Source organism: Apium graveolens, chromosome 11 (genome assembly GCF_009905375.1).
Source record: "Apium graveolens cultivar Ventura chromosome 11, ASM990537v1, whole genome shotgun sequence".
Lineage (NCBI taxonomy): Eukaryota > Viridiplantae > Streptophyta > Magnoliopsida > Apiales > Apiaceae > Apium > Apium graveolens.
In genome coordinates this window covers 49,307,488-49,379,576 of record NC_133657.1, presented here as the reverse complement: position 1 = coordinate 49,379,576, position 72,089 = coordinate 49,307,488, and the positions used below count along the sequence as shown (strand labels likewise).

Genomic DNA, 72,089 nt, shown 5'->3' with positions numbered 1-72,089 from the left:
ACTCCACACTCATTTATTTCTACTCACTCGATGGATATTGTTCATCCGTCGAGTAGTGATTTTTTCCGACGGATGTGCCTAACAGCAGTCATCCGTCGGATAGTCAAATTACTACCCCGATGGATATTTCTCAACCGTCGGGAGTCTCTGCATAACTTCAAAGTTCAACTATAGTTACAAGTGCAGATGACTTAGTAATTGTACAATCACTTTTAAGATTGAGGGAAGGTAGTGATTTGAGTGAGAGTCTGGGTTGCTCCCAGGAAAAAGGAGAGGAAAAGAGTGAACTAATATAGTCCATTTCTTCAGGACTGGTAAAAGGGAGTGAGAGGAGTCCCACCTTAGATGGTGAAGGTGAGGGTGTGAGGGTAGGAGTCAAGGTGAGACCTTGATGCAAGAAAAGAGAGATAATGAGAGAAATGCAGGTACAGGAGAGATAAGGGTGAATGTCATTGTAAGTGAGTCAATGAATGTCCAGGATGCAGACAGGGAGGGACTATCTCAGCAAAATCAAGTTGTTATAGACTCTACCTCCTTGGATGCTGAGACATTTACTCACCCTGTTCCAGCATATCAACTTCTAACTGGACAGTGCAATGATAATGCAGAAAGAATGCTAAATTTGGTGCACACCATACAGTCTATGCAAAGAGAAAAGGATGCAATCACAGCTTTGCCCTCTACAGCTGGTGAATTTGACTATGAGACTGGTGGTTCAGAAGATTTCTTTGGTGGCGAGGATGAAGAAAGTGAAGAAGAGCCATTAGATATAGGGGGAGAAGTAGACCCTAGTTCAAGGTCAGGCATGCCATCATGGGCCTTCTCCAAGAAATGTGATGAACATCACTTCAAGACCACACTCATCCAACTTATCAGTCAAACACAGTGTGTGTAACGACCGAGAATTTTGTGTCGTAATTAAGAAAGTAAAGTATGTGTTATGTGATGAGATTATGTGATTAAGCGGTGATTATTTATCTTATCTGTATACTAGAGTTAAGGAGCGTGAATAAAAACGTTCCAATTTAAAGAGTCAGCTTAGAAGTTAAGCTGTGTTGTCGGGCCGTCAGGTAGAACGGAACCCGTCCCATTAAAGAGTTAAAAAATATATAAAAGGGGAATTATGTGTGATTGAATGAAATGAATATGTCAGTAAAGTGTTTTGTCCTAAGTGACGTGTCGGTCAATAATGATAATGAGAAGCGTAATCGAAACGCTGAGCGTCGGGCCGTCGGGATGAACGTGACCTGGTACGCGTAAAAGAGGATAAAGATTAAAGAAGAATAAATTTATGATCAGACCTGAGTCGTTATGTGACTATATGCGTGTGATTGCTTGACTGTGTGCATGATTATATGTGTCAATTTTTGTGAATTTTAAAGGAATTATGTGATTTAAGTAAAGGTTTAATTAACCTTCGTGCATTTTTATAAAATCATCTGAGATGGATAAAAACATGGGATTTGTTCTGTTATCTTCGTAGAGGTCTTAGAGACTTTTTAAAAATGATAAGTGAATTTAATTGTTGATCTTTGCATTTTTAAATCGATTTTAGGTGGAAAAGGTATTTATTAAAGCGAGTTTGCGAAATTCATATAAAATCAACCGCTCGCTCAAATTCTTATTATGAGTAATGGATAAAAAGATAATTTCAAGGCCTACGCATTAAAAATGTCATTTTCAATAATTCTTGACTTTCTGCGAGAGAAATATTTTTACTTTGGATTTCGTTGCATTTAAGTAAAAAGAGAAACAAAATGCAAATTAAAAGGGGGTCAGTAGATTACCATTTTACCCTTATTTGGTGGAGTATAAAACACTCCTTTTCTTCCCCCCCCCCCCATTTTCTTCTTCTTGCCGTGCACTCACTCTTTTCTCTCCTCTTTTTCTTTCACTCTCTCTTTCTCTCGGACACTCTCTCTCTCTCTCGGCTCTCTCCCCATCTCTTTTCTCTCTCTTTCATGCAATAACAAATACTCATCCAAATTCAAAGATATAACCATCTATAGCTTCCATTTTCGGTATACTTCTTAGATTTCACTTGCATGTAAGTGTTTGTATAAGTATTTATGGTTCCATCTCTATGGTTATGTTCAAGGAAATATAATTTCTTGATATATGATCATAAGAGTAGATTCAAGTGATTTTATGGTTTAAAACTCAAGAGGAGACCAGTTATGGGCACTCTTAAGTTCGACCACCACCGGTCATGATCCAAGGAGAGCCGGTAGGATTTTGAGTAAATAATGTGATTTTTGAGCTATATGCACTTTAAAACTTGTATGTAGCCTTTGCATGTCTTGGATTCTTGAAAAATTCAAATAGGGCTTTGGATTTCTTTTGAAATTTAAGTGATAAAAGGATTGCTATGATTGTTTTAATAGCATGTGGACTTGTGTACTTGATTGGATGCTTAAGAAATCGAATTTGAAGATTGCATGTTGAGGTTTTGGTTCGGCTTTTATGCTAATAAAAAGGGAATTGAATTTTGTGACTTGATCTTAGTGTAAACTAAGTTTAATTAGTAAGAAATAGAGTTGCATGTTGATTTAAAAGAGGAGTTAGTGATGCATGTCATTGTTTGGTTCTTGGATTATGAATTTTGAATTTTTGCCGAATAGAAAATGGGTTTAGAAGAGATTGATTTGTGATTAAGTGAATGCATGCATGTTGATTGAATAATTTGATTAAGGTTGAGTCATTAGGTGATGTTTGGCTTTGTGCTTCGGAAATCTTGATAAAAATGAGAGTAATGACTAAGTTAAGGCTTAAAACAAGTTGAAAATATGATATAAGACTTTGCATGTCAAGATTGATCTTTACATGTGTGTTTTCTTGATAAACCCGAATGGGTCTTAGGCTTAAAAAGAGAATTGAGTTGATTTTTGCTAAAAATCTTAGTGACTAATGAGAACTTGCTTGCATGACCATGATTGAGTGGTGTTTATGTTCGAAATTTGTTAATAAAGAAAATGGTGCTAGTTTAAATGTTAGATCATGCTAGAACTAAAGTTGTATGGTGTGATTTTTGAGAAATTTGATTGTATATGTATGATTATGGTTCAGATTTTTATGATTAAAAGAAAGGAGAGTGGTTCTTTAAAGGTTGTTGAATGAGATACGTGTTTATGTGAATTAAAGTGAGTATTTGATTGATTTTATGGTGGGTATTTGCAATAAGGCCGAATAGGCCATAAGAAATAAAGGTCAAAACTTGATTTTGGTAATTGAAAGAATGATTGAGTGTTATATGTGAAAATCTTTGATTTTGCTTGATTGGATTGTTGTTTTGGTTCGAATTTAAGGAATAAAAGAAAAGGGAATTAAGTCGATTGATATAAGTGATAGTATGCACGTAAATGTTTGGTGGTAAATGGGTCTAGTACTCGTAAAAGAGTCGTGCTAGTGTGATTTGAGAAATAGCCTAGGTCAAGCGAGTATGCTTTGATTGCTAGGAATATAAGGATATAAAAACTACGAGAAAGGATTGTGTTATGTGCTATGTGCTTATGTGTATAAGCTATACTCGTATAGTTCGAGTTAAGAATATAATCGAGTTATCGTATAGAGTGATCGTTCCGGGAACGAGAGTTGGGAATCTAATTAAGATTTTGGTTTTTATTGTAGATTCGGAGCGCGAGGGCATTCGAGCTAGGAGAGGGAAGTATACTAGGTGGCAGTAGTTCAACCCTCAGGAAAGCAATTTCAGGCAAGTAACTCTGATTACTTGTATAAATGATTGTAAAGGAAATGTTGTTCATACCATGTAGAGTATTGAACTGTTAAAGTATGAAACCCTTGCTTTATGAAACCCTGATATTGATTTGAAGTACCCTTTGTTCTTGATAACCTGTTATTGATAATCCTATTGATTTCACCCGTTGATAATCTGCCTTTCTGTTTAAGTTTCCTATATTGCCATGATCATATTGAACCTTTAAATTATCTTGGATAACTTTGTTAATGATACCCTGTTTCTCTTGATCGCCCTAATGATCCCTAAGTTATTACTGATCCTTCAAATTTAGTGCCTTGACGTCCTTGATACAGAATTATTGTGAATTGTTCCTTGCGTATCTTTGATTCACTCCCTGAACTTTGTTTCTTTAAAATCTGAATTAAGAATGAGTTTCGACTTGAAAGAGTCCGAATGATTTCAAAGGCTTGGTAATGATAAAATGAATTTTAGAAAACCTATTTGTTTTTCCAACTCAAGGTTTTCCAAATGAATTCCTGATGGATTGGATTGAGACGTAAGAGGCTAGTGGGACTAGTCCAGTCATGATAAGAGGCTAGTGGGACTAGTCCAATTTAAGGCTGAAATTATGCCGATTGGTACCTTAAAGACCGGAATGGAGGTCGATACGGGCTGACCACCCGTATATAATGAAATGGAAAGATAAGTGATCCAATCAAGGGTTCTAAATGATTATTTAAAAAGGGAACTGAAACTTTTATTCAGTAAATTGATTTTTGGAAATGAAAATGGTTTATAATGTTTTGAAAAGAGTTGATTATGCTATTGTGGAGCTTAAAGCTCAGAACCCTGATTCCTGAAATTGTTGATCATATGAATGATTCTATATCTTGAAATACTATTGCTTTCCTCTATCGAAAGATCTATTTTGATCCTATAATGAATTGTGATGAATGTCGGCTTTTGTCCAGTTTCGAACTTTGTTTCTTGAAAGCCCAACTATTCTTCAGATACCCTTTCCTTATCCCAAAGAAAACAAAAATAAATATATGGAAATCTGCCACCTAGATCAGCTAAGATAGAATGCCTTAGTTTGTTCAAAGTATATTGAGAATTGATATTGTAAAACTGCTATATAGTTACTTGCTGAGTTTTCTACTCACTTGTTTTGTCTTAATCTAACCATGGCAGTTAAGTAAGAAGATGGCCAGGCTTAGGCGCACTGCTCGTAAGAGCGTACCTGGTGGTCCCTACCGTGTTGAGGGCTTCCAGTTTCCAGAGCAGGTAGTGCAGGTTATGAGTGAGCTCGCGCCTAGTAAGAGGTGTTTAAAGATACAATGGGTTATTCGTCGGTTCCCAGCCGGAATCGATATTGATTATTTAATAATATTTTGGGTTTGTAAGTTATATTCTGTGATTGGTAGTTGTAATCTTGTCTCATACTTTATCATGCTGATCATGTTAGTAGTTAATCGGGGTTTATGCATATTTAATTATTAGAATAGAGGTATACGAGTCCTCATTTCCTAACCCTGAGATTGAGGGCGTCACAGTGTGCACTTCAATCATCCACTAATTCTAGCACCAAGAAGCTTCTACAAGCACATATTGCTTCTCTCCAACTACAGCAAATTCAAGGTTATCAACAAAGTCAAAATGTCACTTCCATCAAAAATGAGGTTGGTCAAATCAAGAAGGACATTTTCGAGAGATTGGAAGCTAGACTTCCAGAAACTACAATGATAGATTTTAAAAAACAACTAAGGAAAAACTCTGATCTTGCCACTAAGGTGGAATCCCTGGACAAAAGGATGATTGATATGGAAGCCTCTCTTACAGCAATTTATCTACACCAAGCACAACAAACAGACTTACTTCAGAAGTTAGTGGTTGCACAGACTTCTTCCTCTACACAACTTGCTGATAACAAAAAGGGGGAGAAAGAAAGCTCAATTGTCCCAGTCAGTCAAGAGAGTTCAAGAAGTGAGGGGGAGCAAAAAGTGCTCAATATTCAAGTGAGTAAATCCAACAATTGCTTTCACAAAGCCACCTGCTAAAGATAGCATAGATCTGATCAATAAAGCAGCAGCCAATTTGAGAGCAGCTGAGGAGAAGCAATTGAGTCCATTTAATTGGAAGAAAATTGATGAGAATATCCAAAAGAAATTTGGTCCAACACAGAAACTAGACAAAATAGTCATTCATTACTCCCAAGTCCGGCAAATTTCTGTAAATGATATGAGCATGAACTATCTGGAAAGAGGCCAAACATCCTGCATAAAATCTCCAAAGGCAAATCTAATCATGAAGCCAAAGGTGAACTACTCAAAGTTTTCAGACAAGAACCCTTTGGACACAGTGTATGAGACACCAAAGCCAGATGAGAAGAAGCTATTGTCAAGGTCTATAGCATTCTACAAATATCCAGGTGATTCAGCATTGAAAAGAAGAATTGCCAAAGTTTTCAGAAATGGTAAAGAAATCTGTGTGGTGGCTGGACACCCTCAGTTTGTTGAAGCAAAAAGGGAAGAGAAAGGAAGATTAAAGCAAGAAGAGAAGCAAGCTGCTCTAGAGGCTAAAAAGCTCAAACAAAAGAAGGAGCAAGTTGCTATCTTGGCCAAGATTTAAGCTGTGAAAACCACAACAGAAATTCCTGAACAACCATCTGAAAATGCTGAATCTAAAGATCAAAAAATGCAAGATGCACCTCAACAGACAAAGAAACCAAGGTACAAAAATAGAATTAAGAAGGAATTGGACTTTAGTGATGAGGAGATGGAAGACTACTTTCCTATTAAGTCTACTACTGCAACTCAAACATCCATGCCCTCTGTGGCACATGAGGAATTCAAGGTGGATCCATTCAAGAACTTTCATGGTGAGCCTATCATTCCAAAGGATGAGCCAATAGACTGGGATAGTCTACCAATCCATGAGTTAAATATTCCTTTATTCAAGAAGCCGAAGAAAACAAAGATAAGAGCAATCAAGAAAGTGAAGCCTTTAACTCTCAGATCCAATCCCTAACCAAAGCTCAACCCAAGGTCAATAAGGGAGATATAATGTACATCTGTGACATCAAGGAATTCTCTGACCTAAACCTCTATCTGGATGAATTGGAAGAAATTAGAGGGATTGAGGCTTATAGAAATCTACCTGAAAGGCTGGTATTCAAGTATAAGGGAGGAAAAAAGATTACATGGCCACTTCACAGGATTCTTCAAGAAAGCCAATATGTGCTGATAAAAGTCTATTCATCCTTCAAGAAGAACTTTGGATTCAATGTAACTGCTAGAAGACTAGTTCTAAAGAAGATTGAAGAACTGAGGAGTGTTAGAGCTAAAGATGCACTCCCAAAAACTCTAACTATCCCTTACACAAGAAGTAGAGTGCATCCAAAGCCCTATTGGCTGATGGAATTCATAGATGATAAGGGAGTAAGGAGATTCTTCATATTAGAGGACCAGCTGAGCATCTCTAGCAATGAAACTCTTCTGGAAATGCAAGGAATACTAGATCTCTCAAAATCTGATGAACCTAAATTCCACAGATAACTCCAAAATCATATAGAAGAAAACAACATGAAGTTGGGGAAGAAATCCAGACAATCAAGGAAATACAATTATCTGCTCAGACTAGAGGAACACCTTGAAAATAATTGTGAGCAAATCTTTGTACACTTTACCTTGTTCAATTTCTATTAAAAATTACAGCACTTATCAGTTTTATCTACTACTTTTTAATTTGTATCTTTGGGATGTTTTGTTATCATCAAGTCTCTCTTAATTTATGGCTACAATTCTAGTAGACATAAATTGGGGGAGATTATTGGGAATATGTTGTGAACTTGATGATTAGATTAACAAAACATCTAAGTAGATTTAACTTAATGAAAATTGTAGCACTCGACGAATGATCAAATATAGTCCCGACGGATGATTCAATATAGTCCCGACGGATGATGATTTGACATCCATCGAGTGAGTAGCTTATGTAATAATAAGTAGTGTAAAACATTTCTGCAAACAACATTGTATAGATTCCGTAGTAGCATATGAGTCATGTTGACTATTGTTAGATATGCAGAATAGGTTGATTAATTGTAAATATGAGATGTCTTGTAATTCTGCATAAGTGAAAAGAAGTCAAGTGTCAAATAGCTACCCGACGGATGATCAACAAAGCTACCCGGCGGATGATCAACAAAGCTACCTGACGGATGACAAGCATGTACCTGACGGATGATCAATTCAAATATCTGTTGACGGTGACAACACAGTCACATGCGTGGGGTGTTTGCAAAAGGAATGTGGCAGCATGTTTATCAGGAATTGAGAACAAAGAAGTATGGCCATTTCCATGCAAGTTATGAAGATTTTCAAAGATGCTGGAATAGAGCAGGGAAGCAACATGGAGTTTGACTTGATAAGTTTTGTTTTATTATCCTGTCTTATTACCATGTAAACTTGGTGATATATAAACCAAGTGTAGCTAGTAGAACAAATAACTAAGCAAACACTTTTAGAAGAGAAATAGAAAAAGCTGTAACTGTTAAGAATTTCTCTGTAGTTTGTTTGTTCACTTATTGTGAGCCAATTTGAACTTCACAGAGTTCTCAAATCACTATATATATATATATAGATATATATATATATATATAAATCCACCAGAAAGTTTTAAAGACTTGTGTTTCTATTACTTTGTGTTTGATTTACTTAATTCATTATTCCGCATTCAGCAAATCAATACACTTATATATATTTTGAGTTAGAACATTTTTGTAATTCAGAAAAAGTTACTAGAATTACATTCAACCCCCCTTCTGTAATTCTTGTTGCATTGTTAGGGACTAACATGACAGTTTAAGGGTTAAAGCGTTCTATAGAAACTAAGTCAAAGTGACCACTACCTTGTAGTAGGAGTCACCATAGACACTCTATTGCTTAAAAGGACCAATAACCTTGAAATATAGCTAAAAATATAAGTACTAGAGTTGGTTTTGAGCTAGTAGGAGAAATAGGGAAAAATGGGAAAATAAACTATCTCAGAAATGCATGTTGTTTCTTGTAGTCGCAACTAACACCTCTAAGGGGAGCTAGGATCGCAACTAATACTTCCAAGGGGAGCTAGGGATTAGAATGAGGATGAGAGAAAAAATCCATCCCATGTGCTTTATGGCGCACTAGGAATAATTCAAAGCTTCCAAGGGAGTTTCCAGTCGCAAGTTATCCCTATAAGCATGCTATGGTCACAAGTAAGGAGCCAAGGGACTCTTATGGTCGCAACTTAGCTTCTAGTATCTCAAAAGTTTAAGGAAAAAACCTTCCTCTAGCTTCTGGTTTCCAGTTAGACTCCAAAGAAAGCAAAGGGGTCGCAAGTTACTTGATGGATGAAGAATATGCTAAGGCAAATCTCCCTGGAGCCTTGTGTGTGCAAGTAAAGGGTCCAATAACCCCTAGTAGTCGCAATTAAGCCTTCCAAGGGGCTTCTAGGTTACAACTTAGGAGTTGGAGAATTCATACAAGTGCAAAACTCCTCCTAATACTCGCAAGTGAAGAATGAGTCCCAAGACGCAAGTTTTCTCAGCCATAACTTAATTGGTTGATCAATTTATTTACTTGGCTAATATTTAGCCACGTAATAAAGATTGATATAAAGCCTACACTACAGAAGTAGAAGAATTATCAATCAACAATCAAGAATTGTATTGTTCTATTCATCTTTTCTCTCACGAGAGTTGATGAAAATAAGAAACAAAGAAATACAGAGAAGTTCGGACACATTGATTATCCGTTTAACTTCTCATCGGAGAATTTTATAATGCCTGATTTAATTCTTGTATATTCATAGGGGCATTATAATCGTTATTCGGTAATTAGATCCGTAGATAAATAAAAGCTAGATCATTGTATAGGATTTGATTTGTAAATCTTTGTAGAAGCAAGAACATTGTTGTTCTTAGATTGCATCCAGTTAATTTATTTACCGGAGTGTAGCAACACCCTCGTAGATTTATATATGAATATATATTTCCATGAATATCTTGTGTTCCTTATTTTAATGTCCTAAACACTATTCATCTCAAGAACACGGAACCACTAACCGAATACTAAATTATTTATCCGCAAAAGATTCGAAAGATTTTTTAATTTAGTGAGTATCGTATTCAACCCCCCCCCCCCTTATATGATACTTCAGGACCTAACAATGTAGTTGTTCAACTAGGATGTAACTATTGAAACAAGCTCACAACTAGGAGCACAGAACAAGAGGGGTGGGAAAAATAACCAAACACAAACTTATATAAGAAAGAATAAGGCTAACCCATAGGGGAATCACATGGTGCGCACACAGTGCCAAATGCAGTCAAAGACTCAGTCACTGCACCTTCTCAAATTCAGCTTGATGTGGCTCCAACAAATGTGGAGTCATAGCCAAATTCTCTCATAATCGAAACACCACACATACATAATTCTCCAATAAATTCTCTGGATGTGGATATGATCAACACATCAATTCCTGATTCTCCATCTCTCAAATTCATTGGGGAGCCAACTACTCAAACAAGTGACCATCATCTAATTGATGATTTGTTGGATCACTTTCCAATTCTTTCTCAAACTATTGAAGAGTATGTGCAACAAAATCTTAAATCAATTTCCACAGACTCAACAATAGTTTCAACTTCTATTCCTTTTATTTCTTCTTCCTTAACGGATATTCATCATCCGTTGATAAGTGATTGTCTTTCAATGGATATGTTTCACATCAATCATCCGTTGATAATCACAACTACTCTTTCAACGGATATTTCACATTCGTTGAATGTCACTGCACAACTTGACATCTCAAAATCTATCACAAGTGCAGATGACTTAGTAGTTGTCCAATCACTCCTAGGTTTAAGGGAAGGGAGTGAATTGAGTGAGAGGTTGGGTTGCTTCCAGGAAAAAGGAGAGGAAAAGAGTGAAAATATGTATGCTATTTCTTAAAGAATGGCAAAAGAGAGTGAGAGGAGTCCCACCTTAGATGGTGAAGGTGAGGGTATGAGGGTGGTGAGCCAAGGGGAGCCCTTGATGGAAGAACAAAGAGATAATGAGAGAAAAACAGGTACTGGTGATATAAGGGTGACAACCATTGCAAGTGAGTCAATGAATGTCAATGAGGCTGAAAGGAAAAGACTATACCAGCAAGAATGCAAAGATGTTCTAGATTCTATTTCCATGGAAAACACCGGTTGTTTCGGGCAATGAGGAGGAAAAAAGAACATGTAATCTAGTACACACAATAGCATCAATGCAAAAGACTAAAGATGCTTTGTCCTCTCTACCTCCTACAGCTGATGTGGACTCAAATTTTGGAGCTAATGTTGATTTTGAGTTTGATGACGATTTTGGTGATGAAGCTGGCACCAACTTAGGGGGAGATAAAGGCCCTAGTTCTTCTATTCAAACTCCAGAATCGATGTTCAGCATGAAATGCAGCTATCATCACTTCAACTCGGCCATGGTCAAATTAATCAACCAAACTCAGCCAGCTATTCAATCCACCACAAATGCCAGCACTAAAGCTTTACTTGAAGCCCATCTTGAGTCTCTACAGCTGCATAAAAATTCAAACTCTTAAACAGAATCAAGATGTGGATGATATGAAGAACTCAATTAAGGAAGTGAAGAAAAGATTGTATGAGAAGATTGAAGAAAAACTTCCAGAAGCAACAATGAGGGAAGTACAACTAAAGGTGAGAAAAGAAAGTGATTTAGCAAGAAAGGTTGAGGCCCTTACTGCAAGATTATCTAGAGTTGAAGACTCTGTGGCCAAGATACAGGAAGGCCAAGACAAACAAACTCAACTACTTCAACAATTGGTGGCTGCTCAAACTTCAACCCCTGTTGTACTTGATGATAACAAAAAGAGGGAGAAAGATGTGCATATTCAAGTCAGTAAAGTAATGGTTCTAGCTATTACTATCTCAAAGCCACCAGTATTGGATAACATTGATCTAATCAATCTAGTAGTAGTTGAGTTGAAGCTGAAAGAATAAAGGCAAAGAATAGATTAAAAAATCTCAGAGGTATTTGGCTCAACTACTACCTAAGATAAATCTATGAAGCACTCCACATAGTTGAAGCTAATTACCATGAATGAAATGAAGCTAGGGAAAAGAGAAGAGAGTGAACCTTCAATCAAAAATGATTTCAAGAACTTTATGGTGTTAAAGACCAAATCAACAAGTGTCACAATTTCAACAAAGCACCCAATGTTGGTTGATTACTCTCCACCTAGACCTGATGAAGAAAATCTGATGGGTGAGTCTATAGCAAGCTTTAAAATAACCAAGGATGCCATCTTATGATCAAGAATAGGAAGAATTTACAGATATGGAAATATGCTATGTGTAATGACAGGGTATCCTCAGTTTGGGGAAGCTAAATATGAGGAAAAGCAACAGCTAGGAGCTCAGAAAGGAAGGAAGAAGCATGTCATTAAAGGAGCTAAAAGAAAATTGGAGATGCCTGCAACTTCAACTAAAACTGAGAAGAAAGAAGAAAATTCAGAATAGGCTAAAGGAAACATGGTAAATGTCAAAGCAAAAAGGTCAAGTAGTGCTACAGAGAAGGAAAGTGAACCATCCCAACCTACGCCAACAAGTCAACCAACTGCAACCAATATTGAAGCAGCTGAGATCAAGGTCAACCCTGAGGTCAATTTTCGTGGTGAACCCATAATACCTAAGGATGAGCCTATAGATTGGGATAGTTTACCAATTCCTAATCTAAACATACCACTCCCCATAAAGAAAAGAAACCCAAGAAAGAAAAGTATAGGAACAAAGCCAACCTTACCTCAAACCAAAGCCATCTCCAACTCTAAGCCTACAGTCAACAAGGAGGATCAACTCTTTATATGTGACATCAAAGAATTTTCAGACATCAATCTTTACCTGGATGAACTGGATGAAATAAGGGTAATTGATGCTTCCTACAAGCTGCCAGAAAGGTTGGTGTTCAAATACAAGGGAAACAAGGAGATCACATAGCCTCTCTACAGAATTCTCAATGAAGACTACAATATTCTAGTGAAGGTGTTCTCTGCAATGAAGAAAGATTTTGGATTTACCAAAGTTGGAGAGATCCGAATGCACTACCTAGAGTTTTGTCTATCCCCTATACAGGTGATAGAGTGCATTTGAGACCTTATGGGATGATGGAGTTTAGAGATGAAAAAATTGTTAGAAGATTTTTCAGACTTGAAGACCAGCTACAAATATCAAGCAATGATACTCTCAAGGAAATGCAGGAGATGCTGGATATCAACAATGAAAATGAAGCTGAATTCTATAGACAACTCTAATACTAGATTGAGAAGAATAATGAGAAATTGGGAAAGTGGACAAAGGATTCAAGGAAAAAGAAATGATCAGTTCAGTCTAGAGGAGCATCTTGAATATAACATGTAAGTATTCTTTACTTTCTTTGTTCAATTTTTCAGTTGAAGCATTTTACAGTATATCTACTTTTTAATGTATTAGTTTTTATATGGTGTTTTGTTATCACCAAGTTAACCTGAATTTATACCTATAATTCTATTAGACATAAATTTGGGGAGATTGTAAGGAATATGTTGTAGACTTGATGATAACTTACCAAAACACTCTAAGTAGATAAGTTAAATGATTTTGTAGCTTTCAACGGATGACCACATTATCTATCTGTTGCAAGAGTTCACTATATGAATAAGTATGTAGCACATTTTGTATACTAGAATATCTGGGGGATTTGGGAGTTTTAGTTATTTCTAAGTTATGTTCATTACTAGCAAGATATACAAAATAGGTGGATTAATTGTAAATATAAAGTGCCTTGTAATTTTGTATAAATGAAAGAGTATCAAATACTATGGAAATAAATTTAATTTTTAATCTACAAAGCTTCAACGGATGACTCTATAAAGCTCAACGAATAACTCAGTATATTCTCAACGAATGAGCTAGTCAAGTTTCAACGGATAACAGATGAAGTTTCAACGGATAACTCCTATGAAGCCTCAACAGATGATCAACCAAAATAGCAGTTGAAAGGGACTTGACAGTCACATGGGTTGATTGTATACAGAAGGAATGTGGCTGCCTGGATTCAGGATTTAGAAGAAAATAAAGCATTTTCCTTTCCATGCAAAACAGGGACGTTCAAAGATGCAATATCTAACTGGACTGCATTGGATAGAGAAATAAAGAAACATGTGATTGGACCTAGTTGATAGGTTTTATGTTTTGTCTTATTTCACATGTAACTTGGTGATATATAAACCAAGAGTAGACAGTAACAAGAACTAAGAAAAATAGAAAGCATTCAAGCACATCAACTAGAGAGTCTTTGTAAGTTGTATTATTAACACTCTCAAGTTCTTAGTTGTGTTACTTGTAAGCAGCTGTGTACAATTTTGTATCACAAAGATTTCATCACACACACATACACACACACACATACACACACATACACACACACACACATATATATATATGGTGGAAATATCAATCCACCAGAAAGTTTTTAAACATCTGTTTATTTATTTTGTAGTCTTGAATATTATTATTATTTATCCGCACTCAAGCATATATAAACACAATTATATATTTTTGTAAAAAGTTTTCAAAGTTTCAGAAAAGAAACCAGAATTCGCCTTCAAACCCCCCTTCTGTAATTATGTTGCTAGATTGTTAGGGAATAACAAATTGCCACCGTTACTTCGATCCCACCACTTCAAAGATCTATTTATCTGGACACTTTGTTTTTAAGGAAGACATTTTCCCTTTTATAACTTTTCTTCCCCATCTACTACATAACCACCTTGTCAGCCATGTGCCTCATTCTCCTAATCCCTCTTCCTGCATCGACATTCCTGATTGTATCAATCCTCTCGATAAAACTTCTATATCTGGCTACGTTATCTACTTCGGAAGTACACCAATCAGCTGATCCTCAAAGAAACAATGAACGAGCGCGAGATCATCCACCGAGGCAGAATATCGTGATGTTGTCACAGTTGTGGCCGAGACAAATTGGCTAATGAACTTACTGTGTGAATTACGTGTCTCGTTACCGGCTCCATCAATTATATATTTTTATAGTTTTGGCACGACATATTCATGTCGTAATCCTATGTTTCACAGTAGGATGGAACACATTACCATCGATTTTCATTTTATTCATGAACAAGTACAACAAAACTTGATCGATGTACGCCATTTTATTCAGCGGATCAGGTTGCTGATACTCGGAGTTCTTTCCAGTTTCATTTGAACAAGTTAGGACTTGTCTTACGACCGTCCAACTTGCAGGAGGCTAATAACACTGTATGTACATGCTTGATCTTGTTGTAGTTAATCACCAACTCTATCAGTTAGGTACTCAAAAATAGGTATTGTACTTACCTATAAGAAAGGATTGATGTCAAAACTAATCTTATATGTACTCTAGCCATATATGTAGGCGATATTGTTATATTACTCGGTGTAGAAGTACATCAAAGGCATACGAATAAAACAAGTTTTTCAACATAATCAATTGAGCTTCAATCTTCTTATTAACAGACTAAAACAAGCTTTTTAACATAATCAATTGAGCTTCAATCTTCTTATTAACAGACTACTTGGGATGTTAACATATGTTTCAGCTTGGTTTGATTGATCAAAGGGGAGTAAGGAAATATTATAAAACGAAACGAATAGGTGTGTGCAATGAAATTGGTTTATACGCGTATTAGTGAATACTGATGACTGCTTAATTAACGTTATCTTTATGTCACTATACCGCATTAATGTACTAAGTGGTTTGTCTCAAATAATTTGGCTTATGCTTGTAAATCTAGACAACTTGGACATTTAATTAGTACCGTATGATATGCTCTTAGTGCTGGGTTGTGTATTAGGTTTAGTACATTATTTTTTTTTTACAGTAATAGTATCATACGAATTATCAATTTGAACCTGCATCCATTTAATGTATAATGATTTTCCGTGTTTATACGAGTACTTGGTTAACTTTCAAGGCTTTTGCATGGATTGGGCAGACAACCTAGAATCACAAGCCATAATATTTACTTATTCAGTTCACCAAATGCATATGTGTCTCAACTAATGATAATAACAAGCGATCTAGCTAAAGCTTTTTTAGGTTATCAATCAAACTTTATTTATCCTTTTTAATTTTAATATCAGAATATAGCATATTCTAAGAAAATATGAGATCATTTTTGTAATGACCAACAATGTGCACATAAAATTAGGGATCTGATAACTTTATTTCAGCAAAAGGAGATATAGGAAATTATTAATTAACATATATATATATAGATTACAACTTGTGGACTGAAAATGACATGAGTGCTAATTTCGTGAATCAATGAGAAAGAAATATAAGTGAAAGTAGGAGAAAGTGGTTGTGACTAAATCGTGTAATCCCATATGTGTGACATGTCCGTAGCTCTTTACACATCGGATAACATGATTATGTCAAGTGTAGACTGTTGAATACATGACTTGGACATATAACAAACTAATTACGATTTAATCGACAAACCTGGGCTTCTGGATCCAACCATAAATGTAATTCATGTTTTTACCATTTGATGCTGTGTTTGGGCCTTTCTGCTTTAAACACATTGTGCTTTTTCTTATGGGATTTCACATCTCTTCATTTAAGAACTACCCGAACACATATCAATAATGTTTTATTATGTCATTTTATCAATGCCAACATATGCCACAGTTTTTGCAAATTGTGTGTACTGCATAAAATTTACAATGCTCTTTAAATTGTGCAACAGCAAAGTGACATGGTCTTAAGGAAATCTAAGAACAATAAGTATTTTCAATTGCAAATGCAATAAAGAGGAACTGAACATTCATGAAACCAACGAAAAGAACATACCCAGAAGAAAATACGAGGTCAGCTAAACTACTACTTATGCGTAGTAAGCACATTTCAGTTACAACAAGAGATAATATCCCCAAATTTTTGTTTACAATTAATCTATGATTCAATTCTCAGTGTCCTAAAACCTCGATGTTATGCAAACTTCTTGGGGTACTCTTTCAAAACAAGATACATATGATTAAAGACTAAATTCCGTATGCGTAAATTAAGAAAGAGAAACACAGCTGACGGCGCACATAAATTGCTTTAGCAGACTACAACTCATCCTTAACATCTAAATCTTCCTCTTTAGAAGGATCAGCCTCTTCATTTGTTTTAGATTCAGCTTCAGCTTCAACTTCAACATCCTCTTCCTCTTCAGCTGCAGCATCAGGGCTGATATTTAGACTACTTTTCACTTGGCCATATATGCGTGATGCAAAATCCTTTGGATCACTGAGAACAAAACCACTCTCCATAAGTGCCGTTTGATACATAAGCTCTGCTGTTTGCTTTACATTTGTGTCCTGAATACGATAACAGAAAACTTTAGTCTATCGTTTAGATATTAAGGAAATTATAAATAAAACATAGCAGCACTTCTACTTCAGTAAGAAATACCCTCTTAAGTTCCAATATATTATAAACTAATGTACATCTCTCTTCTGGAAAAGTTACCTCGGGGTCCTTGACAACCCTCTCCTGGAGCTCCTTGATGATAGGGTGCCTTGGATTGATTTCAAGAACCCTTTTGCCACGCATATATGCTTGTTTGCTAGCATCAGAAAGAGTCTGTGATTGCATGATCCTTTCCATATTTGAACTCCAGCCATATTTTGATGTTACAACTACACAAGGACTGTCTGACAAACGGTTGCTTATCTTCACATCATCAACATTCTCACCAGCAAGAATACCTTTCCACCATTTGGTAAGATCCTTGAAGGATTCTTTCAATTCTTTGCCCTTTGAGTCCTTCCCAAGTTTCAGCCCCTCCTTCGACACATTTTGAAACTTCTTGTCTTCATAGTCCATTAGGTATTGCATGAGGTACTCATCCACGGGATCAGTGAAGAAAATAACCTGTGAGAAGAAAATATGGATTTATTTGGAGTACTTGTAAAGAAGATTAACATTAGGGAATTCAAAAGTTATGTAGTTGAAAATTTAACTCCACCTCATAATTTTTCTTAATTAGTCTCTCCAGGAATGGAGACTTCTCCAACTGTTCCTTGGTTGTTCCTGTAATGTAAAAGATATCTTTCTGCCCAGACTTCATTCTTTTAATGTACTGGTCAAGTGAAGTCAATTTTCCATCTGACTTGGTGCTGTAAATCAGGAAAAAAATATCACTCAGTAAAACAAAATAAGCATAACTACAATATAGTAGTACTTCAAGGCCGCTGATATATATTAATAAACAAACAAAAACAGACATACCTCTCAAATCTGAGAAGTTTGGCCAAGCGATTTCTGTTGGCTGCATCCTCAATAATACCAAGTTTTATCGATTTTCCAAACTCATTCCAAAACTTTGTGTATTGACCTTTCTTCTCATCATTGTCATCAGATTCTTCAATATCGGAGCATCATTGCGTCAAAATAAAGAATTGGAATGCAAAAACCAATAATTACCCACAAGCAGCATAATACTATACATGTTCGTTTGATCAATCCATCCATCCATGTTACTATGTGCATACAAATAACTAACAGTGCAGGATATAACCCACTTTATAAATATCAGAACTTGGGGACTAGTGGTGAACTCGTTATTCTTTCCTACATTATCTACATACCTTTTATCTCTTTGTCGTTTGATTCATCAGGATCCTCATCGGCAATCTTCCGAATCATATCAAGGGCTTTCCTGATCAACTTTTTCTTGATTGTTTTCAAACTACTGTGTTGCTGAAGCATTTCTCGTGACACATTAAGTGGCAAGGTGTCCGAATCAACAAGCCCCTGGTGAAAGAAACATATTCGAAGTATGTTCTAACAATGACAATTTTAAAATCATATTAAGAATAAATGTATATTACCATCAGGAAGCTTAGATACTTTGGCAGAAGTTCGTCAAATTCGTCTGATATGAATACCCGTCTAACATATAACTTTAGGTTGGATTTGTTTGCATTGTAGTAACTTTCATACAGATCCTGAGGAGCCTTTGGAGGTACAAAGAGTACAGACTTAAACTCAACATCTCCTTCAGCATTGAAGTGACTCCAAGCTAGAGGCTTCTCATCACTAAAGTCCTGCCAAATAAATAATTTTTAAATAAACAATAACAGACACATATTAAAGTATGAAAAAATATTACTGAAATACAATTTACCTTTGCGAGAGATTTGTAAAATTTCGCATATTCTTCATCTGTCACCTCCTTTGGACTTCGTAGCCATATAGCTTTAACATCATTGAGAAGTTCCCACTCATAAGTAGTTTCTTTAACTGTCTTGGTCTTGGACTTTTTTTCATCTTCGTCTTCTCCTTTCCCAGAATCATCATCATCTCCTTCTTCCTCTGCGGAGGTTTCTTCAGCTGCTCCAGATTAAGACAGTACAACAAATATTAAGAGGGACCATTTATATAGCTAAAAATAAGTGAAAAATATTACGAATGTGTTTCTTGTAGTTGTAGCAGAAGCTATGTCTTCAAAACTGTATGAAATATAAGTCAAGCTTATTAAATTCAAAAATATAATTTTTTCTACAAGCAGTTTTTGTGTTCTTAATGCCTAATTTAATTAAAATATTATATAAAAGCATTCCGACGAAGATTACAAATTTAGTAATCCTATACATATTAAATAAAAGAATCTTTGATGAAGTCTATAAACAAAGTATGATGCTTAGTTTTTGAGTCGTAATGTGACCAAAATGATGCGGTTCTAAGTCAAAAAAGGCGGTAAACGAAATTAGCTTATGCGCATTTGACGGTCCCTAAAACTATCTATACACTACAAAGATTTACTATTGAAGGAAGGTGTTCATTGAGGTAGGTTGTTAAGGACCAAAATTTATTCTTGATTTTAACTTTGTTTGCTAATGCATATCCTCCATTCATTTCCCAACAAAAGAATAGTATAGAAAGGTAATCTTACATTTCTCCTCTTCATCAGTAGAATCATCTTCATCAGCAGGAACTTCTACATCAACCTCTTTGCTTGCCCAAAGGCGTATAGGGAAGTTGATAAACTCAGAGTACTTCTTCACCAATTCCTGCAGTCAAAAAACTTCTTTAAAAAGGCCACAACTAGTGATATTGACTGATTAGAGAAAGCAAATTTCAAAGATATAAATAAGATTGTACTTGGTGATAATTCTCAATTTTTCATTCAGTTCGATTATTTACATATACAACCAAAAGAATCATCAACTGATCAGGTACAAAATTAACTCATCATCTAAACTGGCCACACACACATATATCAATTTGTATCCTCAACGACCGAAAACTAGATAAACAAGTGAAAAAGACTCCAGAAGTTGATATTGAAGTGCGTTGGAGTAAATTGATTTCATATAAGCAATCACCAGATACATGACCTTTAAAAAAAGAACACAAAACTTTATATTGCGAAGTCAGGAAATATAATTAAAACTTTTAAGCATAACTAGATTTGGAGAAAAGAAGATTTTAAATCACGTCATTCAAGGCATTTTCAGCTTCTATTTCTACATTTTGGTCACTATTGTGTTCCCCTTGCTTTTAGAAAATGATATGAACGAATAGTGGATAGTATAAGGTGGTAGGGTCACTTATACATGATCTACTTCAAACAATTTTCCAACATTTACGTAAGCTACATGGTATATATGCCTTTAATTCCTTTCATTAGTGTGTGAAGAAAGACTAGAAATTAATGATGTAGAAACAATGTAATAATCATTATTTTTTAATATTCATCAGTCCAACTGTTATATTTATGCACCTTTAACTTGGCTTCTTCTGCATATTCACCAGCTTCATCCCTCAGGTGCAATCTGATTTCAGTTCCACGTCCTAGTGGTTCATTCCATGTGTCCTCTGAAATTGCAAAGGCCCCATCAGCCTTTGACTCCCAAACATGCCTGAAAAGGAAAGGAAACAGTTGAGAAAGAGTCACCGCTTCACTATAAAGCCTGCAATGGTGTTTGTTTGTGTGTGTGTGTATTTTAAGAGCCATACTGTTTGTCATCATTGTGCTTGCTAATGACTTCTACATAGTCCGCAACAAGATATACGGAATAAAACCCGACACCGAACTGCCCAATCAAATTAAGGTCTCCACTTGTCTGCATTTTCTCCACAAAAGCTAGTACAAAGACACAATTTGATTAGATCATCAGTTTACATCAATAGATAGTAAAGAAGCATAGTTTACTAAAAAACAGTAAAAAAGGCAGTTGTACTATATCCAACGAAGAAAATTAATATACCTGAAGTTCCGGATTTAGCTATAGTTCCCAAATTCTTGATCAAATCCTCCTTAGTCATGCCTATACCTCTGTCACGAATTGAAAGTATTTTCTTTTCTTTGTCTAATTTAATCTACATGTGATATATGAAACGATAAGTACCGGGTCCATGTGATTGAATATTGCGAAAAACAAGCATAAATCCTATTAATAATAGCGACCTGAATCTCAAGCGTAGCATCATCACCTTCACCTAGTATCTCTTTATCGGTGAGTGATAGGAACCTAATCTTGTCCAAAGCCTGAAAGTAATAATGAATGTATGTCAAGCATAATGAAACTAATAAATGTCAGCACACACTAAAGTAAAACAAAATTATTAAAAATTACATCAGAAGCATTGGAGATGAGCTCCCTCAAGAAGATATCCTTGTTACTGTAAAGAGAGTTGATAAGGATGTCCATAAGCCGAGACACCTCGGCTTGAAACTCAAACTTCTGAGCATTAGTGCGGAGATTTTTCCTCGAAATGGATTCAGCTTCTCTGAAATCATAAACTCAAGTGAGGAAACACACCAACTAAATGAAGCAAAAAGTTGGGAAAACTAAGCAGATGAAGAGTAAAGAACCTTTTGGCAACATCGGAATCGGTGGATAAACCATGAGGAACAGCGCCAAGCTTATCCTCAATCTTAGGCGGATCTACTAATTCTTCGGATTCGGCTTCAGCATTTACATTTAACTTCCTCCCTAAACAATATTAGAACACATCCTACTAAGACAAATTGCATTCAACTACAAAAATCACAAATCTCGATTCAAACAACCAACTTATCAATCTAACAATCTATACATTATCCACACACTACCAATCTACGAATAATCGATTTATATTTCATATTTAAATATAACAAAAAAAATTAAAAATTCACATTAATCAGTAAATTGGAAATAGCAATGATATGGATCTAATTAAGCAGTGAATCCGCATAACAAACATCAATAAACAGAGTAAAATAATATATAAAAAAGGAGTGTACCTTGATCTGGTAGGAGAAAAATAAGGCAGAGGAGAAACAGTACAGACGGGAGCGTCCACTTGTTCATAGCTGCTGCTACTGCTGCTGATCTAATTCTACCACTGCTTTTTGGTTAAGTGAATCAAGATTTTAGGGAGGTTGGGTTTTAGTGTTTTATTTATTTAGTTAGTTATTTCACCTTTGATTTATATTTATACTCCACACTGCACTGAATCGTTCATGTATGAGTGAGCCCCACTCTCCACGACTATAAAGTGATGCTATTGGGTAAGAATTGCCAGACTGGACAGATCTCACGGCCCCTATGCCAAATTTTTCATACGTGCCCATCATTCATTGGTTATTGTCGCCTCACACGACGTGGAAGAATCAAAGCATTTGTTGAAATTTCTTCATATTTTACATTTTTGTAAATAAAGTCTATGAGACGACCTCCCAACACTTTCACTAGGTAAGTAACGGGGAATCAACGGTAAACGTCAATTTGACGTTATTATTATTATTTTTTTGCTAGAAAACATTTTCATTATTAAAAAAATGAAGAATATATTCCAGCGTGACATAATTCACAAATAAAAAATCTCGTTAAAACTCCGTAAGGATACAATCTTACAGGAAAAAAACTCATGGGTATATTTTATACAAAAAAATAAAATTTATATTAGTGTCAAATAATTGCAAAAAGTTCACAAATTATTAAAATTGTCTTATACTCTGAAATAAACATTATCGTAGGTTGACGTGTGTTTTAGATATTGGAGTTTTTTAGCTGGTGGTGAGAAAGCGGAAGGAAATTTTAAATGAAAATAAGAAGGAAACAAATAAAAAAAGAAATGAAACTAAATTACATTTCTTGTTTGTTTTAGTTCGGAAAACGGTGCTAACATTTAACTCTTTACATTTGTATTTGAGAGTTATTAATCGAAAAAATCAACCAACTTATTTTTTCTTTTGCAATTTAATCAACCATCTTCTTTTTTCTCATCAAAACTCAACTGATATTAATAGAAAATATATTCTAAAAACACATTAAATGTCGCATTAATTATGTTTGAAATTCTTATCTAAAATCAAATACAAACCCGCTTGATCAAGGCCTGTTACAGACTAAAAACGGTCCAAGTTGTCAAGGCTTACGAGCCGAGGACGTCAAAACCCACGAGCAGAAGTCGTTAAAGTCCACGAAGACAATGACAACCCAATACGGTTGAAATATCAAGGACCTGACGACCATAATGGACACTAACCCCGACAAGAAAGGATCTAGAATCTCTTACCTTACAAGAGTTGTAATTACCATCTAAGTTGGGGACACGTCCACCAAGTCTTCCAACACGAGTCTAACCCTAGACTCACCTTTATATAAGAGACTCTACTCCTCAACCTTAAACTACGTTTTTTGCTTGATTCTCTACAATACAGAGATACGTAGGCATCTTGCTAGATCAGCTAGTCCCCACCGCGAGAACAACCATTAAAACTCGAAACTCACAAACCTTAACATTAAATACTAAAGAACCTTAATTTTTATTTCACAACATTTGGCGCCGTCTGTGGGAAGACAACAACAACCATGGTGAACACACTGAGCAGAACTATCGGTGGAACCACCAACGCAATCCCCACGAGAACACTCTCATCCTCCATTGATATTCCTCACACTCGACGTATGCCACTCAAGGTGGAGTAATTCCAGTGGCGACTAACGACACCCAAATTCAAGGGATGAATCCCCCTGCTCCTCAAGGAATGAACTGTTAGATAGTGAATGCAGTGAAATATAACACAGAATGGGAGTGAATGTGTTTTCTTGGATTTTAATTAACTTTGAAGGTGTAACACCCCCAAATTCGGATTCAGGGATCTGAGTCGTTGCGCTATCGTTCAAACATATATTACATGCATTAGCTTAACAATCCAATAATATAACACCATATGACCTCAATCTCTTACACACACAAGTTAGAGTCTTCGAAACGATTCTTAAAAGTAGCATTAGTTATTACAAATCAAATGTACTAATCAGGATCTTATATTGTAAAACGCAACATCTACCTGAAGTTCTATTTACAAATACACTTATACGTAAATTTTTTTAACATTATCTACACTTACTTCTGCATTAACCATTCTGAACTGGCTATCTCAGGGTTGAATCTTCCGCTTCCATTTTTCATGGTACGGAATAACTGACTATTTCTCTAACTGCTGAAAGGGTTAATAAAATGAAGCATGAGTGAGCACAATAATGCTTAGCAAGTATCCCACCGTAGAATAAATATTTTCTCCACTTATAAAGTTTGAAATTCAATAATCTTTATTGGTATAACAACCAGAATCTTTAAAACATATCCTTGATTTCCAAATACCATATGGTTCAAAATGCTATAAAAGGATAGTAAAATTACACAAATTCTGACAACAACATACAACTCAAAATACTGTATAAAGGGAGCAATAAAGCCCAAAAATATATATAACTGATCAACAATACATGTACATTTTCATAGTACTAATGAAAGTCTTTGTCATGCAAATATGAACCAAGTTCAATATCTTAACACGATGAAGTCACAAAATATTTCAATATATATTCTTTTCATAAATCTCTGAAATCCTCTGTTATGCATAATTTAAATAGAGTTCCAATATATTTCAAAAGATGAAGTTACAAGTTAATTCAACATATATCTTTCCGTAATTGTTGAAAAATCTCTGTTGTGCAAGAATATGTTAGTTTAAAACATTTGGATTATTAATGTTTATGTTCTATCGATTATTCCCTTTATAATTTATTAGTTCTTAATTTACTGTGATATAAATGATAGATTAATAATTTCCTTGGAATATGATATGTCTCTAAGTACGTGACTTAGAAATGAGATTATGAGAATAGTATCAATATTCTTAAAGGTCCCTAGTCGAGTATTATTATTAAGGGACAAGAATAATGCATTAAGACTGGCGTGTTTGTTGACTGATGATCACATCTTATTGATCATAGGTATAGTGATACTAAAATCAAAAACACAGGCATATGTAAATGTACATGGTGTTGGACATGCCCGATGTGAGATTCTACATGTCTGTTGTGTCATAAGTAATTCTCATAGTGATAATGATGTAATGCTCCTTAGACCTGAAGTCATTATATTTCTATACGAGAATTAATATACATTGATTCCATTAAAAGTTATCCTTGACCGGGTAATGACAAAAGTGGACATTGGGTATATTATGAATTCTATGAGAAATATGAATGATCTAGATGTGATTTAACCCTCCTATTTTAGGAGTGATATTATTGGACTCTTGTGTGAGTTAGACTATGAAATGTGTGGCCACGCTCAAATGTTGATTTTATATGATAGTCTACTCATTGATCAAGGAAACTTGGATTAAACTATGATGAGGATGACACATTACATGCCTCTTGTTTAATCTATGATATTTGGTTAAAGGGATTATATTATATTGTACATTATTCACGAAAGTTTAATCGATCACCGATCCAATTAATATTACTTGGGTAGCAATGATGTATTACTAGATGCCGCTCATTGTTTACGATTTTATATTAGATTTAAAATTCGTTACCAACGTAATAATAACCTATAGGGGCACACACGAAGAATGCTTGAATGATTATTTAATTTAAATTGTATTTAAATTAAAATAAAGTAGTTCGAATTATTTATAATATTAATTAAGTATGACTTAATTAATTAGATAATAATGATATTTGAATGTACTAATATCAACTACGAAATTCAGTTGTTAAATAATTAAGTATGACTTAATTATTATACAAATAGGAATTTCGAATTAATAATAACTCCTAATTAGTTAAGAGTTATAATTCTTTTTCTACTCTCTATATAATATCTCTTGTGTGGCTGATTTTGTGTATAAGACTTTTACTAAAACCGTAGCTACTAAGAGAGGAGATGGAGAGAGCAAGAAGAAACGAGTTTGTGCTGGTACACATTCAATCCTTGAGTTCAAGCATTCGTGTGGATATCGATAGAGCGTAGATCGCGAGAGTGGGATGCGTGGTGATTAAACAATATTTGGATCTTCATTATTCAACCAATTTATAAAGCTTCTTAAGGTAAACAATCTGATCTACGAATTAAATATCTGTTTTTCGCATGGATCTTGCGGTGGGTTTCGAAAATTCTGGTTTTTCACTTTTTTAATTACTGTTTCCGTTGCGTAATGTGCTCGAAACCCTTCAATGACATCAGAGCTACTTGTGAAAAGTGTTTAATTCGTTAATGTGTTTACTGGTTTTATGATGATAACATGTATACAATATTTCATGACTATTATGTATGCGATTTTGTATGTTTTACATGTTGTTTTGTTTATATATGCACATATATGTATATGTTTTGATTATATGATATTCATGAGAGTTGTATAATCGTATGATGATTATATAATCTGTATATATACTAATATATACATATTTTGTCTTTGTTCTTATTATAAGAATCGTATTTGATACGATTTTGAATTGGATACAGCAGATTTGCTGAAATCTGGGTCTGGTGTCCAATTTTCGCAAAAAAATACTCTATTCGATAGGTAATCGAGCTTCTGAATAAAACTAATGCCTAAATCCATCACCGACTAATCTGTAAGGCGTTTGATGCCGTTTAGACCCTGAAATCTGTGATTTAATGATATCAGATTTAATTTCAAATTTTCTGATTTTTTCCATATTTGATTTTTATGATTAGATCATGATGGGTATGATATGTTAAGATCAAATTATGTGTTCTAACATGTTCTTATGTGATAATTGAGCATGGTGGATGGTTATGGCTTATGACCTTAGGTTAATGGTTTTGGTTTTTTAAATACGGCTTGCATGTCGTTCGATCTTGTAATTATTAAATATCGAATATAACTCGAGTTTGATCTTGTAAGTTCATTAGATTAGTTTTATATTTCATTCTCGTAATATACATGAAGACATGGAAATTTGAGATTAAGGAAGCGTAATACCACATGGAGGCCATCCAAGGAAGCAATATAAGAAAGAAGACATGTAATAGTTAGCCTGTATTTTTTTCCACCTTAGATTGACCTCGATCTTTGTCATTAGCTTGATAAAGATCACATAGGATAAAGCAATAACCAACCACATTTAATTTATCACACTTTACATATATATGCTCATATGATGAATGTATCTGTAGAGTAGTTAATAAAGATGCATGCTTAATTAGATTAAGGATGTATGTATTAGATACGACACCCATGCCATGCTTGATAAACAAGATAAAATCTGTAGCGACTCAAGATTTTAAAATGAACAAACGATTATGATATTCTCGTGTTTATGAAACACGGAATAAAATATAAATTTTCTTTATTTCTGACATGAGGCAATTTTGTCAAAAGCGAGTTCATTGAATTTGTAAGGTTGTGGGTTTTAAGCGAGACCGTTGTGACTCCCTGACTACCTGAAAATCAAACCATTGACGAATATTGATTTGAAGTATTTTTTTCAAGGAAAAATTGGGAATCTCTTATGATGGGATCATGATCGTTTTAAAATTAACAAAACCCTAAAGTTAATATTAAGTTGATAAGATGCCTTCCAATGAGTCCAATGCGTTAACCCCTGGATCGAAAAGGAGTGGGTTCGTCAAAGCGAAGTACTCCCATCTATCGTGGGAGATGTGTTGAAGTATGTTAGATATATTTAAGATGTCATGTCTAATATGATTTGTGTTTAGTTTTCAGAACTTAAAAACAGGACAAATCAGGACTTACTAGAAGTCAGAACTTCATATCAGAACTTAAGGTCATATCAGAACTTAAGTACGGGAGGACTTACAGTTAAGGAAGGAAGCTGATTTATAGTAGAAGATCGATACTAAAACAAAAGAAGGTATGAATGGAAAGAGTTAGAAGACTGGAAGACTTGTAGAAGATATCTGATTGATATATTTTAGGAGACAGAATAATATACCATATCAGTTAGAAGTTATCTTGTAAATGTGTACTATATAAACACAGACTTCAGGTTTACACTATATGTGTTATCATTATCGAGAAGATTATACATTGTAACCTAGCATCTCTTAGTGATATTTGTTCATCACTGAGAGAGAACAGCTCCATTATAACGGAGTTTATTATATTGAATATATCTGTTTACAATTACTTGTGTTCAAGATCGATTTGATTGTAATAACACTGTATTCAACCCCCTTCTACAGTGTTGTGTGACCTAACAAGTGGTATCAGAGCTTATCTGTTAACACACATACAATAAAGATCCAAACAATCATGTCTGAAGAAGCACAAACTCCAACCAAGCCCACCAAAACTGAAGAAACTCAAAAGACACAAACTCACAGTCGATATGAGACTATGAGGGTTCCCATACTGAGACCTTCTGAGTATCCCATATGGAAAGTGAAGATGGCTATGTTTTTGGAAGCTACAGATCCAGAATACCTTGACAGAATTAATGAAGGACCACATAATCCTACCAAGCTCTCTGTTGTAGTTGCTGATCAACCAGCAATGACCATACCAAAGGAGAAAGGTGAGTACACAGCTGAAGACATCTCATCTATTGCCAAAGATGCAAGGGTAAGGCATTTGCTGCATAGTGTCATTGATAATGTCATGTCAAACAGGGTAATTAATTGTAAAACTGCAAAGGAGATATGGGATGCTTTGGAGACAAGATGCCAGGGAATTGATGAAATCAAGAAGAACAGGAGGACTATACTCACTCAAGAGTATGAGCACTTTGACTCAAAAGCTGATGAGTCTTTAATGGACTTATATGACAGGTTTGTCAAACTCTTGAATGATCTGTCACTGGTGGACAAGGAATATGATCATGAAGATTCAAATCTAAAATTCCTTTTAGCTCTTCCTGAAAATTGGGATTTGAAGTCTACTACCATAAGAGACAACTATGACCTTACTGAAACTACTCTTGATGAAATTTATGGTATGCTCAAGAATTATTGTGGCGCCCTCCAAACCCGGGTCAGAAGTTTGGGGTCCACACACACACCTTATTTATAACCTACTTATAACAATAATAAAGATAATAATAATATGCAGTGACCCTACTTACCAACTACCATGGATCACAACAGGTTAAAGTATGCACGCAAGCCAAATACACTAATATATTACATACCGTTCAAATCCCATCTATTCAAACTCGAAACTGAGTATTAAACATTATTACAAACTTTTACAAACTCAAATTATTCAAAAGAAGCCTGCTAGCTTAACTCGATCAACCATAACCACTAGCTCTTGCACTGGACTGGGGATCCTCGCTACCAACTGGTTCCTTTTTAACTGGAAAGAATATAAACAACATCGCACAAATGAGCTAACTAGCTCAGCAAGTCACAATGACAAAACTGAGAATAATGATCATCAGGTGAATATGGTTATGAAATCAAATGAACAATGGATTATAGTTTAGAATTGGATATTATACTTTTATTTTAAAAACCAAGGTTAGGTTGCTGATCAATCACGCACTAACCCCGAGCAAAGCACACAGCATTGCTCTAACTACTGGATCCAAGGCACACATTGGCCTAATTTGACCATTATATGGTCTGACCACGAATCTGGTCCACAATTTTATAAAAACAATTCAATTCTAACATAATAACAGAATAAGCAATAATAGCAATAAAAAGAATCATTAACAACATTGGATGTTCCATAATGAAATGGTTTCAGGATTCATGAGAATCAATATGGCAGCTTCAAGGCTTAGTTGTTAACAAAGTAATCAGTGTTTCAAGGTTTCAAGGATTTTGCCTTCCAAAGCATAGGATGCAATGGTTTGAGTGTGTGGGTAATTCGATTCAAAGTTCGGTATTTAGTTTGTATGTATTTGTGGAGTAGTATCGCATATTTGAGGTTCATATTTGGGTATGCAATAATCAATGGCTTAGAAAGAATAAGGTTCATGGCTCAAGATCAAAACTGGAATCAGGGTTTAGGTTTCTGTGCTTCAAAGCACTTGCAAGATCAACAAAACTATCAAGTACTATAATATCTCGAGAAAGTTCAGAACACTTGCCTGGTATTAGCTTACTATCCTGCACTCGCTTCCAATCTCAACCGTCTTACTTCTCAACTACCTGTTTCCCTTTCCTACGTCTTGCCTCTTCTGCTCACATATCATAAGCATCTATCAATAATCAACTCATACGATTCTATTCAACACATACTTCTATCTACCCTTCGTTTCACCCAAATCCGATTAACGGATTGAAGGTTACGCAATAATCAAGTAAACACCGAATATATAGACCGATAGTCAATCAGCAAGTCACGTATAACACATAATACATCACGTAATCAATGATATATCATTTATAAAGAAGTCTCGGGTCATATATAAGCTTTTGGTTATTTAAAATGATTTTTAAAACATTTATCGGAATTAAAACGAGTCGTTGGATCAATTTCGGGTAAATAAACAGGGTTCGATTAGCCAATTCTGGCTTCGAAACAATTTTATAATAATTATCGAGCCTTGAAAATAATTTAAAATAATATTTTAAAACTTGAAACTATTTTTCGGAATTTTTATATCATTTTTAAATAATTAAATCTAATTAAATAATTAAATAAAATTAATTAATAATTAATTAAATCAATTAATCAATTAATTTTCGAATTAATTGACCAATTAATCAATTAAAAATTAACTGAAATTAATTAACTAATTAATTCAGATTTATTTTTGAATTAAAAATAATTTTCGGAATTAAAATACAAATTTTTTTAGAATTTTCAAAAAATTAAAAACGAATTTTTATAATAAAAATAAATAGGAAATATGATTTTTAAACATTTTTAAAATAGGAATCCAATTTTTGCAAAGTCTGGAAACTTCAGGGACCTAACTTCATTATCTCCAAAAGTACAGGGGCTTGTTTGCAATTTTGCAAACTCCCACCATCGACTCGCCGGAGTGTGGCCGGAGAACACGATTCAGGCCACCTCTGGCCACCAAACTGTCCAGAATTAATCTACAGGTTACCAGCAACTTATACATGCAATCAAAATTCAATAATCATCCCTGTCCTGGCCGGAAAATGGCCAAGAACATCGCCGGTTTCCGGCGAACATCGTAAAACTTAAAAACACAACTCCCTTTAATTCACTAATCCTCTGTTAACGAGCTATATACCAATCGATTGCAAATTTCATAAGGAACACAATCCACTATAAATCAACAACTAATAACCCCTGAATCAAAAACCCCCAAATTTCAATTGAAAACATTCATACGGGTTATAAACCCTAATTTTGAAATTCGAAAATCAAACTCAAATTTGAACATGTTATTGAACTCCAAATCAGACATATAATATATCAAAATCATCAGGAAAACAAGCTCTACAACATGCAATCATCAAATCATACAAACAACCATCCGAACAAAAATTCATATTTTTAATCAAAATAATTCGAAAATAATTCAAAATATATAAAATCAACCTTTGATTCTGCAGTAAAATAGGTTATGGAATCTGATAGAGCTCTTCAAGACCTTCAAATCTGGTACTCGAGCTCTTCAAACAAAGAATAATAACACCTTCAAAAGTTGGTTTGATTCTTGGAACAATTTATGAATATATGATTTTTCTCTGTAAAATTATATAATTATCTGTCTGCAAATGATTTTGATACGAAATAAAATACGGTAAAAGGCTATTTATATTTATGGAAAATTAGTATCTCGTTGGATCATTCCGGATATAAAACGGTACGTTTATTTATAAAAACTGATCCAAACAGTATCGGTTTTCGGGATAATTATCCAAATCAGTACAATTTGTACCGCGGTCTTGGTCTCAGCGCCTGGTTACACGTACTACGTAGTGATAATTGTGGTAGTTTAATAAAAAGCTCTCGTTTATCGAAAATACGAGTTTTATTGATTTACCGAAACGAATATTGTATCCAAAATGTTGCGCCGGGACCCGCGCAGGACAAACTGTACGCCGGATCGAAAAAGTCGAAACATGGAAAATGCTCGGAATATTACAATTATGTTAGGAAGGAGTTCTCGGAAGAGTTTCGGGTTCCAAAAACGTAACAACGGGTGACGTCGGTTGGTTCCCGTTTTTATAAAATAGATTTTAAATACCCGGAAAAAGATTTTATAAATTTCATATGATTCTTATAAATTTATAAATCAACATAAAAATAATTAGGAAGATATGACAATTATCTATATTTTATTTTAGACATATAAAAATTAAAATACTCAATTAATATTATTTTTGAATATCCAAATACAGATAACACTTAACAATCAATTCACAGAATAGATACTGGACACGTATAATAATTATTTAATAGCAAAATAATTACACGATATATCCCGGATATTACATCCTTCCCCCCTTAAAAGGATTCTGTCCTCAGAATCTCTTAAGAAAATAAATGAGGGTACTTTTCTCTCATATCACTTTCTAACTCCCAGGTTGACTCTTCAACCTTTGGGTTTCTCCACAATACTCTTACTAACTTTACCACTTTATTTTTCAATACTTTCTCTCTCTCCTCTAGAATCTCTATCGAACTTTCTACATATGACAAATCCGCCTGAAGCTCTATTGGTTCATATTCTATTACATGCCTGGAGTCTGGATTGTACTTCTTAAGCATTGATACGTGAAAAACATTGTGAATGTGCTCCATGTGCGGTGGTAACGCCAACTCGTAAGCTACTTTGCCAACGCGCTTCAGGATCTCAAATGGTCCAACATATCTTGGACTTAACTTCCCTTTCTTCCCAAATCTTGTTAGTCCTTTCCACGGTGATACTTTCAGTAATACCAAGCTTCCTTCTTCAAATTCCATGTCTTTCATTGACTGGTCTGCGTATTTCCTCTGACAATCTTATGCGGCTATCAATCTCTTCTGGATAATTTCAACAACTTCCTTTATCTACTGTACCAGTTCAGGTCCAAGTATCTTGCGTTCTCCTACTTCATCCCAATATACTGGAGATCTGCATTTGCGTCCATAACGGGCTTCATAGGGTGGCATACCAATACTGGCGTGATAACTGTTGTTATAAGCAAACTCTACCAGGGGTAAATGCTCGTCCCAATTTCCTTTGAAATCAATAGCACAAACGCGTAACATATCCTCGATTGTCTGGATCGTTCTTTCACTTTGGTCATCCGTCTGGGGGTGATAGGTCGTACTCATATTCAGTCTTGTTCCCAAACATTCTTAAAAACTCTTCCAAAATCTCGAGTTAAATCTTGGATCTCGATCAGATACGATAGATACAGGAACTCCATGACAAACTACGATTTCCTTCAGGTACATATGGACTAACTTGTCGAGCGAAAATCTTTCATTTATAGGCAGAAAATGAGCTGACTTGGTAAGTCTATCCACTATAATCCAAATGGCATCATGATTAGCCCTTGTCCTTGGTAATCCAACTATAAAATCCATGGCAATATGTTCCCACTTCCACTCTGGAATCTCCAATGGCTGTAGCAATCCGCTTGGTCTCTGATGCTCTGCTTTAACTCTCTGACAGGTATAACATTTGCTAACCCATTCCGCAATTTTCCTCTTCATGTCTGGCCACCAATAATTTTCCTTTAAATCTCTATACATCTTGGTACTTCCTGGATGGATGGAATATCTTGAACTATGCGCTTCTTGCAAAATTTCATTCTTCAGCTCTGTTACTGGTGGAATCCAAATTCTAGAAGAAAACCTCAAAATACCTTGATCATCCTTTTGTGTGCATAATTCTTCACCTACCAAACGATTTATATCTTGGTCCATTACATCTTCCTGTCATTTCTTTATGTTCTCCAGCAACTCTGGCTGGAAAGTCATACTGTACACTTTCACTTCTTCAGGCTTGCAAACTCTAATCTCCAATTCCAATCTCTGAAATTCCTTATATATCTCTTCAGGTACTGATAACTCATTTACCCTTTCCTTCCGACTTAACGCGTCCGCTACAACGTTCACTTTACCAGGATGATAATTAATCGAGCAATCATAATCTTTGATCAATTCTAACCATCTCCTTTGCCTCATATTAAGTTCCTTCTGGGTGAATATATACTTCAAACTTTTGTGATCCGTATAAATCTCACACTTCTCTCCATAAAGGTAATGTCTCCAGATCTTCAAAGCAAACAATATGGCTGCTAGCTCCAAATCATGAGTAGGATAATTCTGTTCGTGTGGTTTCAATTGCCTTGACGCATACGCAATCACCTTGTCGTGCTACATTAGAACACATCCTAATCCTTTGTGAGAAGCATCGCTATAAATTACGAAATTCCCTTGATCGTCTGGAAGTGACAAAACAGGTGCCGTGATTAATCGTCGCTTCAACTCCTGAAAACTTTCTTCGCACTTGTCGTTCCATATAAACTTTTCATTCTTCCGTGTAAGCTTTGTCAATGGTGTTGCAATTCTTGAAAAATTCTGGACGAATCGTCGATAATATCCTGCCAATCCCAAGAACTTCTTACCTTGGTGGGTGTTCTTGGTCTCTCCCAATTCGTAATTGCCTCGATCTTTGCCGGATCCACTTTGATTCCTTCATTACTAACTATGTGTCCTAAAAACTGAACTTCCTGTAGCCAAAGCTCACACTTCGAGAATTTAGCATATAACTTCTTTTTCCTTAAAATCTCCAAAGTTGTCCTTAAATGTTCCGCATGATCCTCTTCCGTCTTTGAATAGATCAAAATATCGTCTATAAATACAATAACGAACTTGTCCAAATATTCCTTGAAAATTCTGTTCATCAGGTCCATAAATGCTGCCGGGGCATTGGTCAATCCAAAAGACATTAATAAAAATTCATAATGTCCGTACCTTGTTCGAAAAGCTGTCTTTGGTATATCTTTTGGCTTGATCTTCAGTTGATGATATCCCGATCTTAAATCAATTTTGGAGAAATACTTGGCTCTCTTCAATTGGTCAAACAAATCGTCGAGTCTAGGTAACGGATACTTGTTCTTGATTGTAAGTTTATTGAGCTCCCTATAGTCAATGCACAGTCTCATGCTTCCATCTTTCTTCTTGACAAATAATACCGGTGCTCCCCACGGGGATACACTGGGTCTGATTACTCCTTTCTCTAACAAATCCTGCAATTGCTTCGCTAGCTCTTTCATCTCAACATGCGTCATTCTGTACGGGGCCTTGGATACTGGTTCTGTTCCAGGTGCTAAGTCGATCGCAAATTCAATTTCTCTATCTGGAGGAAGTCCTGGTAACTCATCGGGAAACACATCTGGAAATTCATTCACTACTGGAATATCTTCAAATTTTGCTGGCTCCTGATTTCTGTCGATCACATATGCTACGAAATGCTTGCATCCTTGCCGTAATAACTTCTTAGCTTGAATCATTGTTAAGAACTTCTTTACTTGCTTCTAGCCCTTGAACGTTACTATTCTTTCATCTGGTGACTTCACCATTACCTTCTTATCTCGACAATCTATCTGGGCATCGTGCTTAGATAACCAATCCATTCCTAATATAACATCAAACTCCCCTAACTTAAATGGTATCAAATCTACGCAAAACTTACTACCAGAAATCTCAATCTCACAATTCCCACAAACTTGATTAATAGATACACGTTCTTGATTTGCTAATTCCACAGTCATTATTTCATTTAAACACTCAACTGGACAATTTAACTTGCTAACAAAATCTTGTGAAACAAACGATCGGGTTGCTCCCGAATCTATTAACACTTTGGCACATAAAGAATTCACATTAAGCGTACCTGCCACGACATCCGTATCCTGGATAACATCCTTCACAGACATATCAAAAACTCTAGCCCTTGGAGTCTCATTCACTGTTGGGGTAGATCTCATAATCCTTAATGCATTACTGACTGGGGCTGGTGTCTTGCAATCCCTGACCATATATCCTGGCTTTCCACATTTGAAGCACGTAAATCCAATGGCTGGAACCTTCACAGCTGAATTCTGGATAGGCTGATCCTTTTTTGCTGGTTCTCTTGCTGGCTGATTTTGGCACTCCCTCGAATAGTGCCCTTTCTGGTTGCATTTAAAACAAACTACATTCAACTTATTACAAACTCCCCCATGCTTCTTTCCACATACTTGATAATCTGGAAAAGTTAATCTCAATTGATTCAGCTGATTCGCATTAACTGGACGGTTGCCCTGACCTCCGTCGCTTGCATTTTGTCTCCTGAAATTAAAATTCCTCCCTGGCTGAAACTCGCCCTTCTTAAAATTTGGAAACTTCCCTGGTTGTGACTGGCTCTCATTCCCTTCAAATTTCCTCTTCTTGCTTTCCTTTTCCTTCTGGAATATCTCACTCTCTGTCTCTGCAATCATAGCCTTCTGTACCACTCCTGCATAGGTATCCAATTCAAAAATGGCTACCTTCCCTCTGATCCATGGTTTCAAACCTTGCTGGAATCTTTTAGCCTTCTTCCTATCAGTATCCACATACGACGACACATACCTTGACAATTCTTCAAACTTACTCTCATAATCTGTTACCGACATGTTCCCTTGCTTTAATTCTAAAAACTTCAGCTCCATTTGATCTTGGACAAACTGAGGAAAATACTTTTCTAAAAACAATTCCTTAAACCTCTCCCAAGTAATAATATTTGTACCTTCCAATATCTTCACCATCTCCCACCAATAGGTGGCCTCATTCTTCAAATATTAAGTTGCAAACTCAACCTTCTGTTCTTCCTTTACTTTTACTAAGGCAAATGCCTTCTCTATTTCCTTTAACCAAACATTTGCTTCAATCGGCTCAAGGGAACCCTTGAATTCTGGTGGGTTTAGTGCCTGAAAAGTTTTGAAAGTTACTTGGGGATTGGTCTGTCTTTGTTGTTGTTGTGCCAAGTGAACTGTTTGTTGGGCCAAGATTTGAAGAATCTGGGCTATTGCTGGGTCCATGGGTCCTGGGTTCACATTTGGATTTGTATTATCTTGGTTGTTATTGTTGTTGGTTTCTTCATTCTGGGTGTTGGTGCGGGTATTTCTTCTACGAGCCATTTTCTGTAAAGAATCAAACAACTTATTTAGCTTTTAAATCAAATCTTTTGCATAAAAGAAAAGTTTTGTAAAACAGAAATATCTCTTTTTGAAAATAGTTGTAACTAAGTAAATTGCATGCTTCTTTACAGAATATAAGCAGTTATGGAAAACAGGGTACATGGTATTACAGGGTATAACTGGTGCAATAAATAAGGTAAAGTAAAACAGGTACAATAAAGAAAATGACAGTAATGGAAAGAAAAAGGTACTGATATATATAGATCAAAAGTTTTGGGTGGTACAAGCGTAAAGACGCTTTGAAAGTAAAAGAAAAAGGGTACAACAACCTACTCACTAGTCAGCATAGCAAGTCTATAAACATAACTCAAAAGCTTACTGATACACACTACACACTACTGTACATACTACACAACCATACAACAGTGCTCAGCATCTCTATCTCTAGATCTCTGACTCATGGTAGGTCTGGACATCCAATCTCCTCAAGTTCTTCTAGAACCCACTTAGCCCACTCCACTAAGAAATCAGGGGTGATGTCCTCATGTGTAGCCTCAGCAATCCTCACTGTAGCTGTCCTACGAAATGCCTGTAGCCTCTCTCTGAGTCGCCTCTCACCACTCCCAACCTCTCTGGTACGCATAATATGTAGTAACTCCTAAATCTGACCCTGAAGGAACTGCTGCTCCATAAGGAAGGCCTCAAACTGATGATATGGGATAGGATAAGAAGAGAACTGGAAAGGTACTCCTGTGACTGAATGACCAGTAAAGCCTGAATCAGCAGGTGGGGGTCCTCTAACAGGGGGCCTCATGCCTGGGGGTGGAATAGCCTGCAGTGGTACGGGCTGCAACACATGTGGAGGAAGAATAGCCAATACTGGTGGAAAAACAGGATGTGGATCCGATGATGGCGCTCCAACTGAAGGCTCTGAGTGATCAGCTGATACGGGAATAAAAGAGTTTGACATCGCTGTTATCTGAAATTATATCGCAATATAAGAATCTCGAACCACAACGCGAATTATACTAATACCGGTTATACCGTAACACTCAACCTCTCAACGTTCTATCATTCTATTCCTTACTTCTAATCCTAACCCTCTACCCATTCCCGTCAACCTAGGCTTGTGTCAGTGACTTATAACATGTAGCTCTGATACCAAACCTGTCGCGCCCTCCAAACCCGGGTCAGAAGTTTGGGGTCCACACACACACCTTATTTATAACCTGCTTATAACAATAATAAAGATAATAATAATATGCAGTGTCCCTACTTACCAACTACCATGGATCGCAACAGGTTAAAGTATGCACGCAAGCCAAACACACTAATATATTACATACCGATCAAATCCTATCTATTCAAACTCGAAACTGAGTATTAAACATTATTACAAACTTTTACAAACTCAAATTATTCAAAAGAAGCCTGCTAGCTTAACTCGATCAACCATAACCCCTAGCTCTCGCGCTGGACTGGGGATCCTCGCTACCAACTGGTTCCTTTTTAACTGGAAAGAATATAAACAACATCGCACAAATGAGCTAACTAGCTCAGCAAGTCACAATGACAAAACTGAGAATAATGATCATTAGGTGAATATGGTTATGAAATCAAGTGAACAATGAATTATGGTTTAGAATTGGATATTATACTTTTATTTTAAAAAACAAGGTTAGGCTGCTGATCAGTCACGCACTAACCCCGAGCAAAGCACACAACATTGCTCTAACCACTGGATCCAAGGCACACATTGGCCTAATTTGACCATTATATGGTCTGACCACGAATCTAGTCCACAATTTTATAAAAACAATCCAATTCTAACATAATAATAGAATAAGCAAAAATAGCAATAAACAGAATCATTAACAACATTGGATGCTCCATAATGAAATGGTTTCAGGATTCATGAGAATCAATATGGCAGCTTCAAGGCTTAGTTGTTGGGTAATGAAAGAATTGAATAACAAAGGAATCAGTGTTTCAAGGTTTCAAGGATTTTGCCTTCCAAAGCATAGGATGCAATGGTTTGAGTGTGTGGGTAATTCGATTCAGTGTTCGGTATTTAGTTTGTATGTATTTGTGGAGTAGTATCGTATATTTGAGGTTCATATTTGGGTATGCAATAATCAATGGCTTAGAAAGAATAAGGTTCATGGCTCAAGATCAAAACTAGAATCAGGGTTTAGGTTTCTGTGCTTCAAAGCACTTGCAAGATCAATAAAACTATCAAGTACTATAATATCTCGAGAAAGTTCATAACACTTGCCTGGTATTAGTTTACTATCCTGCACTCGCTTCTAATCTCAACCGTCTTACTTCTCAACTACCTGTTTCCCTTTCCTACGTCTTGCCTCTTCTGCTCACATATCATAAGCATCTATCAATAATCAACTCATACGATTCTATTCAACACATACTTCTATCTACCCTTCGTTTCACCGAAATCCGATTAACGGATTGAAGGTTACGCAATAATCAAGTAAACACCGAATATATAGACCGATAGTCAATCAACAAGTCACGTATAACACATAATACATCACGTAATCAATGATATATCATTTATAAAGAAGTCTCGGGTCATAAATAAACTTTTGGTTATTTAAAATGATTTTTAAAACATTTTTCGGAATTAAAACGGGTCATTGGATCAATTTCGGGTAAATAAACAGGGTTCGATTAGCCAATTCTGGCTTCAAAACAATTTTATAATAACTATCGAGCATTGAAAATAATTTAGAATAATATTTTAAAGCTCGAAACTATTTTTCGGAATTTTTACATCATTTTTAAATAATTAAATCTAATTAAATAATTAATTAAAATTAATTAATAATTAATTAAATCAGTTAATTAATTAATTTTCGAATTAATTGACCAATTAATCAATTAAAAATTAACTGAAATTAATTAACTAATTAATTCAGATTTATTTTTGAAATAAAAATAATTTTCGAAATTAAAATACAATTTTTTTTAGAATTTTCAGAAATTAAAAACGAATATTTATAATAAAAATAAATAGGAAATATGATTTTTAAACATTTTTAAAACAGGAATCCAATTTTTGCAAAGTCTGGAAACTTCAGGGACCTGACTTCATCATCTCCAAAAGTACAGGGGCCTGTTTGCAATTTTGCAACTCCCACCGTCGACTCGCCGGAGTGTGGCCGGAGAACACGATTCCGGCCACCTCAGGCCACCAAACTGTCCAGAATTAATCTACAGGTTACCAGCAACTTATACATGCAATCAAAATTCAATAATCATCCCTGTCCTGGCCGGAAAATGGCCAAGAACATCGCCGGTTTCCGGCGAACATCGTAAAACTTAAAAACACAACTCCCTTCAATTCACTAATCCTCTGTTAACGAGCTATATACCAATCGATTACAAATTTCATAAGAAACACAATCCACTATAAATCAACAGCTAATAACCCCTGAATCAAAAACCCCCAAATTTCAATTGAAAACATTCATACGGGTTATAAACCCTAATTTTGAAATTCGAAAATCAAACTCAAATTTGAACATGTTATTGAACTCCAAATCAGACGTATAATATATCAAAATCATCAGGAAGACAAGCTCTACAACATGCAATCATCAAATCATACAAACAACCATCCGAGCAAAAATTCATATTTTTAATCAAAATAATTCAAAAATAATTAAAAATATATAAAATCAACCTTTGATTCTGCAGTAAAATAGGTTATGGAATCTGATAGAGCTCTTCAAGACCTTCAAATCTGGTACTCGAGCTTTTCAAACAAAGATCAATAACACCTTCAAAAGTTGGTTTGATTCTTGGAACAGTTTATAAATATATGATTTTTCTCTGTAAAATTATATAATTATCTGTCTACAAATGATTTTGATACGAAATAAAATACGGTAAAAGACTATTTATATTTACGGAAAATTAGTATCCCGTTGGATCATTCCGGATATAAAACTGTACGTTTATTTATAAAAACTGATCCAAACGGTATCGGTTTTCGGGATAATTATCCAAATCAGTACAATTTGTACCGCGGTCTTGGTCTCAGCGCCTGGTTACACGTACTACGAAGTGATAATTGTGGTAGTTTAATAAAAAGCTCCCGTTTATTGAAAATACGAGTTTTATTGATTTACCGAAACGAATATTGTATCGAAAATGTTGCACCGGGACCCGCGCAGGACAAACCGTACGCCGGATCGAAAAAGTCGAAACATGGAAAATGCTCGGAATATTACAATTAGGTTAGGAAGGAGTTCTCGAAAGAGTTTCGGGTTCCAAAAACGTAACAACGGGTGATGTCGGTTGGTTCCCGTTTTTATAAAATAGATTTTAAATACCCGGAAAAAGATTTTATAAATTTCATATGATTCTTATAAATTCATAAATCAACATAAAAATAATTAGGAAGATATGACAATTATCTATATTTTATTTTGGACATATAAAAATTAAAATACTCAATTAATATTATTTTTTAATATCCAAATACAGATAACACTTAACAATTAATTCACAGAATAGATACTGGACACGTATAATATTTATTTAATAGCAAAATAATTACACGATATATATATCGGATATTACACTTATGAACTTGAGATGGATCAAAGGAGCAAGAGGTATGGAAGAAAGTCAAGGACAATTGCTCTTAAGGTTGAGGAGGAATCTCCTAATATGGTTGCCTCAAAAAGGGGCAAAGGAAAGGCTCTCATCATAAAGTCAGATTCAGAGTCATCACATTCTGATGATGATGATTCAGAAACTGAAAGTTTACCTGAAATGGATGATGATGAAGAAATGATGAAATTGTGTGCTCTTATAGTGAAGGGCATCACAAAGATAGCCTACAGGAAATTCAGGAAAGGCAAGAAGTTTTCCAGGAAAAGTGGAAGTTCTGATAAGAAAGGGTTCAGAAAGTCTGAAGGCAAGGGAGGAAAGTCTGACAGAGGAGACAACTCAAATATCAAATGCTACAACTGTGGTGAAAAAGGCCACATATCTCCTGACTGCAAGAAAGGAAAAAGTGACAAAGGCAAGGCACTGGTCACAAAGAAGAAAAGATGGACAGACACTTCAGATTCTGAACATGAGGTGAACTATGCCCTGATGGAAAATTTTGATGGTAGTCCTGAAACTGCTGAATTGAAGGTACCTCAAACAACTTATGCCTTTCATACTGATGATATTACTGAGTTGAGATTATATCTTAAAGCCATTTTAGTTATAGAGATCAAACTTTAACATGTGAAAGATTAACTTCTGAAAATCTTACTTTAAAGAAAAGGAATGATTATTTAGAAAATGAGTTAGTTATGTTCCATCAAACTTAGAAAGAAAGAGATGATGCTTTTTATGTTAGAGATGAATTGCTAAAATTAAATAAATCTCTAAAAAATGAGTTAGACAAGGAAAGAGAGATTATCAGAACTCGGACTAACTCTGGCAGAACAACTCAGAATTTGTTAAGTAGTGGAAACTGGAAAGAGGGCTTAGGTTATGGAGATGATAAAAGTGAAAAAGGAACTGAACAAATTGAGCCAATTTTTGTTAAACAGACTGCTAAGCCAAAGGTAAATCCTGTTAAGTTTGTAGCTAAAACTGTAAAGTCTGATTCTGAAAAGATTAAAGAGTCTGTGACAGAAGTTAAGGATAAGTCAACTTCTGACAAATTAAAACAGGATAAACCAGCTGAAGTCAACATAGGCTTAATGACAAAGAAGCAGCTTAAGCATAAGTTGAAAGAGATTAGGAATGTCAACAAGGTAAAGGAAGCTAGGAAAAATAGGAATGGAAAGGAAGGTTTGAACAAAAGCAATAATTATATGCTTGTTCCTAATGCTCCTAGAAAGATATTTTATAACTGTGGAAACTCTAACCATCTTACTTCTTTTTACAAGAAAAATAAAAGTATAAACTCTTTACCTCCTAGATTAGGAGTTAAGAGTCAGTCTGTTAGGTTTAAGCCACAAAATCCTTGTTTTCATTGTGGTAGTTTATGGCATTCCATTTATACTTGTAAGGAATATCATAGTTTGTACTATGATTATTATCAAATAAAACCTTCTTTGAAGAAAGTTACTTTAATTCCTTCTAGTGTAAAGTATGATGCAAAGTCTGATATAAGTTCTGATAAACAGCATGTTAGCATAAACTCTGAAACTGAATCTGCTGCAAATGCTAACAAACTTAAAAAGGCCAAAGGATCCAAGCAAGTCTGGGTCCTTAAAACTAACCAATAGTGGTCTTTGTGATTGCAGGACAACAGGAAAAATATCCTAGTGCTGGACAGTGGATGTTCAGGACATATGACTGGAAATAAAGCCCTGCTATCAGACTTTGTGGAGAAAGCTGGCCCAGGAGTTTCTTATGGAGATGGCAACATGGGAAAAACTCTGGGATATGGCAATATCAATCTTGGGAATGTCATCATTGAAACAATAGCTCTTGTCTCAGACTTAAACACAATCTGCTAAGTGTGAGTCAAATATGTGACAGAGGTTATCATGTGGATTTCTTTGAATAACACTGTGAAGTTGTAAGTAATTCTACAGGCAAAGTGGGTCTGAAAGGTTACAGGCATGGTAACATTTATGAAGCCAGACTTTCAACAAGTTCTGATGGTTCTGCAATCTGTCTGTTGAGTAGAGCATCAATTGAAGTAAGCTGGAATTGGCACAAAAGACTCTCTCATTTAAATTTCAACAACATAAATGAGCCTGTAAAGAAAGATCTTGTGAGAGGACTGCCAAAATTAGTATTTGCTCCTGATGGCCTTTGTGATTCATGTCAAAAGGCAAAACAAAGAAAATCTTCTTTCAAGAGCAAAACTGAATCCTCAATTCTTGAGCCTTATCACCTACTGAATGTAGATCTATTTGGTCCAGTCAATGTCATGTCTATTGCAAAGAAGAAATATGTTATGGTTATAGTGGATGAGTTCACAAGGTACACTTGGGTGTATTTCCTGTACAAGAAGAATGAAACTGCATCTACTCTAACTGATCATGTCAGACAGCTGGATAAGTTGGTCAAAGATTCTGTTAAAATTATAAGAAGTGATAATGGCACTGAGTTCAAGAATTCAATCACGAAAGAGTTCTGCAAAGAGCATGGAATCAAATAAGAATTTTCTGCACCAGGAAATCCACAGCAAAATGGAGTTGTAGAAAGAAAGAACAGGACTCTCATTGAAGCTGCACGAACTATGCTTGATAAAGCAAAGCTACCAACCTACTTTTGGGCTGAAGCTGTGTAGTCTGCTTGTTTTACACAGAATGCTACACTCATAAACAAGCATGGAAAAACACCATATGAGATGGTAAAGAAAAAGAAGCCAAATCTGAAATACTTTCATGTATTTGGATCCTTTAGAGTCTACAATTTAAGAATAAGGGTTGTCATGGAATCTATCAATGTATCTTTTGATGATAAGAAGATTACTGGACTTGAAGATTTCAATGATCACGATCAGCTGAGATTTGAAAAGGAAGATTTAAATTCTGATTCTGTAAATTCTGATGACTTAAACTCTGATCCTGTAAGTTCTGATGGGTTAAGTTCTGATCTCATTGATACTGTGGTAACAACTCCAAAGGAAAATGCACCTGTCCAGGGGGAGCAAGCTGAAGATCCTACCACAACTCAAGACTCTCAAGAAGCATCAGAACCTGTCACTGGCTCTTCAAGTTCTGATTCATCAAGTTCTGATGAGCCAAATTCTGATAATTCTGGAAACTCTGATACTTCAAATCCTGAATGATCCAACTCAAATTCTGAAGTCTCAGAGAGCATAACTACAGGGGGAGCATCTGAAAATGCTGATGGAGATAGCATGGATCATGGGGGAGGATCCAGTTCTAGAAATTAACTTCTATCTGTAAGGAAGTGGACCAAATCACATACACCTGACTTAATAATTGGAGATCCTGAAGAAGGTGTCAGAACTAGAACTGTAACATCAAATGAATGTCTCTATCATTCTTTTCTATCTCAGACTGAACCAAAGAAAATGGAAGAAGCTCTTCAAGATGCTGACTGGGTGCAAGCAATGCAGGAAGAGTTAAATGAATTTGAAAGAAATAAAGTTTGGACCCTAGTGCTAAGACCAAAGAACAGATCAGTTATTGGCACAAAATGGGTGTTCAGAAATAAAACTGACAGTGATGGCATAATTACAAGGAACAAAACAAGGTTGGTTGCTAAAGGCTACTCTCAACAGGAGGGTATTGATTATGATGAAATATTGGCACCAGTTGCTAGATTGGAAGCCATAAGAATTTTTTTGGCTTATGCTGCTCACAAAAAGTTTAAAGTCTTTCAAATGGATGTGAAGAGTGCTTTTCTCAATAGAGAATTGGAAGAAGAGGTGTATGTTGAACAACTTCCAGGCTTTGTAGATTCAAAATTTCTAAATCATGTCTACAGGCTTGACAAAGCACTTTATGGCCTTAAGCAAACTCCAAGAGAATGGTATGAGACTCTAGCTCAATTCCATCTGGAAAGTGGATTTCACAAAGGTATAATTGATAAAACACTGTTCTACCTCAACCATGGAAATGACTTACTTTTGGTACAGATATATATTGATGATATCATATTTGGTTCTACAAATGCCAAACTCTGTGAAAGGTTTGCAAAGCTAATGCAGTCAAGATATCAAATGAGTATGATGGGAGAACTTAGTTATTTTCTGGGACTTCAAGTCAAGCAAAATGAAGAAGGTACTTTTATCTATCAATCCAAGTTTACCAGAAATTTACTCAAGAAATTTGGAATGCAAGACTGTTCAACTGCATCCACTCTCATGGCCACTACAACCAAGTTAGATAAAGATACTGGTTCATTAGTAGATATTACTAACTACAGAGGTATGATTGGCTCTTTACTCTATTTAACTGCTAGTAGACCTGATATCATGTATGATACCTGTCTTTGTGCAAGATTTCAGGCTGATCCAAGAGAACCTCATCTAATAGCTGTGAAAAGAATTTTCAAGTACCTCAAGGGTACAGCTGACCTAAGATTGTGGTATCCTAGAGAATCAGATTTTAAGCTAATAGGTTACTCAGATGCAGATTTTGCAGGGTGCAAAATAGAAAGGAAAAGTACTAGTGGAAGCTGCCAATTTCTTGGAGGCGGATTAGTTTCTTGGTTTAGCAAGAAACAGAAATCAATTTCCACATCAACTGCAGAAGCAGAATATATTGTTGCAGGAAGCTGTTGTGCACAGATTCTTTGGATGAAGAATCAGTTACTGGATTATGGGTTAGAATTTTCTAAAATACCTATTTATTGTGATAATCAAAGTGCTATTGCTATGACAGGTAATCCAGTTCAACACTCAATGACAAAGCACATCAGTATAAGGTACCATTTCATAAGGGAACATGTGATGGAAGGTACAGTGGAATTACATTTTATTCTAACAGATCAACAACTAGCAGATATCTTCACAAAGCCACTATGTGAAGCTACTTTTACAAGAATGCTAAATGAACTTGGAATGGTTTCAGGTTCTTTCTCTAAATCTGCTTAGTTTTTGTTCTCATGCATCAGACTTTATGATCAGTATTTACAGATTGTCTTATCTTCATGTAATCTGTACTTAAATTGAAATACATTAAATGCTGATTATTATCTGATATGGATCTTTATACTCTGATAGTGATTTGAATGTTCTATAACTATTTAATCCAATAAGGATACTGTGCTAGATGATGACCTAGTAGTCTTTAACATACTAGAAATCCCATTTTTGAATTAGTTGTTTATGTGGAAATTCATTAACACAAGCAAATTCTGATTTTGAGCTTAGTCAAATTTACTTTGTGTATCTTATTACTAAGTCACAAACTAGATTCTTGCTTCTTATCTGTCAAATTCTGATGTCAGTAAATCTTAAGGATGAACTAAATGCTGATAAACCTCACTTATCTGAAGAAAAGAAAAGAAAAGAAAAGAAAATTAAAGTCAGGTACTCCTTTGAGATCTAGAGTAAATATGTGGAAGGGAAGACCCAAGTGCTTTGCTGGTATTAAGTAATATGTATTAGAAAAGCAGATACATTTTTTTGGTGACTTTTCACATTCTCTGATTACTGGAGAAATACTCTGATAATAGCATACATTCTGATAAGCAATTGTGACTCACTTACACTGAGAAGCCACTGTAAAAAGGAATTTCAAAAGATGCATAAAATGAGCATAAACAGTGGAGGTGGACTCATGCACACATTTATCCTATAGTAGACTTCATTATTAATGACAGATATTATGCACTTTTCTTAGTTATGCCATATTTCTAAAATGTACTGAAGTTTATCAGACTTTAATCTTTATCTGATATTTTGCTAAATGCACACACTATCACTCCATATGAATGATGAAAATTACTGTGGTGATTAAGTTATTTTTGACAAACAGTTAAGTGTCATATGCATAAATTTTGAGGACAAGTTCTGATGGAAGTTCTGATGATTAAACTCTGAAGAATCAAGTCAGTATTTGTATGAAGAATCACTGAAAAAGATATTCACTTTTTGAGTTGGGAAGCCATGTTCTGATGACTGTTAAAATCTGATAAAAGTTAAGTACTGATATTAAGAATGATGGAAACTCTGATGCTTACATGGTATTATTCTTTACTTGACTTATTTGTGGTAAATACTGAAATGGTCATATTTAATCAGAATATATTTAGGTGAGATAAAAACAGTCATAATCATTTGGGTTAGTGGTAAACGTATTTGTCTTGAAAAACTGCATGTGCACGTTAATTATTGCTTATTTCTCGTGCCCACTAACACTGCTTTAACTATTTACTAGCTGACAGGTGTACATGTGTCAGTTTTAACTTCTAAAAAGGACTGTTGAGTGGAGAGAGTATATATCTACTTTTCTATTCTTAATCTCTCTTATTCTCTCTCTCTCTAATATTCTCTGAAGCTTTTTCATACAGGACTTTTATCAAACACCTTATGCACAATATATTTTCTCACTTATTTCTTACAGAAATGGCACCAAAAGACATTATTTTCAATGGAGCGAAGTTTGTCCCCAACAATTACTTGGCCATTCTTAGCAAGGATGAAGCTCCATCGGAACTTCACTTTATTCAGGACTTTCTTGCTCACTCCGATATTGGGTATGCTTTGACCCAACCTGAAATAATCTCTGGAACTCAAGTGCTGGAGTTTTGGAGAAGTGGCGCATATGATGATGATGGTGCTCATGGGTCCTCAAGTATCATTTTTTCAACAGGGGAGGATGAGCATGTAGTGACTGTGGCAACAGTACGCCAAGCACTGCAGTTGCCTGAGAACTGCACTTATACAACTGTTGAGGAGCCAGTTCTTCAACAGCTAATGGCCAGTCTGGGGTATGAAAAGACATTGGCGAAGCTGGGTCAATTGAAGAGATCCAACATAAGGAGGGAATGGAGTTTCTTCTTTGAATGCATCACAAAGGATTTTGCAAAGAAATGTTCTAATTTTGATGCAATCCCAATTCTCAATCAACAAATCGGGTATGCTCTCATTAATCAAATTGATTTTGATTATGCAAGTGCTATTTTATGCTTTATTGGGGATAGGATGACAAAAGATACGAATACAGTTTACTTTGCTAGATTCTATCAGCTTATTTATATTTTCTGTTGTTCTGATAAGCCCCAATTAGCTAGTGAGTCCATTTCACCATTCAGACTAGCTAAAAGAGCTTTTAATGACTTATTATCTACTGATAATAAGAAAGCTATGTTGAGACCCCTCCAAATTCCCATTTTTGTCAAACAAGCCTTAATAAACTATGATCCAGTTAAATACACTGTACTATATCCTGATGTCCAACCATCTAAACCTCACCCATCAGAACCTCCAACCATTACACAACCAACCACATCACAACCTCAATCATCAGCACATACTATCAGACCTTCACCTTCTAGGCCAAAAAGGACAAAGTCTGTTCCTCAACCTCCACAAAAGAGAAGAAAAATGATTCTCAGGGATGAATTTGAGAGTGAAGAGGAAGTACAGGTTCATGCATCAGAATCTCTGTAAGTTGAAGCTGAGAATGTTACTTCTCAGAAAGAAACTGCAGCTCAAAGTTCTAATACTTTGAAGAGAAATAGATCAGTAAATTCTGCTGCTAAAGCAACTCCTTCATTGACAAGGAGATTGAAGAAAATGAGGGCACAGAGGTATAATGCTAAGCCTACATCTGAGGATACAACTAAAGCTGAGGAAGGAGATCAGGAATCTATGATCTCACAAGAGCCAATTATTATTGAATCTCTGCCACCTACAGCTAAAGACCAAGACATTGTTCCTGATACAGTGCCAACACCTCCTGTCTCTCCTATTGAAGCTACAGATAATGCTGAAGAACAAGCTACAAATTCTGAAATAGATATTCACAATCTGAATATACCCAATGTTCTTTATCTGAAAGCTCCACCAATAGAAACTCAGCAATCTCCAACTCATTCTCCTATCTTAAATGTTGATGCTGAGATACCATCTACACCATTTACACCAAATCTGGAGATAAATTCTGATGCTCATAATTTAGATAAAGTTGTTGTTGAATCTCCAATTGCATCACACACTCTAGTGCTGTCAGAACATAATGAATCTTCTTCAATTTCTGAAGACAGTGTTTATGTTGATACTCCAGCTCCAATTCTGGGAAAGGAAGAATTGGTTAAGAAGTTTGTAAAGCAAGCTACACCTGTTCCTTGGGAGGATACTCACAGAGGTGTGGAGTGGACCAAGAAGTGGAATGAAATAGATTTCATTCCAAGCTCTAAAGTTCTGACAGAGCACATTGCTAAAGCTGATGAGCTTGTGATAAATTCTGATGTCAAGACACAGCTCAAGATCACTGCTCTATCTACCAGGAATCTTCAAGGTCTACACTGTGAAACTCAAGAAAAGGTTGATAAGCTTCTAGAAAAAGCTGATAAGCTAGAAATGGAGACCAAGATTGACAAAAAGAGGTTTATCAGACCTATTTTTGTAAAGGTAGAAGCAATTGAGAAAACTCAAGAGAAGCAACAGGCCCAAATTTCTGAGGTTCCGGCAAATCAAGCTTCTCAACAGGCTCAATTGAATGATATTCAATCTTCAGTAGAACTTCTTCTCTCACTCCTACTATCTGATGATGCCAAAAAGGGGGAGAAGATAGTTAAGTCCAAATGCTCAAATGATCGATTACTGAAGAAGAAAGATGATGAAGCTGATGACCAGGGAAACCTAGCAAGTGTGGAGGTCAAGTTCAAAGTAAAGAGCAGAGCAGCAAGGTTTCTTCAAGGAAACTAAGTACTGATGCAAGCAAATCTTCTACTCAAAAGAAGACAAGTTCTGAAGCTGCTCAAACTCAAAATCTAATAGCAAGTACTGAAACTCAAAATCTGATATCAAGTTCTGATGAGCAAAGTCTGACAAAACCTGATGTTCTGATACAAGGTGGAAGTCAAGATTCTCAAAAGTTCATGCAAACTCTGAAGCTCAAGGGAAAGCAGACTACTGTCTACTACAAGGATCCCGAGATTCAGACACTTGATGAGGAAATTGCTAGAAGATTATTTCTGAAACATAATCCAGGAATGGATTTAGAAAATCTCAAGGAGGAAGAAGCTAAATTTAAAGCTAAAAAGAAAAATCTAAAGCCAAAAGCTTCTGTTGCAAAGAAACCTCCTAGGCCCAAGGCAAAAGGCATTGTGATCAAGGAGAAGTCACAAACTGAGGCATCTAAAGCCAAGACTAGATCACAATCTGAGATTGATCCCAAAGACAACGGGAAAGGAAAAGTTGATGAACCAACCAAGCCACTGGAGATGAAAATTCCTCAAATTCTGATAAAGCCAGTGTGCAAAATGGTTCAAAGTACTGATGATATTCTTGCTGAAGATGAAGATGTTCAAACTCTGAAAAGAAAGAAGATTTCTGAAGAATCAAAGATAACCTATGACAAGGCTCAATTTGTTCAGAGTGAAGAACAGCAAGAAACATCAAGTTCTGATAAAGTCATCAAGTCAACCTCTGACAGTGCTCAAGTTGATTTAGACAAAATGGAAGTAGCTGATAAAAAGAAACTTCTGTGGAAAAATGTCAAACCATCAGATCCAAAGAAAAGCCAATTATTGTCTACATTCATGACTATTGGGTTAAATGTTAGAGAACCAAGAGACAGGGCTGGACTAGGTTCTGATGAAGCAAAGATTAAAATAAGAGTTGAAGTTGCTACTAGAGATCCATTTCTATTGACTGACTGACCGCTTGAAGATGTTACACAGAAACATCTTGATAAATTTATATCTGTTCATGTGGTACTGGATGTTCATAACAAGCACAATGTGAAAGAAAATCTGATTCTGTTTCTTGAAGATGGAAGGACATATCAAATGATAGAATCAGATGTGCTAAACAAATCATTGAAAGAACTTCAATTCTTTCATTACCTTTTAGAGGTAAAGTCTGATATTACCAGGAGATGGTCAAAGTTCATATTGAAGACCATCAGAGATAAAGCAATAATTTCTGGTTCAAGAGTTACATAATTCGTTCCTAATATTGTTGAAGATGATGGAAGTGAAATTCCAATGAAGAAGAATTCTGCTAAGCTTGAAGAGATACTGAAAGAGAAATGTCTGTGCTACAATGAAGATTCTTCTCATCTTAGGGTAATAAGACTGAATGATGGTTAAGAAAGAAACCATATCTCTGCTTTAAGGACTGCAATCTACCAGATTGGAAGTCAGAATGAAGAGATGAAGCAAGTCAATACTACACTCTATCAAGTCCCGAGGATTAAAGAAGAAAAGATGATATCACACTTTGTCAAGAATCATCATGGATTCAGATTGATTCAGTGAGATTGGTAAAAGCTACAAGGACTGTAAGTTGTAGTTAGTTATCTAGTTAAACTCTTATTGTATTTGTACTTAAATGTTTTTGACATCATCAAATCTATTAACTTGTATATTTTGCATAAATTACAAGTTGGGGGAGATTGTTAGATATATTTGAGATGTCATGTCTAATATGATTTATGTTTAGTTTTCAGAACTTAACAACAGGACAAATCAGGACTTACTGGAATCAGGACTTACTAGAAGTCAGAACTTCATATCAGAACTTAAGGTCATATCAGAACTTAAGTGCGGGAGGACTTACAGTTAAGGAAGTAAGCTGATTTACAGTAAAAGATCGATACTAAAACAAAAGAAGATATGCATGGAAAGAGTTAGAAGACTGGAAAACTTGTAGAAGATATCTGATTGATATATTTAGGAGACATAATTATATTCCATATCAATTAGAAGTTATCTTGTAACTGTGTACTATATAAACACAAACTTCGGGTTTACATTATATGTGTTATCATTATCGAGAAGATTATACATTGTAACCTAGCAGCTCTTAGTGATATTTGTTCATCATTGAGAGAGAACAGTTCCATTGTAACAGAGTTTATTATATTGAATATATCCATTTACTGTTACTTGTGTTCAAGATCGATTTGATTGTAATAATACTGTATTCAACCCCCTTCTAGTGTTGTGTGACCTAACAAAGTATATTGATACTTTTTGACTATTGGGTTTGACTTAACTAAGTTACCACAATAGGATTGTGAACTTATAGGCATAGAATTTGGCGAGATTTATTAGATAAATATGAACAAATGTTGTTCCACCAAGATATCCAAGAGTTATATAGTTGATATAATTGACAAATGTTGTCTACCTAAATAATTATGTTTTGGGAGAAAAGCCAAAGCTGACCTAACGCATGGTGAAATATGGATCTTGGCTCACTAAAAAGGATATAGAAGATATTCTTTCCGAATTAATAGTTAGGGCTATTGATTTGATAAAAATAGTGGGAGATATATATTATTTATATATATATATATATATGAATAATCACTTGAACATAATTTAATGATCATCTGTAGACTAATTCATTTTATGCACTTTAATATTGTAGATATCAAATGAAAAATAACACAAATAAATTTTCTATGTAATAATTTCCTTGAGAAGGACAAGGTAACAAGAAATAATTTCCTCAATTGACATGGGAACTTGAGGATTGTCCTTCGATTCAAGGATGTCACTCAAACTCATCCCTTATTTCTTCTAGCTGAGAATGAAACATGTGCTGAACAAAATACTTACTAGAAGCAAGTTGATTATGCAAATGATGTTTCATGTCTCATGCTTGTAACTATGAAAGTTGAGCTTTAGAAGTAACAAGAGCATAATGATGCTTATGATATGATTGAGCACCTTCAAAGTATGGTTGAATGATAGGCTTGTTAGAAAGATTTGACAATAATAAGGCACCATACTTTTGCATTAATGGGAGAATGATATTCGGTTGGACCACATGTTCTAAAGATGATAGGTATATGTATCTTGATATTTTTGTTTTCAAGAATAGTCTGGAGACTCAGCTTGATTTGATCAAACAATCTTTGAACAACTTCTATTCTCAGTCTGTTAAGAACAAAAGAAATGAGATAGAAAGAACACTCACTGAGTTATTAAGTATGTTTAGAAGTGCTGAAAATAACACGGTAAAATCATGAATTACGTCCATATTGATGGTGTGCACATGGAATGCAAATGGGAAATGAAAGTGGACAGGCAAGGTGAAGATTTGATCTTATTTGGTGCTAGGCCAAAGTCCAATCCCAAAGGACCTTTGAAGCCTGATAGTTGTACTTAACCAGCGACTAAATAGAAGTAAACCAACATGTGACCAAACATGGAAGCTAACCTACGACCATGCTTGGTTTTGATTGTTTTTATTCTTTTGTTTTTAATTTTGTTTTTCTTTTGTTTTTGTTTTGTTTTATTTATCTTTTTCCTTTCTTTTTTTCTTTCCTTTTCTTTTTAATTTTCTTTTATTTTCTCTTTCTCCTTTTTTTGTTTGTTGTTTTTGTTTTTATTTAAGTTTAAATTGTAACTAAATTAATTTATAAAATAAACTTAAATATAACTTATATAAATAAACTAATTTAGATTTATAAAATAAACTTATTTAAAGTTTATAAAATAAATCATTTTAAGTTTATTAAATAAATAATATTAAAATTCATCAAATAAATTTATTTAATTTAACAATTAAACTTTATACTAGGCCAATCCCTATAGTTGTTTAGTTGTATACCCTGCCTCTGGGCTAGGAGAAAAATGACTCAAACCTTACATAAGGAGGCAGTCTTTGCCCTACTCTAATCCTAAACATGATTTTTCTATGATTAATGCAAGTACTAAGAGATGCATTCATGGCATAAAAATAAGCAAGCATTGAAATAGGAATACATGGCATTCATACAGAAACATTACGTATAAGAATTAAGCAAGACATGCATGATAAAGAATTAACAAATAAATCACTAATCTATCTAGTACAATACTGTTGAAGTATCTCATCTAGCTATCTCAATCCAATTATAAACTAATACATCTTAACAAACAATTCAGATTAAAAAATTAAATCACATTGTAATAGGATGCCGGAGATAAACATAAACAAAGGTCTTAAGTGCTGGAAAATATATATCTCACTAAAGCAATTAATCATGTTCAACAAATATTCAAACATATATTTAAGATCATCTAAAGTAACATGCACAAGTTAAACATCAATCCTAGTTACCAGAAAAATATTCTAGTGAACTAGTTCAGCATTATCTATGTGTGATGCTACCATGCTTGTGCGAGTGTTAAGCATTTAAACACTAAGATCATAACATGCAATGAATATTAAGAGCAAAATATTGCAGTGGTTCAAGAATTTGAAACCTGAGATATGTGAGTTGGACCATCTTCAGATTGCTATGAAAGCAAGATATTCATGATCTTCCTTCTCATCATCTGATTCATCTCAACTCTTTCCCGATGCACTCTAAGTTTTGACTAGTTGCTTCCGTAAGAAAATATTCCACCTTTGTCACAGCTCTTCAACTGAATCCTTACTCCTCCTTGTTTGTCAAACTTCTTGTTCTGTTGTAGCAAAACCCCTGATAGTTACTTGATACATATATCTTGTCATACCTGTAACTATCAAATCTTATTTATGTCCCAATCTCAGTCTTGTAACCACCTCTTAAACTAAATTATGAAGAGTCTCTGCTTCGGAATAGATAGGCTTGATCCTTGGATATAGCATAAGTACTCCTTGTGAATCTGATGCGACCAAACTTCCCTGACAACTAAAACACTTCCCTGACGTCCAGTCCCTCAAGTACTTCTACCTGAGCTTCCTTTGATTCAGTTATCAATAACTCTTACATCATGTCCCGCGGTTCCAACTTTAATGCATGTAACTGAGATGTTTGAATGTCCCCCACTATTCTCTCTGACCTACACAATTCATGCCTTTCTGATTTCTGTGATTCCCGGATAAATATAGCATTGGTACAAACCACTGTGTGACTGTACATTCTGGAATCATTACAGTTGTCTTAAAATCTTCGAGAAAAATTATAACCGTAGAAATTTCATTCCTTTCATGCGTCTGAAAACCCAGTGGTATCCTATGGAGTAAGCCTTTGAGGAAGTTCCACAATGTTCGTCTGTAGGTCTTGAAATTAGTTTCATTGGATTAAGAAAACCATTATCTACAATTTCTGTATTCGGGAATTTTCCGTCTGAGTAGCACATGGTCTTCGTTTTCTTCGAAAGATTAAAATCACCTTTAAAAGCCCGGAGGAATCTCGAGTCTACCAATTCTATGAGAACCCTTAATTTAATATTTAAGAAAAAAGTAAATTTCCAATTTTTTTAATTTTCTTAGAAATAAATTAATCATAAATAAATATTTGCGTAAAATCTAATTTTCAAGAATTTTATATTTTCTTTAAAATTAAATAAAATATAAATTATTATCTAAGAAAAATTTAAATTTAAAAATTTTAAATTTTATGGAAAAATAAATAATTCAAAAATAAAAAATACACTCCAAGTAATATCTGCGACCCCTTAACTCCTTGGCCACATTTACTTGCGACTTATTGTACTTAAACAAAACACCCTGATTTACTTGCGCACACAGGGGTAACAAGAGACGCAAGTAAAAAAAAATCTGTTGTTTGGTTCCAAGTTATGTCCTGTCGCAAGTAACACAACAGGCTGTTTGTTTATCATTTTTTTGTTTGATTTCTTGTTAAGCCTCGCGCGTGTAAGCCTAGTAGAAACATGTACATGTACGACAACTAGCTATTAAATCAAGTACTAGTAACTGTTAGGGGCATTATTCCGAGAACAAACAAATGAATTCAAGTACAGACAGTCAATACTCGTGAAAAAATGGCAGCTAAAACATTCTGAAAAACTGAACTCCAAAATAGATTTAAGTTAATAAATTTTTATTTATTAAAATTTAAGTAATAAATTAATTTAATCAAATTTATAAAATAAATTTATTTAAATTAAGTTCATATAAACTTATTTAAATTAAATTTAAAAAATAAATTTGTTAAATCAAATTTACAAAATAAATTTATGTAAGTGCATATTAATAAAATAAATTTATTTGAGGATCCTGATTTATGTATCAATCAGTCAGCTCTGATACCAATTTTTAGGTCCTGAATTATCGTAGAGGGGGGGATTGAATACGATAATCACTAAATTAAAAAATTCTTTTGAATCTCTTACGGATATAAAATTTAGTGCTCGGTTAGTGGTTTCATGTTCTTGAGGTGAATACTGTTTGTAACAATAAAATGAGGAACGCAAGATATTCGGGGAAGTATATATTCATATATAAATCCTCGGGGGTGTTGCTACGCTCCGGTAAATAAATTAACCGGCTACAATCTACGAACAATAAAGTTCTTAACTTCTACAAAGATTTGCAAATCAAATCATATACAATGATCTACCTTTTGTTTGTCTAAGGATTTAATTACCAGGTAACGTTTATAATGCCCCTAACAATATATAAGAGTTAAACCAGGCATTATAACGTTACTCCGGTGAGAAGTTAAACAAATATACAATTAACTTGAGCTTCTCTGAAAATATTTGCTGCTATTTTCACCAGCTCTCTTGGGAGAGAAGATGAACAGAATAAAATCCAATAGCTGAATCTGATCTACTGCTGAGTGTAGACTTTTATATCAATTTAAATGTGTGGCTGAAATTGAACCACACAAATAATTGATTGTACAATAAAGTAGCGGTTGAGGAGTTAGTTACGACATGTACATTTTCCTTTTACCTGCGACCAGGAGGAGAGAAGCTTTTGCCTTAGTTTATTATTCAAGATCCACTTTACTTGCAACCTCTTATTCCTAATAGCCTATTACTTGCGACTGTTTGTACTAGTATATGTACTCGAATTGTACTTAACCAAAAACTAGCACCAAGATTACTTACTTGCGACTTGTGAGGTCGCAAGTAACTACTTCACAAAAAAAATCATGAAGTTTCCTTTCCTTTTCCATTCATTTGATTTCCTATTTTTTGCTTTTCTTTTTATTTTTCCTTTTTTCCTTTTTGTTTTTTTTCTTTCTTTTATTTTCTTTCTCTTTTTTTTTGTTTTCTCTTTTCTTTTGTTTTCTTTTTTTTTGTTTCTTTTTTTTTGTTTTCTTTTTCTTTCTCCTTTTTTTCTTTTCTCTTTTTATTTTCTTTTTCTATTTAAATTTAAACTTATAATTAAATTAATTTATAAAATTAACTTAAATATAACTTATATAAATAAACTAACTTAGATTTATAAAATAAACTTATTTCAAGTTTATAAAATAAAATATTTTAAGTTTAATAAAAAAATTATATTAAAGTCCATTAAATAAATTTATTTAATTTAACAATTAAACTTTGAACTTCACCAATCCCTCGACCAGTTTAGCTGTATACCCCGCGCACCTCTTCTCGTACTTTAACAGATAAACGTTCAATCCAAGTACGTTCCTCAACTTAATAATTCTTCTAAAAATAATACGCAGATTCCTTTCATGAGCTGTTGATATAACGACTCGTATATTTCTGAATTATTTAAATATGTAATTGTGAAAGTATTAAATAAATAAAATATGTGTATTGGTTTTGACCGCTATGTGTTGTTTGATTATTATCTATGTGTAATTTATGGTGTACTGGGTTGTTCGCGGGATTAATTATGGAGTCGTATTGAATTATTTCCAATTTCAAAAGTGGATTTAGTGCAAATTTAATTGCATAAATATTTGGAATATCTTCAAAATTATTTTTATGGTTTTATAATTACAATAATTATTTTTGGGGTTTTACAAAATTTAGAAATAAATATTTCATCAATTATTTAGCCCTGTATGATTTTCTGATTACATTTATTTGTAAAATCTGTATTTAATTCCAGAATTCTTCAAATATTATGAAACTCATATTTATTTTCATTTTGGAATATTTTGAGAATTTTAAAATTATTTTGGAAATTTTCGGGATTAATTTCACCCGCGTGTCGATTCGTTTAATTGCTAAAAGCGGGTATAAATTGTGTTTAAAAAATTATTTCAAAATTTCAAAATTTATGTTTTTATTAATTTCGGGATATTTATAACATTATACGACTACTTTCGTGATTGTATGAATTTGTTTTAAGTGCAGCTCGGTTCGTTAATTGTGCGTTTCAAAAATATTTTAAAAATTATGAAAATTTTATGTTATGAGTTTCGGGATTTTTATAAAATTTTAAAACTAATTTGGTAATTTTCGGGTTATTTTTACCCGCGTAATGGTTCGGTAAAACGCGAAATGAGAGATAAAAATGTGGATTTAGCGAGGACACATATCGGTTTTTTTTATGTGTGGCAGCTTCTCGATTCTTCTCGACTAAACTTGTAAGTATCTACAGAAACAAATTGGTTTGGGGGGGGGGTACAAATCAATCTTCTCTCTCTTGTCTGCTCCCTCTCTCTCCCTCCTCTGTTTCTCTCGATTCGCCGTCGTTTTCCTTCTCTTCCGGCGATTCTGCCGCTTGGTTCCCATGGTTCCGATAATCTGTTCTATTCTGGCTATTTGGCAGTGGTTCAGTCATGATTATTGGCAAACATATACACACAGCTACGTGTGTATCTCAGTTGAGGTTATTGTTGTGTGCTCTACTCTGTTTTCCCATTCTGCGTCCTGTTTCCAGATGTGGTCGAATGTTTTCCGGTGTCCACAGCGTGTGTATACGTGTGTTGCTGCGTTTTTATTTATTTATTTATTTATTGATTTATTATTTCTGATTTTGCAGCCTTCATGACGAAATTATGTGCTAATTGCGAATTAATTAATCGGCGAAGGTTCGCGATGGAAACCCGAACTATACGGGTACCCGTGAATTATTGCCGCCGTCGGCGATGAGCCCCGGCGAGCTGACGGTGGACTATGATGATAATTTTGAGTCCTAAGAATAAAAATATAAAAATACGGATAATAGAATTGGCATTTGGGGAATTTATGAATTTCGGTTGTTGTTGTTGGTTCGAATTGGTGGTTGGGACTTGTAAATTGGATTATGGTGATTGTGTTGTTGATTTGACGTTGAATTGTTCGACAGGTTAGTCCGATAAATAAAGGAGGTACTGCCCAATTTCCGAGAAATCGAACTACGGAAATACGGGAATGTATCCAGTAACTATCGGGCTGTCGAACGATATATATAAACACATATATATGTTGTATATGAAATCTGATTGTATGTGGTAGTGAACTGTTTTGCCAAAAGTAATAACCCTAATTTCATAAAATAACTAGTATACGTATTTTCTGGAAACAAATACCGAACCGATTTTCGAGAATGCGAACCTTAACTTTTGTGTGTGTTATTATAATATATGTAATTACAAGTCGGAACTTAATATCGAATAGGTAGGTTGTTATCCAGGATATATCAAGCATAACTGGGTGTCTAACATATAGTATTTCGACCCTGTAGGTTTTAGTCGGGAAACCGAAAGTGGACGTTGGACTAATGATAACCTAGTGGTCAATCGACGAGCTCAATAGAGTTTCAACAGAAAAACCTGAGTGTCGATGTCGAATCCAATGTGATCTAGTGGTTGGACGTTAAATCCTGAGCGGCATAGTCGGCTCAGAGTTGATCAGTAATAGTTGTAAAACCTTGTAAGGCAAATACTTCTAAACCTTTTTCGAAATATAATGCAAATGTTTCTCAATTCTCTCGTGACATATTGTTAAGTATTCAAAATAGCTCTGTTTTATACTGCAAGTACTTTGAATCCTTCAGCCTTGAACTTGAGCCACATTATTTGATCGTTGAGCCGTAAGCCTTATTCTTTGTGAACCATTTCTTGTTGGTTTACCAGATACTAAACCACACAAATACGATAGTACTCCACAAATATATACCCATCATATATCAAACACTGGAACAAATTTTTTGAAACATACATAAACTTTTATACTCAACCATACCTTGTGACAACAAAAAACTAAATCTTATAAAATCATTGTTCCTCTAATGCCTGATTCTCTTACAGGCTGAAGGCCATTTCTTTTATATACTTTGACATACCCTCGTGGTACCCATGAATTTTCACCATGCTCTTATACAAATGTTTTATTGTTGTTAATTATGATCTTGTTTTATTTAGTTATATTGTTTATCATATTGAACTGCTTTAGAATATGATAGTTTTCTTTATGTGGACCAGATTCGTGATCAGACCAGATTCGTGGTCGAATTAGGCCAATGTGTGCCTTGGATCCAGTTCGTAGAGCAGAGCTGTGTGCCTTGCTCGGGGTTAGTACGTGACTGATCAGCAGCCTAACCTTGGTTTTAAAATTTAAAATGAATATCCAATTCTAATGATTAGTTAACAAGAAACTTGATTCTTCTGAATCATCCCATTTGAACATTGTTTAACCTCAGTTATTATTATTATGACTTGCTGAGCTAGTTAGCTCACCCTTGCGAATCTTTTTATGTATTCTACAGTTAAAAAGGATATGGTTGATAGCGAGGTTCCTCAGTTCAGAGTGCGAGCTAGGATTCCAGATTGAGTTGGATCGAGGTAGTTGGAGTTTTTTTTATGGTAATTGAGTTAGTAAGATTGTAAGAATAATTTACTTATTAGTTGTAAATTGAATTAGTTGGGATTTGGTACGTTGTAATAAAAGTTAAGGTTGTGGCTTGTTTTCATACTTTAACCTATTGCGATCCGTGGTTATGTAAAGCAGGGTCATTGCAAAGAATATTTCATATACAAGGTTATATATTGTGTATGTGTTGTGGACCCCAAACTTCTGACCCGGGTTTGGAGGGCGCCACAGGTTGGTATCAGAGCTACAGGTTATAAGTCACCGAAACAAGCCTAGATTGTCGGGATTGGGTAGAGGGTTAGGATTAGGAATAGGAAATAGAAAGATAAGACATTGTGAGGATGAGTGCGACTGTATAGTAGGTCTCCGGCACGGTTCGTGTTGCGATTCAGGATTCTTAGCTTGCAACGTGATTTCCAGACAATGACAATGGTAGATCCTGATTTCCCTGTACCATCTGATTGTTTGGAGCCTTCCGTTCAAGGATCGTCATCTTTTCTCAGATTTAATTTGCACCTTGTTCTTCCATCAGTATTAATGGTATTACCCTCTGTTATAACAGTTGCACCTCTTCAAGTTATTCTACGCTATTCTACCACCTCTTGATACGAGATTACCTATTTAAGAACCTCCATCTGTTTATTCTTATTTTACTAGACATTCGGCTGTGAGTGTATCTCTTCAGTTTACCCTATACCCTGTTCTCTACCCCAGTTTAAAACTTGTCCTATGAAGCAACAGTACCTACGAGGATGGATTCGGGGGTTATAGTAAATGGTGAGTACTTGAGATATAAATAAAGGTGAGAAGAAGTTTAGAAAGAAGATTCAAGTGTTCCGGAGGATAGCTGTTATCATGTTAAAAAAAGCCATTAGTAATTAGGCCACCCATGACTAGCTTGTGGAATGGATTAGATAAGTATTGAAAAGAGAGAGTTAGAGGAGATTATGGGTCTGGAGTTTTTTTGAAGTTAGATAATGGTGTTATGATGATATGATATATTTATAATAACAAGGTGATGTGACATTAGCCGACTTGCTGACTATTGGATAGTCTGTTCTACTTAACGATTGCAAAGTTGATGACGGAAGTATTACAAGTATGGAAGCTTTGATGTGAAGCTACGAATAAGATAACATGCAACGACAACTGAAGTTTTCGACGATTAAGGAAGACAAATGGACCCAATAAAGATGAGAAGGTATACTGAAGTGAACAGACCTTTATGTGATCGTTTCTTTAATTTGGTACCTTGTTATAGGTAAGAAGGACATGGTTGATAGCGAGGTTCCTCAGTTCAGAGTGCGAGCTAGGATTCCAGATTGAGTTGGATCGAGGTAGTAGGAGTTTTTTATGGTAATTGAGTTAGTAAGATTGTAAGAATAATTTCCCTATTAGTTGTAAATTGAATTAGTTGGGATTTGGTACATTGTAATAAAAGTTAAGGTTGTGGCTTATTTTCATACTTTAACCTGTTGTGATCCGTGGTTATGTAAAGCAGGGTCATTGGAAAGAATATTCATATACAGGGTTATATATTGTGTATGTGTTGTGGACCCCAAACTTCTGACCTGGGTTTGGAGGGCGCCATAGTTGACGCCTGGTGCAACTTGTCTGGTTCACAGATGACTAACCCCGATTCAGGTCTTCGTATTATGGCCTTGATTACATTGTTAAGCTTGCAACAACTTTATCACTAAAGACACTGATTGTCAATAAACAAATGTACTTTGACTGGAATCCTTTTTGGTACTTTAGACAATGTCTTCATTGCTACTATAATATTGAATACTTCATTCACTATTCTTCACCAATCTTGAACATATAAATGAACTCCTGTCAGTGAGTATAACTTCAAGACTACAGTTGTCTTATTTAACCTCTTTCTATACCATATCTTTAATTCTTCAGATTCCTATGCTTCATACACTGTCTATCTTCAATTAATGCTAATACACTGAAATCTTCTTGTGACACTCATACACTGAATCTTCATCATTTCTGAAACCTTGAAAGTCTTTAACCTTTATTCTTTACCGAGGCATGAACATATTAATGAGCTTCTTTCAGTGACCTGTAAACAGACTTCAAGCTTTCTTCTAATCTTTTGATTCTTTGTATTTGCCTTGTCTTCATTTCTTCTGATTTCTTGTGTAGACGTAGTATTATTAACCTGTCATGTTCTAGTGTTGTTCTCGTGTTAAGTTATCACGTAAATGTTCATACAGCTACACAGTCTCACCAACATGAAGGAATCTTCATAAATCAATCCAAATACACCAGGAATTTACTCAAAAGATTTGGAATGCAAGACTGCTCAACCGCATCAACTCCCATGGTCATTACAACCAAGTTAGATTTAAATAATAGTTCTTCAGTAGATATAACTAACTACAGAGGTATGATTGGCTCAGTCCTATATCTGATTTCTAGTAGACCTGATATCATGTATGCTACCTGTCTCTGTGCAAGGTTCCAAGATGACCCTAGAGAACCTCATCTATTAGCTGTGAAAAGAATTTTTAAGTATCTCAAAGGCATCATGAATTTGGGACTATGGTATCCTAGAGATTCGGACTTTAAGCTAATTGGATATTCAGATGTTGATTTTGCAGGATGCAAAATAAACAGGAAAAGCACTTCTGGAAGCTGCCAATTTCTTGGTGGCAGATTGTTTTCTTGGTATAGCAAGAAACAAAAGTCAATTTCCACATCAACTGCAGAAGCTGAATATATTGTTGCAGGAAGCTGTTGTGTTCAAATTTTATGGATGAAGAATCAGCTGCCGGATTATGGGTTAGACTATTCTTATATTCCTATATATTGTGATAATCAAAATGCTACTGCAATGACAGGAAATCCAGTGTAGCATTCAATGACTAAACACATCAACATCAGGTACCATTTCATAAGGGAACATGTTGAAGCTGGTACAGTTAAATTGGTCTTTGCTCCAACAGATCAACAAGTAGCAGATATATTCACCAAGCCTCTATGTGAAGCTACATTCAAAATGTTGGTGAATGAATTGGGAATGATTTCAGGACAATTCTCAAACTCTGATAATTAAGTCTGATAATATTATTGAAGCATGGTATCTTATTATGTATCAGTACTTGGTAGATACTGATTATTATGCTAAATATTGATGTCATGATAACATGAAAATTATGCTAAATGATCTAATGTGAAAAGTGCATGTTGAACTACTGATTATGCTTGCAAGCTCTATTTTTAGTTAAACTTGCTTTGACTAATAGTTTATGTCAATAGTTGATAAATTCTGATATTGGTCAACCTAGTTTTGACTGATAAGTCATGATAGTAGAAATTAAAATACTGATAATAGTCAAACCATGATTGACTGTTATACTTCATTGATTATTTTGAATTTATTCGAAATAAATTATTTAACAGTATTTTTAATTAATTAGTGAGTTAGTGGAATATCTTTTAATTGCTTAAATGGGTTAGCTACTGATGCAAGTACTTTGTAATACTTGAGTATCTATATTGGAAATAGGAATTTGAAGATAGGTTTAGTTAACCTATCAATTATAATTCAAATAATGCTTCCTTCGGCTTTAGTTCTCAAGTGATTCTACTATATCTCCCATTAATGAGCTATATTCATTTTCGAAACAGTTACAATAATATGTTCAACCTTTGATGCTAGCCTTAATTCTTAGTAGATATAATATTTACTTACATGTTCTATCATCTCCATTCTTATACCAAGTCAATCAATATCTTCATTTAACTCTCAGTATTTAATCATATTCTCATAATAATATCCCTATTTCAAGTTATAGAAGTTTCATTACATTCTTCATTTTAGCTCTGGCACACATGATGTCCATAATTTACTTACATCCTGGGCAACTTATAAAATTTCTTTATCATCCTTTTTTATTCCACTTCCTTTTTGAGTTAAGTTTGTCATTCTCCTGGCTCATTATTTCTTCTGAACATATGTGAATCTTACTTCCCAATAATACCGATTGATTCATCATTAAAGAAATCATTTATGTGGCTAACTCTGTAATGAAAGCTTCCAATTCCTAACTATTCGAACTCTTTTACTATCCCTGCTAATAAATTAACAGAATCAAACTTTCCCTTTCGTTGAGGTTGTCAGCCATCTCATTACTCTTGCTCAAATAACTGTTAATTGTGCCACTATCATCTCTACCAATTACAACTATCCTCTGTCTCATATTTGACTTCACTAGAATAAAGATATATTTCAATTTATTAGGGTCTGTATATATTATATACTTTATACTTCCATATCTTCAACTCACATACTATCACTTCCAGCTTTTATCATATATTGACTACTTTAATTCGTGAGTCTTTTGATATTTCGGAGCATCTACAATTACTTTATCGCTCTGTATAGAGATACAACTAAATTCTTCAGGTAAAATATCATTATAGATGATAAAACTCCCTTGATCGTCTAACAACATCCACATTGGTGGAGTTACCAGTTTCTTCTTTCTTTTTTCTTTTCTTTTTATTTTATCCTTCCTTCTCCTGGCTCTTATATTGAACCTCTAGTTCTTGAAAACATTCTTCTCACTTGCATGTACGAATAACTTTTCACTTCTCTTGTCTATTGCAAAAGGGCATACCTATTTTGACAAAGTTTCGAACAAACTCATGGTAGTACCACTCTATTTCATTAGATTTCTGAATCTCACTGATATCCCCCCCCTCTCTAAATCTCTAATCGCTTTGATTTCAGATCTGAAAATTGCATCAAAAATGATCTTAATCTAATTGGAATCGTTATCCATCTAATTGACCATCAGTCGATAAAATTAATCTATTAACTCTCTTTAATTGATCAATTGAATCAAGTAATGACTAGCTAAATAAAATCAAATACCATTATATGAAGTCGATTTTGCTATAACAACCTTTTTTTCTAGATCTGAATCACAATTACTGAGAGTATTAAACGTGTATACCAATAACACATGGAAGTGCACTTTTGTTTAAAAGTATAGGATTTTTAGAAAAAATTTAGGCAGCATCTCCCCTGTATTATTGACTTCCAATCGGACTCAAGCCGACACCAGTAAACAACCAATTCACCAACAAACATATCAACAACCGCTACCACCCAAATTCCTTATTTCACAATACTGCAACATATAACATACTGATAGCCACATATACTACTAACTGACACAAAAGACACATTTAACCTAACTTGAAATCATGAAAAACAATTAATTAACATAACCATACCTTTCTTCAATTCCTCCGAAATATAACAAAATAATATCAGTGAATATCATTACAAAATTTATTCTTCTATTTCTCAAAACTTTATTCAATTATTCTAGAATCCTTCTAGTTCATGTTTTAATCGAAGCACTCTAATTAATAATTCATATTACTTATTTCTGTTCATAAATCTATTTTAAGCATATCTTTTAGTCCTATTTTCCACTGTTAATACTTGTATGTAGATACTTTTAAGAAACTATACTGCATCTTTCAACCGACTAAACAAATCTTCTATCCTTGACAATATACACTTAATCTCATTAGTTAACTTATTTAACTTCTGATAACCAACACATGGTCTCAACCAACATTTCCTAATCTTGCAAAAATTCAATGGTTTTAAAGTGTTACTTCTTAAAAGATTTCACAGTTGGATTACTATTTTCTTCATCTCTACTTATGTTTTTCAATATGGAACCTTCGTCGCTAACTCAGTTTCTAGTGTCAGATTTGCCATAACTCAGTGGCTGGAGCGGGAAAGCATAATAATTTCTCGAAGAACACATTTGAAATTTATTCGTGATCCAAATTTATTTGATTCTCGAACCTTCATGACAGGCATCTGCCAAATGATTGAGGTATGCTTCGCCTGCTTAACAATGTAATCGAATTACATTGTCCAAGACGTTCAATCAAATTGATCATCTTAAGTACATGGTCATTCACAGATGATCCCTCAGACATCCTACACCCGAACAGCTCCTTCGATATCTCATATCGAGCTGTCCTCCCTGCCACATCATACAACTCTTGTAGATGCATGAGGATAGTGTGAGCATCCATATGCTCATGTTGCTTCTGTAGCTCAATGTTCATGGAAGCTAGCATGATGCATTGAGCAACATTTGCATCATCTATCCACTTACGATACACAACATGTTCATCATTATGTGCATCGCTAGCAGGTTCAGTAGGCTTAGGTGAGTCAATCACGTATTCCAGCTTCTCAATCCTGAGAACAATTCTCAAGTTTCGAAGCCAGTCAGCATAATTAGGACCAGTCAATTTGTAAGCATCTAGTATGCTCCTGAGTGATAGTGCAGAAGACATAATATATATTGTAAATCTGTAAATGATAAACACATAACAACACTTAGCAAATATTCGACTTCATTTTAAAACACTATATGAATCGGGTCTTTATTCATAAGTGGCTCCCACTAGTTTATCTAATTTATTCAACCCCCTACGTGAAAAATTAAGCATTCATAATGCTAGTGGAAATGGGGATCCTACATTCCATTACACGACCCCGGCTGTAGCACGAACCGCCATGTAATGCTCAATAGGCAGACAACTCTTGTCAATTACATCTCATGTTATTCCCTAATCAAACTTTAGCCTCTTGAATAATTGAGTCTCGGCTGTAGCACGACAAACTCAATATTCTAAGTCAAGTCTAACCCAATATTCTGTACAGTTGAATCAGTCCCCAAAGGCCCACGGCTGTAGCACGTACCGACCTTTAGATTCTTATTCAATGTACACATCTCTATGTAATAGACAAGTATTTCTTATTTCGAAATCAAAGCCCTCGGCTGTAGCACGAACCTACAATGATTCAAAAATAAGAACTACTTTTCTATCATGTTGGAAGGCTATGACCGACACAAGCCCGTTGTGTCATTGGCCAATTACTACTTGATATTATTTAATTTTAGAGGGATTATATTACGTTACAATCATAATCATTTTATAAAGAAATTCTTCCTTTTAAATTAAATATTTCAAATCAATAATCAATAATCAGATGATTCCCAGATCGGGTGGAGCATTGTCAAGAGGCGTCACTTAATAACCCTTTCTTACAGATAGAAATCTGTTGTTGACAGAATCATCCTTTCTCTCATATCGAAAATTCATATTCAATTACGTGTTTCACAAATACAAGAATCTCATGATTGTATTCATAATATTATTCTTAAGGTTATGAAACAATTTCACTATACTAGGTTGTCTAACAAACGCCTTATGTTTATTTAAGTTCACCTAAATCTATCATCGCATGATAAACTAAGCATATATCACATATATCAACATGAATAAACATCAAGGTAGGCATGTTAAATCATCCAGCACATTAGTCTAAGCATTATACATCTCTATGTATCACATGAAGCATTTAAAAGCAATTAAAACAGTCAAAAACATCTTTAAAACACTTCATGGAAATATAAACAGTTCAAAACTTTTATATAAACTAAAATTGATCACTCCATTAGATCCGTCTCGGAAAAACGAATCCAACGGTATATTGCACGCCCAAAACGGAGTTACGAAACTCCCAGAAAATCAATTTTAAAATCAACAGACGGGCTATAACGCATTACAGGAACGCGTTACAAGCCCTGTAACGCATTCCGGTGATGCGTTACACCCCTTTTAAGCCATTAAAGGGTGTAACGCATTCCGTGAATGCGCCACAGGTGTGTAACGCATTCCCGGAATGCGTTACACCCCTATTTTTTTTTCTGCAGCAGCCGCCTTTTGCTCTCTCGAACTCCGTGCTGCTGTCTCTGTCTCTTTCTTCAGCAACAGTACAGCAGTCCCAACACAGCAGAGTAACAGACAAGCAGCAGTACAAACAAATATACTTACAATTCATATTTATATATATATATATGATTATTTAATTACGAATTTAATTATAAGAACTTCAAAAATTCATAATAAAAAATCTATACATCATAAAATTATGAAAAAAATACCCAGACGATCTACAACACTTGTAGAACCCAGATCAACATTCAAAATTATTCTGAGAAACGATTTCTCATCAGACAAAATTAATCCATGATATTACTTGTAAAAATCATAATTAATTCATACAAGCACATAAAATTCTGAAATTTTTACCACAGATCTATATGCATACAACCTGGCTCTGATACCATTGTTGGATTTTTAACGCAGCGGGGGCATGGCAAAACACTTTTACACATACAAAATCCAAATAAAAGCATACAGATCATGAATAAAAATTCGAGGGATCGAATCTAACCTTTTAAAATAATTCGGAGACAACGATCAGAGATCCTTAGCAGTTGCTCCTCAAGTGTGAAGCACTCCACCGGTATCCACTAAGAAAACGATGTTAAGGAGGAGGAAGGAGGTGGAGAGAATTGGGTTTTCCAAACTTTTTGGGTTTTCGGGTTCGATGGGGTTAGAATAAAATTAGGGTCTATAATAGTGTATTTATAGGCAAAATTTTCAGCTGAAATTTTCCCATAAATATTATTATTATTATCCCATTTATTATTCTCATTAATAATTAAAATACCTTTTAATTACTAATCCTTTTTCTAAACACTTTAGAAATAATTCTCTCTCTTGATTTAATTTCCAAAAATTAAATTCTTAATTAATAATATTAAGAACTTTTCTTAATTAATTTATAATCAATTAAATCTCATTTAATCAATTATTAAATTTGCCAATTAATTATTTATTTCACAAATAAATAATTATTAGCCATTATTAATTAATTCCTCTACCATTAAATCATTCTCTTTTTATGGTGTGATCCTGTAGGTTCAATATTAAGCCGGTAGTAGAAATAAATAATAATAAAACTATTTTATCATTATTTATATAAATTCTCTAATTTATTAAATATGATTAATTAATTAATCACATTTATCTACATCATGAGGGATACTTCTCAGCATATCGCGTCTATCCGGATAATATGAATTTACTGCTTAGAATACCAAGAACCTATTCAGTGAATAGTTACCGTACAATAAACTCCTTCTACCCTACAATGTCCCGATTAAATATAAGGCATGGATCTCGTGTCAAGCCTATCTAATTCAATCACTTCCTTACCATTTACTATGCGTAGTTCTATGCAAATTAGAAACTCCTTTCTAATTTCAATCACTCTGGCCAGAGATTCCTGAACTAGCATAAGTGGATCAGCCTTGAACATTCGCTTCCTTCACTGGAAGGGGTAGATCCTTTATTGATCATACACTATCTTCGTGTACAAATTCCTATACCCAGTAGAGCCCTAATAATTGTCCCTGGAGACTAAGAAATAAACCAAAGCATAGTTCAGTGTACACAAGATGACTATGATGACCTCAAGTCTAAGAATACTTGTACAACTATCACTATGTGAACAACTGCTGACACGTGAGTGAACTCCATCAGTTGTTCAGCTGTGCGAGTCATGTTCAGTGAACTTATTCTATAATAAGCACCTACATACTAGCTATAGTGTCATTACACAAATGTCTATGAGAACAGACATCCTTCATAATGAAGCAAGCATAGTATGTACCGATCTTTGCGGATTATTAATTACCAGTTAGTAATCCTATGACCAGGAACTATTTAAGTTTAGAGTTATCATCTTTTTAGGTCTCACTATTATGATCTCATCATAATCCAAAAAAAGCTTTACTCTAAACTATGGTATATCTTATTTAAACACTTAAATAGATAAAGCCCGTAATAAAAACAAAACAAGTCTTTATTAATATCAATGAAATCAAAACAAATTACATAAAAGTTATTCCTAAATCCTAATACATGATTGGACTTAGGACATATTCCTTTCACCATCCACATTTCACTTATGTATACATTCAGGCTTGTTCGAGTAACAAATTCCAAATCCAAGTCAGATAATAACTTCATAAAGTCCTCTGAAAATCCCTTCATAAATTGATTAGCTATAATAAATTCCTACTTATTAAGTCTTGTATTTTATAGTGTCGTGCCTCCACGTTCGATAGTTTAATAATTCGATCATAATCGCGTTCTTACGGGATTTACAATCATAACTTTTGGTTTCGTTTATGCCGCATAATATAACCATCGTTCATGCAACATATCAATTCCTTTGGTAGTATTAATATTCTTCTTCAATCATGTGGAAGATCCCTCCATTTTCTTCAATTATCCTTTGGCTTCTTTTGAATCACAAATCCTTTAAACTTTAATAGTTTTATGAATTGGATAAATGATATCTCCGCACGTTGATTCTATTATTGATACTATTAAACAAGATTTGCACTCTTCTTTATCGGGAAAAATTTATATTTCTCCGTAATAGCGGTCCACTTGCCCCTTTGAACTAACAATACTGAGTCTAGGTAAAGTATTCTTCCAAGTAATCTAATACTTATAACTAACAAGAAATTCAAGTAGTAATTTGACAAACAAACTTTAAAACTTACTTTGTTTAAAGATCTTTTAGACATTTTGTTAAGAGAATCTTTTTTGAAAACTTTTTTAAAATTTTGAAAATCACACACCTGGTCGTCATTACTATATGAGTTGGTTGTTATTCTAATAATCTATCAATAAGGTATCTAATTAAAGAAACAACCACATCAGGGTCCATCCACTCCAGTATATCTTTCACCTCTTATTGGGTCCTTTTCGCCTTCATTAGTTGACAAAAACTCATTTACCGTTCCATATTATCTTATTCGCAGCTTTAACTCCAATACTGACACCCGATACTATCCTTGATACTCTCATCATCATTTTTTGCTATCACAGTTACAACCAATCGACATAATTTGACGTTCTGTCCGAAGTTAAGGTCGTATCTTCTTATTAACTTT

General features: G+C 34.7%; 1 protein-coding gene across 1 annotated transcript; it reads right to left on the bottom strand.

Annotated features, from left to right (window-relative positions):
• Positions 1–16,647: 16,647 nt before the first annotated feature.
• LOC141698360 (endoplasmin homolog) lies at positions 16,648–22,217 on the bottom strand. Its single transcript, XM_074503050.1, has 15 exons — positions 22,058–22,217; positions 21,647–21,767; positions 21,408–21,561; positions 21,239–21,319; positions 21,039–21,150; positions 20,788–20,914; positions 20,552–20,690; positions 19,721–19,838; positions 18,953–19,158; positions 18,657–18,872; positions 18,414–18,579; positions 18,055–18,187; positions 17,792–17,942; positions 17,293–17,697; positions 16,648–17,141 (listed from the first exon to the last, which is right to left on the bottom strand). The coding sequence occupies exons 1-15, from the start codon at positions 22,122–22,124 to the stop codon at positions 16,890–16,892; spliced, it is 2,448 nt and encodes an 815-aa protein (XP_074359151.1). The 5' UTR covers positions 22,125–22,217; the 3' UTR covers positions 16,648–16,889.
• Positions 22,218–72,089: the final 49,872 nt, after the last annotated feature.

What these genes read in the sequence shown, in the direction of transcription:
- LOC141698360 (XM_074503050.1), bottom strand. Translation starts at nt 22,124, where the DNA reads ATGAACAAGTGGACGCTCCCGTCTGTACTGTTTCTCCTCTGCCTTATT. An exon ending in GATTCCGATGTTGCCAAAAG is followed by an intron (nt 21,562 to 21,646) that starts GTTCTTTACTCT and finishes TTATGATTTCAG; the next exon opens with AGAAGCTGAATCCATTTCGA. An exon ending in AAGCACAATGATGACAAACA is followed by an intron (nt 20,691 to 20,787) that starts GTATGGCTCTTA and finishes TTTCCTTTTCAG; the next exon opens with GCATGTTTGGGAGTCAAAGG.